This window comes from Symphalangus syndactylus, chromosome 11 (assembly GCF_028878055.3).
Source record: "Symphalangus syndactylus isolate Jambi chromosome 11, NHGRI_mSymSyn1-v2.1_pri, whole genome shotgun sequence".
NCBI lineage: Eukaryota > Metazoa > Chordata > Mammalia > Primates > Hylobatidae > Symphalangus > Symphalangus syndactylus.
Window position 1 is genome coordinate 102,642,118 of NC_072433.2, and position 72,089 is coordinate 102,714,206.

The 72,089-nt window shown below is 38.7% G+C and overlaps 2 protein-coding genes and 1 long non-coding RNA gene across 4 annotated transcripts; 1 reads left to right on the forward strand and 2 right to left on the reverse strand.

Annotated features, from left to right (window-relative positions):
* Positions 1 to 12,629: 12,629 nt before the first annotated feature.
* On the reverse strand, positions 12,630 to 15,230 carry TICAM2 (TIR domain containing adaptor molecule 2). Its single transcript, XM_055298633.2, has one exon. The coding sequence runs from the start codon at positions 15,228 to 15,230 to the stop codon at positions 14,523 to 14,525; it is 708 nt and encodes a 235-aa protein (XP_055154608.1). The 3' UTR covers positions 12,630 to 14,522.
* Positions 12,630 to 57,424, reverse strand: TMED7 (transmembrane p24 trafficking protein 7). Of its 2 annotated transcripts, XM_055298636.2 has the most exons (4): positions 56,841 to 57,366; positions 51,635 to 51,880; positions 47,543 to 47,670; positions 12,630 to 15,289 (listed from the first exon to the last, which is right to left on the reverse strand). In XM_055298636.2, coding segments are annotated over exons 1-4 (567 nt in total). In that variant the 5' UTR covers positions 57,033 to 57,366; the 3' UTR covers positions 12,630 to 15,288. The 2 variants fall into 2 exon arrangements, with proteins under 2 accessions (XP_055154611.1, XP_055154610.1); XM_055298635.2 differs by lacking the exon at positions 12,630 to 15,289 and having other exon boundaries at positions 44,725 to 47,670; positions 56,841 to 57,424.
* Positions 37,051 to 51,619, forward strand: LOC129493022 (uncharacterized). Its single transcript, XR_008661014.1, has 3 exons — positions 37,051 to 37,194; positions 50,342 to 50,402; positions 51,268 to 51,619. It is a non-coding gene; the product is annotated as an uncharacterized lncRNA (long non-coding RNA).
* Positions 57,425 to 72,089: the final 14,665 nt, after the last annotated feature.

Below are 72,089 nucleotides of genomic sequence, written 5' to 3' on the forward strand. Positions count from 1 at the left end.
AACACATATGGCCTTAAAGGGGAAAAATAGAGCAACTATCAAGATCTGGATCTAATTGCTTAACTAGTCTCTTAGCAGTCAGCCTTGAATAATAGGCAAGGTCAGGATGAAAGCGACTTCTAAGAATGCCTTACTCCCCCTGTCCTAAGTACTTTAACCCTATTAAATCACTTACTTTCCAGAACACCTCTGAGGTAGTTATTCCTATGATTTCCACTTTACAAATTGAAAGCATAGAAAGGTTAACTAAATTTGACCAAAGTTACCCAACAAATAAATGGTACAACTAAAATTGAACCCAAATAATGGGGCTGCACAGGCTGTACTCTAATCAAAACATACGGCATTCAATATAACAGTAGTTTTACACAAAATCTAAGCATGAAACTTAATTTTTGCTAGATCTATCCCACCCTGAAACTCACAAATCACAGTGTATGTAAATGTCTGCATTTGTTCCATTTTGTTAATGTTTTCTATATTGCTGAACAACATCTTTGTTCTGAAACACAGAAAAGATGCACATGATTATATGCATCCAGGAGCTAAGCAACACGTTTCTCCTGAAATAAACACTAGTCCCACTTATTATGACCTCTATTTTTCTTCCTCCCTCTAAATCAAAGCAGTGTTTCATTTAACATATGCATCATTTAGTATGAGCAAATAAAGTACATAAAGCAAAACAAAACTAGTACTTGGCGACCCTCTAAATTATCATGCCATAGTGGACTTCTTGTTCAGAGCTAAAAGACACTGACACGCTCCTCTCGCCCTAGACATAGACAGGGTGTACTAAGAGAGCATCATTTCCATTTCCAAAAGTCATGGAGTTTGTGACAGAATAGTGCTTAGTGATGCTCGTTCAAAAGCTGAAGTGAAAAAAATACAACAAAAGAAGGGAAGCATTTCAGAATTGGCAGAGACCTCAGTTTTTAGAGCTCAGAAAAAAATCATATAGCTAGAAAAATGTTAGAAATCAGCTACTGCACTCCAGCCTGGGCGACAGAGCGAGACTCCGTCTCAAAAAAAAAAAAAAAAAAAAAAAAAGAAATCAGCTACTGCAATACTTTGAGTCTTCTAGAGGAAAGTGAAGATTAGAAAAGTTAGCTCCACAGCAGCACAGTGGAATTAGGACACATAGTTCCTGAGACTCTCTGTCATGAGTTGTGCATACTAGGCAAAGAAGACTAGAATTATGGCAACATCACCATGTTCTTTCTCACTTAGAAATTGCTATGGTTTTCTCTTTGTACTACTGGCCTCTCCTAATTTCTCCACCATGAGAAAAGCAGACAGGTACACTGAGAAGCAGAATCATGAAGCCTAAGACCCACAAGGCTTTGGAGCCAGACCGATGGATATTTCAATGACTCCATCCTCTATCAGCCTGTGATCTTGGGTATATTACATTTCCAGCGTCTGTTTCTTGGCCCAGTATTGGACACTGTATGACTAACCTTGTAGGAATCTGGGGAACACTGGAGATAATGTAAGTTAAGTGCCAAATACAGTAGATGATAAAAAATGAAACATATTATTACAAGCATATATTTCTCTACCCATTGACAGTCTTCATCTTTTTTTAATTCCTCAAATCATTGCATATGTAGGAAATATCTACAGCACTTAACATGACTACAAGTGTATGCTAATTTGAAAAATAATTATGAACTTTTTCAAAACATACAGGAGAGCATGGAAAATAATATACCATCACCAATGTAAGTATCCATTAAAAATATGGAGCTGTCTTGTATGTTTTAAAACTTTATATAAATGTTATCAAATTGCCCATATTATTCTATAATTTACTTCTCCCCCACATTACACTTTAGCAATTTACCCATATTCACATATGTAGGTTTCCTATTTATTTTTAATGCCCTATAGTATTGATTTCATGGACCTGCCATAATGTATTCCTGCATCCTCCTACTGATGGACGTTTAGATTATTTCCAGTTATTCACGTATTACAAAGAATGCTGCACAGGCATCCTTCTCACTCATGCTTCTTTGGGTACCTGTGAGAGAGTTTCTTTGGGATACAAATCCAGAGGTAGAACTGCTAGATTCATAAATGTCCACCTTCAACATTACTAGTCATTGCTAAATCATGTTTCCAAATCACTGTAGCATTTTATTGTCATCTTTGCTTGACAGTATTTTTTAGGTTCTTTATTGAGATATATTTTACATACCATAAAATTTACCCATTTCAAGTATACAACTCAACAGTTTTTAGTATATGTGCAGAGTTGTGCAACCAGCACTGCAATCTAATTTTAGAACATTTTGACATGATAGCGTTATTTATAAATACACATAAAATATATAGAAATCTGTAAAGCTTGTTATGTGTCCTGTCCAATATATACATGGAAAACCTCTGGAAGGAGCTAGTTTGTAGAGGTCCCTTACAAATAATAGAAAAAAAAACAATTTTCTTGATTTAAACCTGTAGTTTGAGTAGGTAGCTGGAAGCAACATTTCTAATTAGATTTGGAAACTGCTTAAATGCAGGTTCCTGTTATTTGCTAATAAAAGCATTTCTAATTATTCACCTCAGAGTAAAAATGACTCAGAACTCACTCTATCTGAAGAGAAATAGAAGTGTGTTAAACTAACTAAAGAAGTGATTTCCCCAGAACAATTCTTCCTCAAGACAGAAAGGGAATTACCGCTGTTAGGGTGGAGCCAAGATGGCCGAATAGGAACAGCTCCGGTCTACAGCTCCCAGTCTGAGAGACACAGAAGACGGGTGATTTCTGCATTTCCATCTGAGGTACTGGGTTCATCTCACTAGGGAGTGTCAAACACTGGGTGCAGGACAGTCGGTGAAGCGCACTGTGCGCGAGCCGAAGCAGGGCAAGGCATTGCCTCATTCAGGAAGCACAAGGGGTCAGGGAGTTCCCTTTCCTAGTCAAAGAAAGGGGTAACAGACGGCACCTGGAAAATCGGGTCAGTCCCACCCTAATTCTGAGCTTTTCCAACGGGCTTGGAAAACGGCACACCAGGAGATTGTGTCCCGCACCTGGCTCGGAGGGTCCTATGCCCACGGAGTCTTGCTGATTGCTAGCACAGCAGTCCAAGATCAAACCGCAAGGCGGCAGCAAGGCTAGGGGAGGGGTGCCCGCCATTGCCCAGGCTTGCTTAGGTAAACAAAGCAGCCAGGAAGCTCGAACTAGGTGGAGCCTAACACAGCTCAAGGAGGCCTGCCTGCCTCTGTAGGCTCCACCTCTGGGGGCAGGGCACAGACAAACAAAAAGTTAGCAGGAACCTCTGCAGACTTAAATGTCCCTCTCTGACAGCTTTGAAGAGAGTAGCAGTTCTCCCAGCACACAGCTGGAGATCTCAGAACGGGCAGACTGCCTCCTAAAGTGGGTCCCTGGCCCCCGAGCAGCCTAACTGGGAGGCACCCCCAGTAGGGACAGACTGACACCTCACTTGGCCAGGTACTCCTCTGAGACAAAACTTCCAGAGGAACTATCAGACAGCTGAATTTGCAGTCTCATGAAAATCCGCTGTTCTGAAGCCACTGCTGCTGACACCCAGCCAAACAAGGTCTGGAGTGGACCTCTAGCAAACTCCAACAGACCTGCAGCTGAGGGTCCTGTCTGGTAGAAGGAAAACTAACAAACAGAAAGGACATCCACACCAAAAACCCATCTGTACATCACCATCATCAAAGACCAAAAGTAGATAAAACCACAAACATGGGGAAAAAACAGAGCAGAAAAACTGGAAACTCTAAAAAGCAGAGCACCTCTCCTCCTCCAAAGGAACGCAGTTCCTCACCAGCAACGGAACAAAGCTGGACAGAGAATGACTTTGACGAGTTGAGAGAAGAAGGCTTCAGACGATGAAACTACTCCAAGCTACGGGAGGAAATTCAAAACAATGGCAAAGAAGTTTAAAACTTTGAAAAAGAAAATAGACGAATGGATAACTAGAATAACCAATGAAGAGAAAGGCTTAAAGGAGCTGATGGAGCTGAAAGCCAAGTTTCGAGAACTACACGAAGATTGCAGAAGCCTCGGTAGCCAATGCGATCAACTGGAAGAAAGGGTATCAGTGATGGAAGATGAAATGAATGAAATGAAGCGAGAAGGTAAGTTTGGAGAAAAAAGAATAAAAAGAAATGAACAAAGCCTCCAAGAAATATGGGACTATGTGAAAAGATCAAACCTACATCTGATTGGTGTACCTGAAAGTGACGGGGAGAATGGAACCAAGTTGGAAAACACTCTGCAAGATATTATCCAGGAGAACTTCCCCAATCTAGCAAGGCAGGCCAACATTCAGATTCAGGAAATACAGAGAACGCCACAAAGATACTCCTCGAGAAGAGCAACTCCAAGACACATAATTGTCAGATTCACCAAAGTTGAAATGAAGGAAAAAATGTTAAAGGTGGCCAGCGAGAAAGGTCAGGTTACCCACAAAGGGAAGCCCATCAGACTAACAGCTGATCTCTCGGCAGAAACTCTACAAGCCAGAACAGAGTGGGGGCTGATATTCAACATTCTTAAAGAAAAGAATTTTCAACGCAGAATTTCATATCCAGCCAAACTAAGCTTCATAAGTGAAGGAGAAATAAAATACTTTACAGACAAGCAAATGCTGAGTGATTTTGTCACCACCAGGCCTGCCCTAAAAGAGCTCCCGAAGGAAGCACTAAACATGGAAAGGAACAATCGGTACCAGCCACTGCAAAAACATGCCAAATTGTAAAGACCATCGAGGCTAGGAAGAAACTGCACCAACTAACAAGCAAAATAACCAACTAACATCATAATGACAGGATCAAATTCACACATAACAATATTAACTTTAAATGTAAATGGGCTAAATGCTCCAATTAAAAGACACAGACTGAAAAATTGGATAAGGAGTCAAGACCCAACAGTGTGCTGTATTCAGGAAACCCATCTCACGTGCAGAGACACACATAGACTCAAAATAAAGGGATGGAGGAAGATCTATCAAGCAAGTGGAAAACAAAAAAAGGCAGGGGTTGCAATCCTAGTCTCTGATAAAATAGACTTTGAACCAACAAAGATCAAAAGAGACAAAGAAGGCCATCACATAATGGTAAATGGATCAATTCAACAAGAAGAGCTAACTATCCTAAATATATATGCACCCAACACAGGAGCACCCAGATTCATAAAGCAAGTCCTGAGTGACCTATAAAGAGACTTAAACCCCCACACAATAACAATGGGAGATTTTAACACCCCACTGTCAACATTAGACAGATCAACGAGACAGAAAGTTAACAAGGATATCCAGGAATTGAACTCAGCTCTGCACAAAGTGGACCTAAGAGACATCTACAGAACTCTCCACCCCAGATCAACAGAATATACATTTTTTCAGCACCACATCACACCTATTCCAAAATTGACCACATAGTTGGAAGTAAAGCTCTCCTCAGCAAATGTAAAAGAACAGAAATTATAACAACCTGTCTCTCAGACCACAGTGCAATCAAACTAGAACTCAGGATTAAGAAACTCACTCAAAACCGCTCAACTACATGGAAACTGAATAACCTGCTCCTGAATGACTACTGGGTACATAATGAAATGAAGGCAGAAATAAAGATGTTCTTTGAAACCAACGAGAACAAAGACACAACATACCAGAATCTCTGGGACACATTCAAAGCAGTGTGTAGAGGGAAATTTATAGCACTAAATGCCCACAAGAGAAAGCAGGAAAGATCAAAAATTGACACCCTAATGCCACAATTAAAAGAACTAGAAAAGCAAGAGCAAACACATTCAAAAGCTAGCAGAAGGCTAGAAATAACTAAAATCAGAGCAGAACTGAAGGAAATAGAGACACAAAAAACCCTTCAAAAAATTAATGAATCCAGGAGCTGGTTTTTTGAAAAGATCAACAAAATTGATAGACCGCTAGCAAGACTAATAAAGAAGAAAAGAGAGAAGAATCAAATAGATGCAATAAAAAATGAAAAAGGGGATATCACCACCAATCCCACAGAAATACAATCTACCATCAGAGAATACTACACACACCTCTATGCAAATAAACTAGAAAATCCAGAAGAAATGGATAAATTCCTCGACAAATACACTCTCCCAAGACTAAACCAGGAAGAAGTTGAATCTCTGAATAGACCAATAACAGGTTCTGAAATTGCGGCAATAATCAATAGCTTACCAATCAAAAAGAGTCCAAGACCTGATGGATTCACAGCCAAATTCTACCAGAGGTACAAGGAGGAACTGGTACCATTCCTTCTGAAACTATTCCAATCGACAGAAGAAGAGGGAATCCTCCCTAACACATTTTATGAGGACAGCATCGTCCTGATACCAAAGCCTGGCAGAGACACAACCAAAAAAGAGAATTTCAGACCAATATCCTGGATGAACATTAATGCAAAAATCCTCAATAAAATACTGGCAAACCGAATCCAGCAGCACATCAAAAAGCTTATTCACCACGATCAAGTGGGCTTCATCCCTGGGATGCAAGGCTGGTTCAACATACACAAATCAATAAATGTAATCCAGCATATAAACAGAACCAAAGACAAAAACCACATGATTATCTCAATAGATGCAGAAAAGGCCTTTGACAAAATTCAGCAACCCTTCATGCTAAAGACTCTCAATAAATTAGGTATTGATGGGATGTATCTCAAAATAATAAGAGCTATCTATGACAAACCCACAGCCAATATCATACTGAATGGGCAAAAACTGGAAGCATTCCCTCTGAAAACTGGCACAAGACAGGGATGCCCTCTCTCACCACTCCTATTCAACATAGTGCTGGAAGTTCTGGCCAGGGCAATCAGGCAGGAGAAGGAAATAAAGGGTATTCAATTAGGAAAAGAGGAAGTCAAATTGTTCCTGTTTGCAGATGACATGATTGTATATCTAGAAAACCCCATTGTCTCAGCCCAAAACCTCCTTAAGCTGATTAGCAAATTCAGCAAAGTCTCAGGATACAAAATCAATGTACAAAAATCACAAGCATTCTTGTACACCAATCACAGACAAACAGAGAGCCAAATCATGAGTGAACTCCCATTCACAATGGCTTCAAAGACAATAAAATACCTAGGAACCCAACTTACAAGGGATGTGAAGGACCTCTTCAAGGAGAACTACAAACCACTGCTCAATGAAATAAAAGAGGATACAAACAAATGGAAGAACATTCCATGCTCATGGGTTGGAAGAATCAATATCATGAAAATGGCCATACTGCCCAAGGTAATTCATAGATTCAATGCCATCCCCATCAAGCTACCAATGACTTTCTTCACAGAATTGGAAAAAACTACTTTAAAGTTCATATGGAACCAAAAAAGAGCCCACATCACCAAGTCAATCCTAAGCCAAAAGAACAAAGCTGGAGGCATCACGCTACCTGACTTCAAACAATACTACAAGGCTACAGTAACCAAAACAGCATGGTACTGGTACCACAACAGAGACATAGATCAATGGAACAGAACAGAGCCCTCAGAAATAATGCCGCATATCTACAACTATCTGATCTTTGACAAACCTGACAAAAACAAGCAATGGGGAAAGGATTCCCTATTTAATAAATGGTGCTGGGAAAACTGGCTAGCCATATGTAGAAAGCTGAAACTGGATCCCTTCCTTACACCTTATACAAAAATTAATTCAAGATGGATTAAAGACTTACATGTTAGACCTAAAACCATAAAAACCCTAGAAGAAAACCTAGGCAATACCATTCAGGACATAGGCATGGGCAGGGACTTCATGTCTTAAACACCAAAAGCAATGGCAACAAAAGCCAAAATTGACAAATGGGACCTCATTAAACTAAAGAGCTTCTGCACAGCAAAAGAAACTACCATCAGAGTGACCAGGCAACCTACAGAATGGGAGAAAATTTTCACAACCTACTCATCTGACAAAGGGCTAATATCCAGAATCTACAATGAACTCGAACAAATTTACAAGAAAAAAACAAACAACCCCATCAAAAAGTGGGTGAAGGACATGAACAGACACTTCTCAAAAGAAGACATTTATGAAGCCAAAAAACACATGCAAAAATGCTTATCATCACTGGCCATCAGAGAAAAGCAAATCAAAACCACAATGAGATACCATCTCACACTAGTTAGAATGGCCATCATTAAAAAGTCAGGAAACAACAGGTGCTGGAGAGGATGTGGAGAAATAGGAACACTTTTACACTGTTGGTGGGACTGTAAACTAGTTCAACCATTGTGGAAGTCAGTGTGGCGATTCCTCAGGGATCTAGAACTAGAAATACCATTTGACCCAGCCATCCCATTACTGGGTATATACCCAAAGGACTATAAATCATGCTGCTATAAAGACACATGCACACATATGTTTACTGCGGCACTATTCACAATGGCAAAGAGTTGGAACCAACCCAAATGTCCAACAACGATAGAGTGGATTAAGAAAATGTGGCACATATATGCCATGGAATACTATGCAGCCATAAAAAATGATGAGTTCATGTCCTTTGTAGGGACAGGGATGAAACTGGAAACCATCATTCTCAGTAAACTATCGCAAGGACAAAAAACCAAACACTGCATGTTCTCACTCATAGGTGGGAATTGAACAATGAGAACTCATGGACACAGGAAGGGGAACATCACACTCTGCGGACTGTTGTGGGGTGGGGGGAGGGGGGAGGGACAGCATTTGGAGATATACCTAATGCTAAATGACGAGTTAATAGGTGCAGCAAACCAACGTGGCACATGGATACATTTGTAACAAACCTGCACGTTGTGCACATGTACCCTAAAACCTAAAGTATAATAATAACAATAATAATAATAAAAGACAGAAAAGAAGACAGCTGTGAAGGAGTATAGATGTTGGAGTAAACAGTTGTGAGAGCAGGTTCATTAGCAAAGGAGAAGAGAGAGCAACTGTCTTTCTTTTTTTTGACAAGGTAATTCATTGAGCTTTTTTTTTTTTTTTTTTTTTTTTTGAGATGGAGTCTCACTGTATCGCCCAGGCTGGAGTGCAGTGGCCAGATCTTGGCTCACTGCAACTTCTGCTGCCCGGGTTCAAGCAATTCTCTTGCCTCAGCCTCCTGAGTATCTGGGATTACAAGCACCTGCCACTGTGCCCGACTAATTTTTGTATTTTTAGTAGAGACGGGGTTTCACCATCTTGGCCAGACTGGTCTTGAACTGCTGACCTCGTGATCCACCCACCTTGGCCTCCCAAAGTGCTGGGATTACAGGCATGAGCCACCACACCCAGCCTCCTTGAGCTTTTAATCAAATAATTTTCATGCTCTGAGTTATTAATTAAAGGCACTTTCAAGTACTACTTACCTCAATCCAAACTTAATAAGTTAATTGACAAGAGTATTGCCACATATGACATATATATATATATATATATAAGAAAGTTGTCCTTATCCAGCCGTTAAGTGTTCAAAATCTAATAAATTTTTCTACTTGGAATCTCATAAGAAATATCAGGTCCATGGACAACAACATCAGTTCTCTTGTCCTTTCCTTCTAGTCAATGGCTTAAGGATATCAACTTCCAGATGCTGTGGTTTCATTTCATCAAGTGCCTGACAACTTTCTGAAATTTCCTCTTTGCCCTTCAGACCATCCACAGGCATGGAGGGTACAGTCACTTTCTGTGACAGCTTAGCAGATGACCTAAAACCAGACGGTGTAAGACTGAGAAGAGAAGGAAAGTCACAGAGGCAGCGCAGATTGCTCAGGGCAAACACACGGAATCCCACCTTACCAGCAATGCAGCCATGGCAACAGCTTCTCACTAGCCCTGGGGCCAGCCCCACCACACTCATGGATCAATGGGCTTTCTCTACAGCTGGGAATAGCCTGACTCCACAGCATGGCATGTGGTTTCTTTACCTGCACTGAGGTTTTTTACCTGCAAAATGTACAGATAAAGGACCTGAGATCATTTGCCTGGACTGAAATGATTCTCCTGAATTAGATACTAATATTGAGCCACTCTACACCCTTTGGACACTTGGGTCCCAACTCAGATTTCCTTTGCAACAAGACTGTGAAAACCACTTTGATCTCTTTCTTGCAGGGTCCTTTGCTGGGCAGACAGATGACTCAGTGAAATCTAGCCCATGTATTTGTTACTGGAGAGGAAGTGATTAAGCTTTCCAGGCTGGAACAACATCCACCATCGGGAACTAGGATTGGGTCTTAGGAATGAGCTGTTGCAAATGAGAGGGCCCAGGGAAGTTATTTCTGTGACTAGTGGTGTTACCTTCTATGCAGTGAGGTGGTTTTGACAACCAGTGCATTAGGTCCTGCAAAATTGAAGGATGAGGGGCTGAAGTGGAAAACATCCCTGACTTGTGCTGGAAAGGGTTAACCCCAGCAAACAGCTTGTTGAATTCAAGGCAGAACTTAAGTTAGTCAGGAAAGAAAGGAGCAGAGTAGACTAGTGATACTCTTACTCCCTTCTCCACCCAACCCAAGGGGAACAGTGTAACTAAACTCATACAGCCTATTCCCAAAGGAGGCAAAATTATCCGGGAGTTGCTAAGCCCCAGAAAAGAGCTAAACTAAATGGATTACACCCCCTGCCCTCCAAAATCAAATGAACACAAAGTTGATCCACCATTTTTGAGTGTAAGGAGCAACAAAACTTCACTGAAGGCATCCAGGTCTGAGCCTGGCTCATTCTTCCTCCTAACTGGCTTCAAAGCTGGCACTCCTAGACTCCATTTTCCTGCTTTTCTAGTTTATGGCCCAGCTTTCTACTTGTTAGAATCATGGCGCCATGCTCTTGCATCCTTCATGCCACCATCTTCCTCCGCACTCATACTTATCATTAACAGCTCACACATCTCTTGCTGATCCAGGGGGCTCCTCTGCTTTTCAGTGCCTGACTGGGGGCTGTACTGCACATGGGAACAAGGCCTGGCATCTTCCTTTGTCTTTGTTTAAAATCTATTCCCTACAAGTTGCGAGGTTTCCAAGGATAGGATTGTGGGTATGTAAAAATGCATACGTGTGCTGCCCGCCAACCCATGCTGCATATTGAATGTGTGTAGGCAACAAAAAATAGTTCTAGTAGCATAGATATGGTAGCTATATGTGAGGCACTAGCTCATTAAATCCTCAAAATGACCTTTCAGGGAGGTATTTATGATCTTTATTTTTAGATGAGGACATTAAGACTCAAAAAAGTTAGATGTCTTGCTTAAGAACATCACTTATAGAGGACAGAGGTGGAATTCAAATCCAGGTAGTCTGACTCAGAAATGGTGTTGGAAGATGTTGAGATGCAGGGTGGCTAGGAGGTGTCCACTCAGGGTAGGGGTAGGGAGAATTTTGAAATAATAGAACCAGCTGGGAGACAGATGGCTCTTTATTATTACTGGGTATGAACAATTTTCAATAATGCAGTGATGAATTTTTTTTCCATATGGGTGGACCACTCCTATTGTCTTAATAGGCTGGACACCGTCATGTCTGTATACGGTGTTGGACACTGGAGCAGCCAGGCTACACCTTGGAAGGGAGCTCAACTGAAACACTGATAATGGAAGAGCAAAAAGATAGAAAGAACCTGGGTTTGTTTTTTTTAACCTTTTCTTTTTTTTTAATTACAAGTTGAGCATCTCTAATATGAAAATCCAAAATCCAAAACACTTCTGGTCCCAAGCATTTTGGATAAGGGATAATCAACATGCATTGTGGTAAAATATATATAACATAAATCTATCATTTTAGCCATATTTAAGTGTACAATTCAGTGATAATAAGTAAATTTCGCAATGTTGTGTGTCATCACCATTACCCATTTCCAGAACGTTTTCAACACCCCAAACAGAAACTGTGTACCCATTAAACAATAATAGCTCCATATTCCTCCCTGCTCTCAGCCCCTGGTAACCTCTATTCTTTCTGTCTCTGTGAATTTACCTCATATAAGTGGAATCATATAATATTTGTCCTTTTGTATCTGGCTTATTTTACTTAGCATAATGTTTTCAAGGTTTACCCATGTTATAGTATGTATCAGAATTTCATTCCTTTTTAGAACTGAATAATATTTCAGTATATGACTGGGATTTTAATGACATATTTCAGCCCCTGTACCTTGGCAGACCTCTTGTTAAGTCAGATATTTTTTTCTTACGGTTTAGGCCATGTGGTGTGGGGTTTTCCTAACTGATACATGAGGTTCAACTAGGGTTCTCCCCTGTAAAGCTCCAGGGTGGGCAATAAGGCCCACAGAGTACTCAAAATGAAAGCTCCCCAGCATAGTACAAAATTTCCCATATTTCCTGATATGTGTATGTACCTAGAAATGTGTGTGTGTACACCCACATATGTACACAACACACAGACACATAACGAAGCCCACACCTTTACCTGTTTTCATCCTCAGTTTAGCTATTTTGTTACAATTGATAATTTCAACATATATAATAATTCAGCACTTAACATTTTTCTTCATCATAAAAAAAATATGGAACTCCAAATTGGGTGAGACATTGTGTCTGGTGCTCTATGAAGTACAAATTGATGCTTCATTTCAAAACACTCTTCCACAATCTTCATTGGATTTGAAAATAAACAAGTTTAGTCAAAAGTAAAGAATAAAAAGATTTATTTTAAAAATACTGTTGAGCATCAATTGCCCCAAGTTTGGCAGGCATGAAGAGTGGGCAGTTCAAGTTTTATTCGTATATAAAATTGGCTTTACAGGAAGCATTATGGCAAAAAAAGAATACTTATTATGAAAACTGAAAAAGAGAAGTGAGTAGTAAGCTACTATCAGAATGTTACAGCTAAGAAAATGTCACTATGCAATGAAAACCATCTCCTCCTCTAATAAGTACTAATAGAATAGGAGGCTTGACTTACTTGCATGCTCCTCATAGAACGTTTTGGTTCATGGCTACGAAGAGGTAACTGCAAAAAGATGTGTGCAGATCCCAGGACTGGTAGGGGATATACAAGTGGGGATAAGAAGAAAGAAATTAAGCAAAATGTCTTTACTCAAGGATCTCTATAAAAATTTATTTTTAAGAAAGCCTGAGTAAGCATGTATATTTTTTTCCTGTGACTTTAAGCGTAATGACAGCATTAAAAATAAATTACGCTGTCAATATACAAAATATATCTTTTCATTATAAGCGTATATAAAGCCTTCTGCAACTATTATATATCACTTTATTAATCCAAACTTTTTTGCATGTTCCCTTTTGTGGTCCCTAGTTTGTCACATCCTCATAGAGGACAAAGGCCTTTAGAGATCCATCAATTCAACCCTTTCATTGCACAGATAAAGGAGGGTAAATAGTTTGCCCACAGTTACATTCATCCTCAGTGGCAGAAATTGGAATAGAACCAGATCTCATGATCCTGCAGAGGGCTTTTCTCATTACATGACATGACCCATTCTCCACCCCATCCCTGATCTCAAGTGGACGATGCTCCCTCAATCTCAGATGGGCAGAAGGGCTGTGGAAGAAAGAAACAAGCCTGTTTGGGGCCTCTCTGGCTTGTTAGGAGCATGGGGCTCTAGAACAGGAGGTAATAAAATACATCTCCTTCTATCCAAAGTCTTTACAAATAACCTATTACATGCACACATGCACACAGTCAGGCTACTTTGAAGACCTAAATGAGAAATACTTCCTGAGAAGAGAATTTTGTGTGAGGGAAACTTTTAAAGCTTCCATAAGAGGTTTTTGATTTAAAAAGTGAGTATGTGGCCACTCACACAGTTATACGCCTTTTAGAAGCTCTGCAAATAAAGCCGTAGTTACAGATGATGACTAATATGAAGAGCTTTAAGCCCCGGGGGACGTCTGAACACCACTCCACGAAGTCCCTAACTACCACACTATCAAATGGGCTGTGACTTGGTGGTGGGAAATGCCTCCGAATATGCAGATTTCAGCAGAAAATATATTTGACTGGGTTCTTTTAAAAAGTTCCACCATTCTCACATCTATTTCTGATTTTATATGCATCAACACTCAACATGCTAAATGTTCTATTCTGGCAATTCATATTTCTGGGTGATAGTACCCAAATGCTTATTGCAACATCCATGAGAGGTGCCTCAGGAGGAAGTGTGATGAGATCTCCTGGGGCCATTTTTTTCTGTGTCCTTTGAGATCAAAATTCAGAGAATAAAAGCGTTGTCACACTTTTAAAAATGTCTGTCATACAAGTTTTTGTTCAAGGTTCAATACGAGGATATGGATTGAGAATTCCTTTTTCATATCCATGAACTAGGAAAATTGTGAAAGAAAAGTCCTTGAAACTCTGACAATGTCAAGTTTACTGAAACATCAAAAACTACCACAATTTTATAGATTGTCCTGCAGAAATTTATCTTTCTTGTGCTCCACAGGTTTCTTTAAGGCGAAGACTCTCTTTTATTTAAACATTTCCTAGAAACTGCTTTCTCAAGTGAAGATTAATCATTTGGTTTACAAAACAGGAGCCAGCCACATATTACATGTTTCATCTCAGGCAATAAATTGTCTTTGTACCATATTTCTTGTCTCTTTCCATATAGTTTGTTGTGTCTTATACACAGACTCCTGAAAAATTCTTTCTACTTGTGTAGGAAAGCCACGACTTTCTTCCTCTAAGGCATTGATGGTTTGGAGGACAAAGGGAGTCCTTTCTCGGGGAAGGGGATTGTTCAGGGGCCGCATGGGTATAACAGAGTTGTATTTATGCTGCCTGTTAACAGAGTTCATTAGGGACGTATAGAACTGGAAATTACACCAGGTATCTCTTAAAAAGTTTTCAGTCAGTAATAAGATTGTCCATGCAGACCCATTTACAGCATCATCTAAATTCTGTAAATGCTGTCTGCCACATGGCATCTCAGCAAAGATTATTCCGGGTTTGATACCAAAGTCATCTTGCAGCAGATTCTGGACTCTGAGGGCTTCATCTGTGTCATCTTCTGCATGCAATATCACAAATTTGAGGAACACCTCTTCTTCAGCTTCTTCTTCAAGCATCTCTTCCACGCCCTGAGCTCCCTCCTGCTTTCCTGTTGGCCCCTCTGTTGTATTGCTGTGCTCAGCAACATTATACAAGGATAGATCTTCAGACTTCTTGGAATCTGACTCATGATATCCTGGACTTGTATCCACACTGTGCCTTTTACCCCAAGAGAGAGAAAGAGGGCAGGAATTTATTTTAGACTTCCCGATACCCATTATAAATATCCAAGGCAGAAGAGGAAAACTTTATGTATTTCTCAGCATTTCTTTTCAATCTAAAAGAAGTAACAAAATAGAAGAATATTATAAATTTAATCAAAACATTAAAAATGGAAACTTTCATTCAACCTGAAAAGCTCAAAAAGATTATAATAGATCCAAATACATAAATGACAAACAGATAATTGGGAAGCTAAACTACTAATCTTTTGTGAGCTTCACAAGGGCTATCACAGGCAGCAAAGGGAACATTAAATAAAGGGTCCAGTTTAATACAATAGGAGACATTCGGAAAATGTAAATGGTGTTATATTAGCACTACAAACCTCCATACTGAAATAAACTACATTGGTATTTTCGTGATAGGTACCATACCACTTTATCTTTTTATGCAGTTTAAATCTAATTTCTCCATTATCAAACTACCATGTAGACTAGAAACAGGAAAATATAAAGAAACTGAATATTCAAATGTTAAGCATAAATATATTTCTGTGTCAAGCACAAACAAAATAGAACACAAATATCCTAACGATGACTGGCAGCATCTCTACCGACAGCATAAACAGAAGATCTGAAATGTCAAGTGAAATGATGTCCAGGATTCACTGGTTCAGAGCTTTTTTTGTTTGTCTGGAGTCAGGCATTGTGGTGATGTTGAATCTAATGGAGAATAAATTATAATAAGAGTGTGTGAAAAGTAAGAAATATCTTTTTCAATGAATCCTGTAACTACTGAAGAAAATATATTTATTCACCTAGGGAAAAATTAACATCTCAGTTTGGAAATGAACTCTAGAAACAAAGACTTGAGACTTTCTCCAGTGAAATCAACAAAGAATGATTATAGTCTAGACTCATTTTTGTTTTTGTTATTTTTTTATTCATTTATTTATTTATTTCTTGAGATAAGGTCTGTCTCTGTTGCCCAGGATGGAGTGCAGTGGTGTGATCTCAACTCATTGCAACCTCTGCCTCTCAGGCTCAAGCCATACTCCCACCTCAGCTTCTGGAGTAGCTGGGACTACAGGTATATGCCACCACACCTGGCTAATTTTTTGTTTGTTTGTTTGTTTGTTTTTTTGGTAGAGATGGGGTTTCATATGTTGCCCAGGCTGGTCTCGAACTCCTGGGCTCAAGCAATCCTCCTGCCTCAGCCTCTCAAAGCTCTGGGATTACAGGTATGAGCTACCGTGTCTGGCCTAGACTCATTCTTTTATTTAAAAAAATTCTAAATTCAAAGTGGAAGAACTAGATCAACTGTGAAAGAAAAGTATACCATGTGAATCTAATTTAAATAACTCTGCAGAAAATGTTGGCAATATTCCTAATAAAATCCCCCAAACAGGCAGTTTCAAGGGGGAATTCTTTTACTAAAAGACAGAACATTTAGAATATATAAATACAGATTTCATATTTTCAAATGTGAGCCACAGGCTATACTCCAGAGCATTTTTACTTATTCTTTATGCGCAAAGGCCAGACCTCAAGAAGAAATTATGACATTCGTAACAACATAAGTAACATGGCTACATATGCCTAAATAATTCAGGTTTAGAAGAAACTGTTCAACAAAAGTTGTGAAAACTGTCATGGGAACAAAAACCAAGGAAAAAAAGATAGAGACTTTCATTCAATGTATGTGAGTAAAAATGTTTGCAGCTGCCTCTGACTAGTGAGGAAACTGCTGACCACTCCCTATCATTCACTCTGTGCTTTAGGTTCTCGCTCCATGGTACATTGTGCTAGTTACCAAGAGCTATTCTAAGGCATAATAACTCTAAAATGTGACATATATCCATCCAAAATAATAAAACCAAATTAATTTGGACTCTCTTCATTGATTAGGATTCACTGCTGACTTTTGTTACTGCATTATAAAATAAGGGTTTTGCTATGCAAAGTTGCAGAAAGAAGTTTCCCCTGAATGAGAAAACAATTGTTAAACCATCCAGAGGCATCTATTTTCTGTCAATTAAAATGATCTACACTTATCACTGAATTCAACACCATTATCTTAGTCACTAGCTGGTACAGACAAGTGCTTTGAAGGAATATAACAGCTATTTATAAAGAACATGAAAAACTTCTACAGTAAGATAGTGTGTCAAGGCAGATCACAAAATCTTTTAAAATAAAAACAAAGAATTACAACTTCGACGTATTTTTCTTAAATACCAGTTAGCAAAAAAGAGCAAAAGACTTCAGAAATCTATGATGTGTTCCAACTTCCAAGCAGTGTCACCCACCTAATCAGACTGAGAGAAAAAAGCTAGTGGCAATGTCTATAAAACTTTACTATAACCTTCTAATCTGGAGGGAGGGAGTAAGGAGACTGCCAAGGGAACAAGCTGTGGAGAGTTGTGCTGTTCCCACTACCACTGTGACTCAGACATGGAGAGATGGTCAGGATTCATTACTGCACTGTGGTTCCCAGGGTTGGGAGGAAGTGAGAGGACAGGACTGTGCTTCACTGTGGGCCAATTAATTCCATCAATAAAAAGGGCTCTATTGGAAAAAAGGAAAGGCATGGCGTGCTGAAGGAAATCTGGGGAAGGTTGGCCAAAGGAATCCTGGAAAGCCTCCTTTAAAGTCCTCCTCCTCCATCAGAACAATGAACACCAGGCTTAAAAAATTTAGGTTTCACTTCCTTGCTTCAGCGAAATGGAAGGAGAGTGTGGGTGCCACTTGGGAGATGCATGTGAGACCACTGTTCATAAAAATTAAAATGTGTATGTATATACATTTTCATTTACTTTTTAAAAAAAAAGGTGGTGTGTCTCCATCCATCCTGTTACTTATTCCCATGGTCTCCTGCTGGTGACCACTTTTATCAGTTTCTCCTGCATCTTTCCACTGTTTCTCTATGAATGTATATTCTTATTTTTCTTTCCTTTTTTCAAAAATGTCCCAAAATTCAAAATAAGAATATTTTGAAAGAATATTCTTGTTATTCTTTCCTTTTCAAAAAAAGTATCATTATTCATATGTATACATGACATATAAATCCCAAACAGCAGTGGATAAATATTAGTATACATTGCTTTTTCCCTTTATATCTTCAGAACTTTCCATAACAGCGCATAGAGAACCTCCTCTTATTTACGACTATATAATCATGCAGCATGTGGCTATCCCATAATCATTCCCTCTTCTTGGATATGTGAGTTGTTTCCAGTCTACTATTAGGACAAACTATGCTGCAATGGATAATTCTGTATAAAAAGCATTTCGTATGTGTGTAAGTTTATCTATAGAACAATTCCCCCAATGGGATTTCCATTTGTAACAGTGATTCATTTGGTCAAATTGTTCTCCGCAGGGCTGAGCCTTTTTAAAAAAAACTTATAACTTGATAGAATGACACCTCAACTCTATCCCTTGCCCCAGAAAAGACATAAGAGAAAAACTACCAATTACTGTTGACCAAAGCCCAACAGAGTGAATAATATCCATCCCCTCAGGCAACAGAAATGTGAAGAAACATAATCAATCCAAATGGTGCCCTTAAACTAAAGTTCTGAAGGGAAGATCAATAGGTCTGAGATAAGAAGGAAGGAGAGTCCAGAATTTATCCACTTCATATCTATGCAGAAGAGGACCACAGTAGAATTCTCTGTATTAAACAGAAGAGGAATGAAAAAAACAACATGGCAAATATGCTATGGTGAATATGTAAAATATTACAGGAAATATAAAAGAATACAAAGAAGAATCATAGGGTACAAAAACAGATTTAAAATTCCATTTCATGAAGACTATGCACTCTGGAATCAGACTGCCTGAGTGTAAATCCCCTTCCTGCTATAAAATAACTGTGATTTTGTACAACTTAATCAATATATTTGTGCTTTGATTTCATCATCTGTAAAATAATTATAGTCCCTATCCTTAGGGGTTTTATGAAGATCAAAATGACTTAGGATGGTGCTGGGCACATAGTAAGTACTCAATAAACGTTAGCAGCTATTATTGCTATTAAATACATAACAAAGAAGCTAACACATTTATACAACAAATGTTTATATTTTAGGATGGTGCTACTCAAAGCATAGTCCATGAACAAGATGCCAGTCTCTGAACTCTTTACTAGTCAATGAGGAGATAAGCAGATTGTGCCAGCATGTAAATCAACTACATCAGTAAGTATGCTGTTTAGTCCAACTGACATTTTTTTCCTAGCAAGACACTCTCAAAGCAGGAAGCAGCATGGTTTACATTCTGGTGCATGCTTCTTAGATTATCATGGACAAGCACTTTGAGTAACCTTGCTCTAGGAGGTACTAAAAAGAATATGTAATCAATGAAACAAAAATAGCAAAGATGAGATAAATTAACAGAATTAGATAAAAAGGGAGGCTGTAAACAAATCAAGGATCCAAACACTATAAGGAAAAAATAGAAACCGCAAAGGGGTGCCGTGGGCCTGGAGGGAGCCAAGGGGTAGCCTAGAAGGAGATAAACGAGAGGAGAAGCCAGGGGAGGATTTTGAGCAGAGGAGTGACATGATCTGACTAGTTTTCACAGGATCACTTTGGTTGCTGCATTGAGAATAGAAGGCAGGAAGGGAAGAGGGGAAGCAGGAACACTAGTTAGGAGTCTGTTGCAGAAACCCAATAGTAAAATGATGATGACTTGAACCAGGATGGTAGTAGTAAAAGTGGTGAGAAGTGGCTAAATTTGGGGCATATTTTGAAAGTAGAACTGAGAAGATTTGCTGATGACGTTGACTAGGCATTGAATATAGACTCTGGAGTGTAGGAGAAAGGTCCAGCGGGGAGATGCATATTTGGCCTTTATCTTTGTATAGATTGTATTTGAAAAAGACAATATGAGATCATTAAAGACTATACAGGATTTTAAGGAGGTGAGTATAGACAGAAAAAGAAAGGCTGAGCCCTATGGCACTCCAACATTATGAAGGTGGAGTTATTGTTGTCATTGTCATTAAGATTAACTATTCCTACAGTGATTTTTTATTTGTGTTATGTTACAAATGATTTTTGGATAGTTGATGATCTGTCTTTAGGCTAGATTTATGGCAATTCGTTAGTCACTTCTACCCCTTACTGCTACGACAACATGCAATTCATAAACCATTAATGAAACCATTAATAAAGGTAGAGTGCTGGGAAAAAAAAACAGAACAGAAAGAACTAGCAAAGAAGGCAGAAAAGGACTAGTCAGGAAGGTTGATGGGTTGATGGAAAACCAGAAGAGAGTGGTACCCCAGCTGCTAAGGAAAGAAAACAATTCAAGAGAAAGACAGTGCTTAACCGACTTCAAATGCTTATGACTGGTCAAGTAGGGTGACTGATGAATGTAGCAATATTAAAATTTTAACATATTTAAAGTAATTTCACCTAGGACTGAATCCTTCAGCCTTGGAGAGCCTTTTTCATTCATATCTGAACAGCACCATCTTGTGGCAAATACATGTAAAATCAAGATTCCTGTGTTCAATTAATAATAAATTGTTAATAAATGTTTGTTATTAATAAATATTTTGTTGGAAACTCACTCTGCAGCAAAACATGCTAGGTTTTAGAGATGTGAAGCCAGGATAATTAAACAAGACAATTAGGACTCACTGCACAGGTGCTTTATTCAGAATATCAGGTGCCATGAAAGCACTCAGGAGGGCCATCTGCAGCAGGGGACGCTTCACACTTGCAAGACAAAGACAGGTGGACATTTTCTAGGCAGTGGAAGCAGCACTTGAAAAAACACTGAGGTACCAGAAGGCAAAGACTGTATGTTAGAATCATTTTGCACCGGACATTTATGGCTCAAGTCCATGAAGGAGGAGGCAGAAGAGGAAGGGAAAGAAGCAAGAGCAGGGGAAAGGTAAAGTAGATTAAAAGAGGTTCCTTATAAGGAACCTAAGGTATTTTGCTGAGGACTTTGGCTTTCATCATGCTGGCAGACAGATAGCCCCTGGTAGGTGTTAAATGTGAGTGATCTGATTTGACTTGATGCAGATTAAAATAGTCCTAAAATTGTTGATGATGAATATTACAGATGATATGGTGACCTATGGGACTTTGAGTTGTACCTTTTAGAGAGAAGGTGAGTGCACTTTTGTTTATATGAAGGAGAGTTGTATTCTATTGGAAGATGGCATACCATTATAGCTATTGCTGTTGTCTGGAAGTTTAGGTTTGTAAAGAAACTAGGCTACAGGACTGGAAGATGCTAGACTGGGAGAACAATTAGCTAAGAGGCTGCTACAATAGTGTCGGTGAGAAAGCAGAGCCCCAAACAGATGAAGTGATAGTGGAGACAAAGATATGTAGGAGGTAATGGGGATGGCAGAGAGGGAAGAGTCAGGGATGCCTCCCAAGCTTATGCCTTATGTAACTTGGTGGGTGGTGGTGCCACTCACTGAGAAAAGCAATATAATCACCCCATGAAGTGGGTTGGGGGTGACCAAGAAATCCAGTCTGGGACCTATGGAGCTTCGGTGCCCATGGCTTCCAAGAGTGGTCCAGTAGGCACTTGGACATGTAGGTCTGGGGCATAAAAGAGCATCTTAGATTGGGGATACAAGTTATTTGCTTGCTTAAATCATGTGAGTAACTGAGAATAGGTAGTGAAAAGAGAGGAGAGAGAGCTAAAGACAGAACAAATGACTGAAGAGCATATGCAGGGTGAGGGGCCCATAACGGAACAGGAGTGGCCCAGGAGCAGCATGAAAATCAGACACAGAATGGCATCTGAAAGCCAAGGGAGGAGAGGGCTTCAGCAGTAGTCAGCACCCATGGCTGCCAGGAGTCAGCATCCACTGCATTTAGCATCTTGACATTCAGAGGAAAAGGTTGGCTGAGAGGGAAAGGAGAGGCCAATACTCACAACTAAATGCAGGGTCAGGACAGGTTTTCATTAAGAGAAGAGATACTTGGAATGCTTACGAACTGAAGGGAATTTGCTAGTAAAGAGGGTGAAATATATGGTGGAAGTTTCTTAGAATTAAGGTCTTCTGCTCTTGGTCACTTGGTAAGCTCTGTCTCTCCACCACCACTCCTTTTCTGAAAAAGAATAGGCCACTTAACTCTTGAGTGTGCTGGGTCACAGGATAATGTCTGTGATGAATATTACAGAAGATACACTGACCTATGGGACTTCAGGCTGTACCTTTTAGAAAGAAGGTGAGTCCACTTCTGTTTATATGAAGGAGAGTTGCATTATATTGGGAGATAGCATGCCATTATAGCTATTGCTGTTGTCTAGAAGTTTAGGTTTGAAAAGAAGAGTGTCCATGATGTTAATTAGCCAAAGGGGTGTTCTGTAGATCTGCTGCAGTATCTACTAAAGAAATGTTTATCCAAAACTTATTCCTGTCTCTTTACTGTATCTTCCTGTACTTTCTGTACCACAAGTACTAAAAACTTTTACCTCCCAGACTCCCTTGATGCTAGGTTTCTTAAATGTAATTTAAGTTCAGCATCAGATGCACTTACACGTCTGAGTTAAATATGCAAGGAGGTAGAACATGAAGCACCTGTTTTGCTGGCTAAGATTCTGGTAGAGTTGGCGTAATTAAGGAGCTGGCTGCTTCCTGATTTGGCAGGAGGCTTCTGAGTGTGCCAAAAGCCCCAGGCCAGTAGACAAGTCTGTTATGTGGCTTTGAGACATGTTTCTAGAAACCCAACCTAGAGTGCAGTTCTTCAACTTTCCCAATGATACCGTCCATCTTGTAATATCTCATAAAACATACCTTTCTACTTAAACTAACTAGAGTAGATTCTGTTGTCCACAACCAAACTGTGATTGATACAACATCCAAAACACACTCTATCACCTGCTTCTGTAAATACATTTTTATTGGAAGGCAGACATGTCCCTCCATTGATGTATTTGTCTGTGGCTTATTTCATACTACAAAGGCAGAGTTGAGTATTGCAACAGAAACCATATAGCCCATAAAGCCTACAATATTTACTCCTTGGCCCTTCACAGAAAAAGTTTGCTGATCCCTCAACTACAGCATGGGAGTGTGCCAAGCTCTGTCGAGCTGTCAGGACACAGTAGAACAGATTCATGCCAGCCAGATGAGAAACACGTAGACTATTCTTAGACTTCTTAGACACTGGAAATATTAAAAAAATCCCAACTAGGGTAATAAGTATTTTCAGGAACAGAACGAGTAGAATTTGAATTCATCTTGATCTTAGATTGAAATAACATTCTTGAGAATCAGCTGTCATTTGTTTTTTTGCATTTGGGGGACTGCAGAGAATCAATAAGGATGGCAAAGGCCCAGCCTAAATAAAAGGATGATCAAATATCAAATATTACCTATTGGCATTTTTTTACAGTTAGAGTAAGCCAGTACCTATACTTTTCATTCTTAGCTATTAGAACTTGCATTAGAAAGGTTAGAGTTATGGGATCTATCAAAGCATAGCACTCTGAATCTTTCCTTCATGGCACTAATCACAATTAATTATTTATGAATATAGTTATCTGCTTAGTTTCTCATCTTTCTGTCTAGACTGCAATCTCGATCAGAACAACGATCAACTTGTCTTATTCATCACTATATCCCCAGAGCCTAGCATATAGTTAGCATTCAAGAAATGCTTTGTGAATGAATAAATTAATCAGCTCCAAAGATATGACAGAATTCTGTAGCTTTAGAGAGATAGCCAAACAGATAGCTTTTGATCATCCCTATTATATAACTCATTGACTCAACCAGAATAGAAAGTAACCAAACCAAATATATTTTGTTAGATTTTAAAAATGATCACTTATACTACATTTTTAAAAAAATTATGTGAATATAGGGTCTGGCACAGTTCTCCATGCCTGTAATCCCAGTACTTTGAGAAGCCGAGGTGGGAGGATCAATTATGGCCAGGAGTTTGAGACCAGCCTGGGCAACAAAGCAAGACCCCATGACCTCAAAAAACATTTAATGAATAAATTTAAAAAGCATGAGGATCACTTGAGTGCAGGAGTTTGGGGCTTCAGTGAGCCATGATTGCACCACTGCACTCTAGTCTAGGCAACAGAGCAAGGCACTGTCTCAAAAAAGTTACGTGAATATAAATATGACATATGCATTACACATAATATGGAAAACAGAAAAGATTACAAAGTAGACAAAAGGACCATTATCTATCAAGAAATGAAGTATGAAACCTTTCCATAGTGCTTCCCATACCTGCATTCAGAAATTTCTGTACAAGTTGGTTGTCTTATTGACAGAAAGTAATATTAATGTACCTTTTCTAAATTGAAAGGAAATCCTTTCAGGGGATACATTGTATTAAAAACTCAAGTTCACTTTCTTTATTACCCATCCATATCTTATCTATTAGCTACAGATGTATACAGATGTCTGAGCTGCTGACAATCAGTTTTCTTTAAGATTTTTCAGGTTCTTCTGTTTGTACTTTTGCTCTCCTGCTTTTACTTGCATGTCATACTTATTTAATATCTTTCCCTTTAGAACTATCATCTTATCTTTCTTTCTCTTCCAAAGATATAGGCTACAAAGGACAGAGGAAATAACTTCTATGAAAAGTTATTTAACTCTCTATTGTGGCTTTAAAGTCACTAAAGGCATTTCCCAAGATCCATTTAACTATATCATCACGTCTCTGTCTCTCTCATCTCCTCCTTCTTAGTCTCCTTTACTAAATGCTCTTTCTTGGCCTATTTCTCAAATATCAAAATGTGGCTATTTGCAGCTTCCACATCTAGTACTGGTGGAATACGTAACTTGGATCAATGCTACTGCTGAGGATAACTAGAAAAGCTAGACAAAATAGAAAAAAAAATAGGCTTGAAGCATCAGAGAACTAATGACATAGTGAAGAATTAATTACAGAACCCAAATCCAGAAGACAGAAATCTAGAGACAACTCTCCCCCTAGAGTATTTTTCAGTTTCAGAAGAGGAAAGCTAGTGCTGTGCTTTTTGACTGCCCCTCATGGTTAATGAGACAAAAGTGTGATTCCACTCATGTGCTTTGGGTTGAGACCCTGCAGGCTACACCTCGGTGTAAGAGTGATCTAAAAACAGACCGATCCTCCCAGGAATGGAAGCATTCTTTTTAATAACCCCCATCGCTGAAATCAGATTAAAGTGATCACAGATTGTTACTGCTGCCAGGAACCTGGCACAAGCAAAAATTAAATCCTCTCTGGAAGAAGACAAGAAAGCCAGCAAACGCAGATGACAATAGAAATAAATCTATGTGGATTTCAAACTTTTATTAATAACTATGATTGCACAAGAGGAGGAAAGATTGAGAATTTTGTCAGATAACTGCAAACTTTAAAAAAAGTCATGACAGGTAAGAAAAAAATCTAAAATTGAAAAATATAATAGTTGAAATTAAGCATTGAATGGGTGGATTTATCATTAGATTAGATCAGCAGAAGAAGGAACTCATGAACTAGAAAATAAGCTTGAAAAAAAATCCTTCAGAATAAAGGAGAGGAACAAATAAAGAATGTAAAATGCAAGAAAGCAGGTAAAAGCTATACAGGACAACTATACAAGTAGAAGGTATAACAAATGTGTAAATTGGAGTCCCAGATGAAAAGAGAGAGAATTAAAGCAAAGCAGTAATTTAAGAGATAATGTGAAGACTTTGCAATATTGAAGAAAGACATCAGATCACACATTTTTAAAAGTCCTATGAACTTCAAGGAAAAATAAAAAGAAAACCACATCTAGCTTCAACACAGTAAAACTGCTAAGAGCCAATAGCACAGAAAAAAGTCTTAAAAACAGCAAGAGAAAATAGATTACCTTAAAAGATGCAACAATAAGAATGTTTCTCAGGAGAAACAATGATAGCTTTAATGTGCTGAAAGAAAAATAGCTGCTAATCTAGAGTCATATACACAGTGAAACAAAGCACAAATAACCAGTCTCAGAAATGAAAATGGGATCTCAGTGATGATCTTTCAGACTGTAAAATGTAATAAAAAGATTATGACCAACCATATGTAAACAAAAGTGAAAACTGAGATGAAATAAACACATTCCAAGAAATAGACAACTTCTCAAAATAGACACAGAAGAAATAACCTGAATTCAATTATCTTTTTTCTTCAACTTTTAACTTCAGAGGTACATTTACAGGATGTGCAGGATTACTACAGAGGTAAATGTGTGCCATGATGGTTTGCTGCACAGATCATCCCATCAACTAGGTATTAAGGCCAGCACCCACTAGCTATTCTTACTAATCCTCTCTCTCAATTATTATTAAAGATATAAATTCATAATTGGAAATCTCCCCAAAAAGAAAAATCCAGGTTCAAATGGTAGCCAAATATGTAAAGAAAAAAATAATAAAACTAGAAGATTAAAAAAGAGGGAACATTCCCCCAACTCATGTTTATGAGGCCAGCATAACCATGACACCAAGAACTGATGTGAATATTACAAAAAGGAAAATTATAGTTCAATCTAACTCATGATTATTACTTCAAAAATCACAAACAAAATGTTAGAAAAATGGATTCTTTTTTTAATATGTACATATATGTTTTATGTGTGTATATATAAATATGCTTATTACGAAAATTTTAAACATACACAAAGGGAAGACAATAACCCCATATAAATATCATTCAGTAAAAAAAAAAAAAAAGAAAAATGGATCCTTTTTAGAAAAAGGATAATACATCACAACCAAGTTGGGTTTATTTTAGGAATGCAAGGTTGATCTGACAGGTAAAAACTGATCGACGTGGCTGGGTGTGGTGGCTCACGCCTGTAATCCCAACACTTTGGGATGCCAAGGTGGGCAGATCATTTTGAGGCCAGTAGTTCAAGACCAGCCTGGCCAACATGGCAAAACCCCATCTCTACTAAAAATACAAAAATTAGCCAGGTGTGGTGCCGCATGCCTGTAATCCCAGCCACTCAGGTGGGTGAGGCAAGAGAATTGCTTGAACCCAGGAGGCAGAGGTTGCAGTGAGCCAAGATCCTGTCACTGCACTCCAGCCTGGGCGACAGAATGAGATTCTATCTCAAAAAAAAAAAAAAAAAATCAATGTAAGTAATCATATTGAAAATTAAAAATAAAAATCTTTTGATAAAATTCAACATCCATTCATTATAAAAACTCTTAGCAAACTGGAAATAAAAGGGTCTTCTATCATTCAAAAATTTTAAAAATTACCAAAACTACTAAAAGATAAGCAAGTTTAGCAAGAAAATGGATATAATAAGGTCAACATAAACAATTCGATTGTATTTTTGAATACCAATAACAAAGATAAAAGATAAAATTACAAAAAATCTTATTTTTCAATAGATCAAAAAATATCAAATAGTTGGGCATACATCTAACCAAAAAAGGGGCAAGATTTCCACACAGAAATATTAGTGAGATAAGATATAAAAGGAAAATACTAAATAAATGCACATATATATCATGTTTATTACTTGAAATATTCAATATAGTAAAGATGTCAATTCTCTCTAAATTGATATATAGATTCAATGCAATACCAATCAAAATCTCAACAAGACTTTTTTTAGTTGGGTTTTACTGGTTCAATTGCAGAATTTCTATGGAAATATAAAGAGTAAGAATAGTCAATACACTTGGAAGAATAAGACGGGAGGACTTGCTCTACTGGGCATCAATACTTACTATAAAGTTACAACAATGAAGACAATGTAATACAGCAAAATGTTAGACAAATTGCTAATGGAATGGGATAAGGAGCTCTGAAACAGATCTAAACATATATAGACACTTGATGTACAACAAAAGAGGTATTGCAGAGTAATGGGGAAAAGACAACCTTTGGGAAAAATGACTGTAGACCAGAAAATGGTTACATGGCTGATTTTTTATTTATTTATTCAACTATATACTTTGATCTATGCACTTTTGTGTTCTATGTTATTACTATATAAAAACAATTTTCAAAAATGTGAGTATCATGCTTGGTCCTTTTCTCTTCTGCCAGGATGCCCAGCCTTTCCAGCTCTGTAACTTCATCCATGCCTGAAATGTGTTTCCTCTGACTAAAATGACCTTTGTAACATTATCTACTTACTTTTTAAAAAATGATAAAATTAAAATATATTACAATACTTACAGTATGATCCCAATTCTGTGTTAAAATTGCACTGAATATGTGCATCTTTGCATATGCTTGCTTTAAACTGTGTGTATGTATACATACATATTCACATACACCCAAACACACATATGGTTGTGTGCTTTCCTATGCAATACAATTCATGAGAGCACTGTTTGTCTTAGATGTCTTTTTATAACTTTAAATAAATAAATGTAGGTAAGTATGTGTGTTTAAATACCAAATAGCAGAGTTATACATTTTTTGCTAGTAGATCAGTCAGCTTAGGAGACTAAGTTCTGTCATTGGCTCTCAGCCAAGAAATACAAAATTATTCAACTTACTAAGTTTTCCTCAGTCTGAATGGCAGCTTGACAAGGTGTTTATACTGTTTGCCAAAATGTTGTTTTCTAGCAAACAGTTTTCATGCATAACGACAACATAAAAGTGACAGTGGCTAGACCTGTTAGAAAAAAATATATGATAGATGTTTTGGCTAAAAGTACTTTCAGGAAATGACCACAGAAAAAGAGTATACAAATAGCAGGCAATTAGGAATTGGTGAAAATCCTTTGGCATTAAGAAGGCACCATAAATACCCTTGCAGCCTGGAAGGAGGACTGATTCATAATTGGATGAACTGAAATAAATGCTGGCTAAAGGCGTATCATGACTTTAGGAGTTTTTTTAGGAGACAAGCTCATCCCCATCTGAGATGATGGATACAGACTCAATTCAGTCTGTGACGTGTTTCCAAACAGCACTCCCTTCTCTAGGTTTGTAGCACCCCTGACTCTGCACACTACTCTGACATGACTCCAATGGAGGCTGGGCCACAAGAACTAATATGAGTGATAGATATCAAACTGGGCTTGGTACAGTCAATCCCTCTGTTGACCAAAGTTTGCTTACTGGGTCAAGCGAATAGTACCTGGGCCATAATAGGTACTCAATAAGCATAGGGTAAATGGATAGATGGACAGACAGATGGATCAATCAATCAATCAATCAGTCAATCAATCTTTCCTCCTCAATCTTCTCTGCCTTGGTCAATGATATTAATATCCTCTCTACCTATCAAGATGGAAACCTAGAAATTATTCTCATATTCTTTCACCCATTCAAACAAACTCTCCCCACAACTCCACCCACTAAACTTTAAGTCCTGCTAATAGATATGTTTAGTCTGTCTCCTAAACATATCTGTCTCTTTTCCCATTCTCTCCATTCCCTGCCTATGCTTTAGTTCAAGACCTATATTATTCCTCCTTAGAAGATTACAAACTCCCATAATATCCAACTAGTTTCATTGCCTCCAGTCTCTTTCCCTTTACATCATTTCTAGATAGATCTTTCTGCAATGGAAAACTGATCCTGTTTTTCTCTTGCTTAAAAATCCCTTTGATAATACCCTAATGCCTTCAAGAAAAACTCTATCTTATTAGAATAACATTCTAGGCCCTCTATGATCCAATCTCCCCTTTTATCCATAACATTTGCTCCTACCATGTTAACTCTTTAGAGTTCTAATATCCACCTATTTACAGTTTTCCCAAATGTCATGTTGTTGCCTCCATGTTCCATCTTAGAATATACCCTTGCCCAACCATCTAAATGAATAGCTCCTTTTTATGATTCAAGACACTACTCAAGGATTGCATTTCCTTTTATCTCCAAGTTGAATTAAGTACTCATCCTCTGTATATCCATAATATCTGGTTCACATCTCTTATAATATGTATTGCACAGCACTCTTAATTTGTCTTACTTGCTGACCTGGAAGGTAGCTTGCACCTCATTTTCCCAGACCTCTCCATCATGGTAAATGGCATTATCATTTGTCCTGTTATGACCCAAAACCTGGGGTATCCTTGACACCTTCCTCTTACTCTCCTATTCCTGTACTTCCAAGTGATCACCAAGTCCTGTGTATCTAACTCTAACAGATAACCTCAAATTGTTTCAAGTTTCCTCTCTACCACATTTTCATTCTAGATCAATGTCTCTACCCTGGTCTTCTGCACTGCCTCCTAATTGGTCCCCTTCTCTCAGTCAGTCTAATCCACTCTCCACTCAACAGCCAGGATGATCTTTCAAAACATCTGATTTGAGTTACTCCCATTTATAACCCTGCATTGGCTTCCTACTGTGCTTGATATAAAAATTTCTTGATATGACAAATAATACCCTGCATAGCCTGGCTCCTTTAGCTCCAACCTCATCTCATGCTTTTCTCCACTTTGTTCCTCCAGCTCCCTGCACATGGGTCTTTATGGGTCTGTAAGAGTTGTCAGAATCAAAATGGAGTTACTAGTGTTAAAAAACCGGATAATCAGAGCCAGGGAAGGCCATGAAGGAAAGGTTCTTATACATAAATGCCTAGTAACCAGAACTATCATAAAAGTCTCCCCAAAAACCAGAACCTTGGCCGGGCGCAGTGGCTCACGCCTGTAATCCCAGCACTTTGGGAGGCCGAGGCGGGTGGATCACGAGGTCAGGAGATCAAGACCATCCTGGCTAACACGGTGAAACCCCGTCTCTACTAAAAATACAAAAAATTAGCCTGGCGTGGTGGTGGCTGCCTATAGTCCCACCTACTCGGGAGGCTGAGGCAGGAGAATGCCGTGAACCCGGGAGGCGGAGCTTGCAGTGAGCCGAGATCACGCCACTGCACTCCAGCCTGGGAGACAGCGAGACTCCGTCAAACAAACAAACAAACAAAAAACAGAACCTTGCACAAATGCCATCACAGTCCTATATAAAAAGTACTTCTGCAAGAACATCTGCCCAGCAACTTCCTGTCCAATTTCAGACTGGTGCCACCCTTGTTATTTATCCACAAGCCCAAAATAATTATCTCAAAACAATTATGTAAACCTCATGTGTACTTTGAAAATCTTTGTCTGCCTTTACTTCCCTGAGTACACACAATTTACTATGGCACACACATTCCCACTGCAATGCCCATTTCTGAATAAATATTACTTTCTTTAGAGAGCCTCTATCTCCCTCTGTTATCTAGGTTGATAGACCTTTTTGTCAGTTTCTCAAACTGGCTTAGCTTTCTATGGAGATATTTTCTGGCATATCTGAAGTATGAGTTATATGACTGTATTTTATTATCATAAGAGATCTTGTACATAGTATCATAAGCTAGTCAAAATTCCATTGGAGGTAAAAATAAAAATATCCAAAAACTGGGGAATGAAAATTTTAACTATGTCACATTATTCATATGATTGAATCCTATAAAACCATTAAAAATGTTTATGAATGTTATGAATAATTTTAACGACCTGAGAAAACGCTTCTCATGACACGAAAATGAAATGTAATTAAAGAAAAGGAACTGACTATAAAATAGTATACAGAATATGATCTCAGTTTTGTTAAACAAAATGCAGAGAAAATAGATTAGAAAGAAGTACTGTCGTCTCTTGGTATACTTAAGGGCAGGGAAGACTGATTCCAGGGGTTCCAGGACCCCTGCATATACCAAAATCCAAGAATACTCAAGTCCTACAGTCAGCCTGCAGAGCCTGCATATACAAAAAGTCACCCCTCCGTATGTGTGGGTTTTGCATCCTGGAATACTGCATTTTTGATCCATGTTTTGTTGGAGAAAATCCACATATAAGGGGACCCACATAATACAAACCCATGTTGTTCATGGGCCAAGTGAATACCAAAAAGGTAACATTGATCCTCTGTGAATCGTATATGCATAAGAATATACAAATGTGTATATATGTATTCCTTCATATATATGTGAATAACTCACGTGTTCTTCACATGTACATATATATACACATACATGTTCACCTTTTGAACCATGATCACACTGTCTGAAAAAAGTTTTTTAGTAAATAAAAATTCATTTCCTAGGCTTTATATTTTTATAAATATCAATTAGGTCAATAATTGTCAACAATTATGTCAATTATGTTGAGTTGATTTCCACCTAAATAGTATCTTTCTTATATATATCTTTTCCAACGCCTTTGGTAAGTGTCTTCCTTACATGCTCTATCTCTACGTTCCAAATGAGTTTAGCCTATCTCCAGGTTTAGCTGTATTTCATGTTTTTTATTTACATGCAAATATTCCAAGAGCATGGGTTTGCTAACTCTAAACCAAATAGGGCTTCTCCAATACTCTTCTTAAGTACCAAAGGACAGAACATTCATCTTCATAGTACCTAAAACAGGTCCTTGAGCAAGTAAATATTTTAAAAAATGCTTCTATCTGATCTTCACCTGGGCACTGCTTTTTCATCTTGTGGACCCCAACTCTTCACTCAGTTGCTAGGAAGCTCCAGGTTAATGAGTGTTCTGGCCAACAGACAGCAGCTTATGGCAAATGTTTTGATACTATTAATAACTTCACTCCTAGCTTCTGCTTAACCCTCCTACTCTTCTCTTTGTTCGATATTCCAAATCTACTTATTAATTAATTTAATTTAATCTTATATTGGAAATATTTATTAAAGTATCTTAAATCTTAATTCTGAAATGAGAAGGAATTTTCTTCTTTTAAAAGAAGGGGCAATAGTACATATGCTACTGATAACAGAACCAGTTCCTTGAGATTAAAATGAAAAATAATGATTATAAATTAAACAATCTTTTAGTTGCTACACCTCTTCATAAAGTGATAATATTGTTTTTCATTTCTACATAGTCCTCAAAAGAGAACTGGAGCCAGATGCAGTGGTAAGTGCCTCTAGGCCCAGCTATTTGGGAGGTTGACGTGGGAAGACTGCTTGAGCCCAGGAGGTTAAGGCCAGCCTGGGCAACATAGCAAGACCTTGTCTCAAAAAAAAAAAAAAAAAGAGTTCAATTTATATAATATCTTATAAAATCTTGACAACTCTGATATTGGCTTAGTCACTGAAGAACTTAGAAACTTGTATATTATTCTCTGAACAAGTGCCTTTATTTTTCTTCTTCCCATAAACTACCTGTTGCTGGTACCATTCAAAGAGTCTCCAAATGTTAGATTATTGCTTCCTATTTCCTACTGCCCCTATTGGTGGGGGGAGGGGGACAAAGTAACTGCCCCCCACCAAATATTATTACATACTCTTTTTAGTGAACTGGATATTTTTCTTCTATTTTGTGTATCTGAAAATGAAAACTGATGGTAAAGGGCAAATCTCCAAATCAGGAAGAGATTTTATAAAAACACAGAATTTAAAGGCAAACTGTCCATCTTATCAAAATTAGGCCCAAAAGAAAAATGGTTGTGCATTTTTAATATTAGGGAACTCAAGCAACCAACAATGTTTTAAAGGTGCCATAAGCTTCATGGAATACTAGAGAGTAGCATTCAGTATTTAATAGCAACCTACCACACAGGCCCAGCCGCAAAAGAGATCTTGCTGAAATAGCACAGTAACCACTGAGACAGTAAGCTAACAGAGAAGTGAGGGAGTACAGTGTGCAAGGGTCTAGCAGACACCAACTGCAGGCAAAGGCAACAGCAGCACAATCAGTGTTACTGCAGTGGAGTGAACGAGAGGGAAGTCAGGAGATGAGTTCAGAGAAGTAGTCAGGGACTAGATCACGCAGGGCTTTAAAGCCATTGTAAGTCTGTTTTTTCTTTTCCTTTTTTTTTTTTTTTTTGTGATTCTGATGAGAAGCCACCAGGTTTTGAAGGGAAATGAAAGTTCTGAGTACGTATGACAAAAATCACTGCTGTTTGGAAAAGACTATAGAGGAACAAGGGCAGAGGCAGAGACTTCTCAATCATGTAGGTAGGAGAGGACTGTGGCTTAGCTTAGAGAGGGAGGGAGAGGTGGGCAGATTTGGGTAGAGTCAACAGAATTTGTTGGATGCTTGGATGCGGAGTCTGACCTAAAAAGAGAAGTCAAGCGTAAATTCCTAGAATTCCAGCCTACTTGAATGGCAATAACTGAGGCTGTTTATTGAGATAAGGGAGGGAGCTGAGGGGAAACAGAGGGAGAACTTGGTGAGTGTGGCATCAGTAGTTCTGTCTGTCGATACTAAATTTACATGTCTATCAGACTTCCAAGTGGAGATGCTGAGTAAACAGCTGGACATACACATCTGGAGCTCAGAAGAGAACCAAAGCTAGAAATAAAATTTTGGAAGTCATCAGCTGATAGATATTATTTATAGCCAAGGAATATGGCTTGGGATACAAATTGTCCTGGGAGAAAGTATGGCTAGAAAAATATGGCCAAGAAATGAACTCTGTGGCATACTAAGATTTAGTGGTGGGGAAGCCTGGAGACACAATGAAGCAGAATGAAATGCAGGAGAATATGGTGACCTGGAAGCCAAGTGAAGAAGAAAAAATATTAGTGAAGAACATTAGTGAAGAAGAAAGAATATTAAGGAGGAGGGAGTGATCAAATGTTGCTGAGGGGTCAGGAAGGATGAGAACTGTGCACAGACACTGGATTTCACAAGACAGTCATTGGCAACGTCAGGACCATATAGGGGGTAATGGGGACAAAAAGCCTCAGATGAGAGGGGGTAGGAAGAAACAGGGGAAATGAAAATGGAGCCTTAGAGGTAAATCTTTCAAAGAGGATTTTTGTTTGTTATAAAAAGAAGCAAAGTAGTGGAGCGGGATCTAGAATGGGATGTGTGGTCTAGTGGGGATTAAAGACAAAAGATTTAACAGCAGATATTTGTTAAATAAATACATTTTAAGAATAGCATAAGGAACAAATGACTCAACAGATAGATAGGTGCTCATGATTCAACAGTGTAAACATGGTTTATACTTCAAGTTCCATATAGTAAGACGTACATGTCACATTTACTTTGCTTCAAATGTAGGTGTCAATACTCTATACCTGCTTATCTATTTTCTCATTTGAATGAGATATAAAGTGGAGTTGCTTAACTCCATTTATAACCAATCTACTGCTTCAAAATATTAAAATGTAAGGATTGATGGGCTGATAGGTGCAGCAAACCACCATGGCACACCTTTATGTATGTAACAAACCTGCATGTCCTGCACGTGTATCCCAGAACATAAAATTAAATTAAATTAAACAATAAAAAAATAGAAATACAGATTCTGGAAATCAAGCTTACCCAATTAAACCTTTAGAGGTGGGGGGATGCATTTTAAACAAAAGTCCCAAATGCGTCTTACCATCAGGCTTGTTTGAAAAACACTCATCTAAGGAATACTAAACACTTGGAGAAGGACAAGTTCTCCTTTGTAGACGTGCAATGTGGGTTCAGGGGATGACACTTCCACACTGTATAATGGTGTATTTTTACCTCCAGATCATATAGCCTTTCTCACTCTTGCTTTCCAAAATGAAAAGGATAAATTAAAAAATAATAATAAATAAGAGAATATTTTAAAATACTTTCTTTAAAAAAAAAAAAAAGTTTACTACCGTGGAAAGCTGGAGAGGTCCTAATATACTGAAAACTAGCTTACAGCTGCCAGTCAAATTATTTTTATCCAAATTAGCTTTGGACAAAAAGCCAAGTAGGAAAACCCATGCCGAAACCTCCAGCACTGGCTCAGTGTGCCTGGCAGGGGCTCATGCAGAGCCTTTAGAGCATTTAAGACTCTGGGCTATTTGCTTACGGTTCTGAGGTGTCTTTTCGAAAATGGGTTTTCTAGTCAAAATGAAACAAAAAGGCAGACAGCTGTGTGGATTTTCCCTTCAGAGTAAGCCAAGCGAAGGAAAGGCCTGCCCGCCCCCCTGGGGACAGCAGCGCCAGCACCCGCGCCGTCGGGTCGGGTGGGCTGGGGAGGTAGCGCATGCGGCCTGGCCCCCAGCCCACCCCGCGCCCCTGACGGCCTGGCCCCCAACCCACCCCGCGCCCCCGGCGACGGCCCCCGCCTTAGCGCCCTTTACTTGCCTGCAGGCGAGCGCCACCACGGTCAGCCCGCGGCTTTTCTGTCTTCCTTTCTGGCCCAGCGAGCGCGCCCAGGCGGTGGGCGTCTTGCCCCGGGCGTCGAGAGGCTGGGGCCGTCCCGTACGCGGCGGGCCGCAACCCAGTCCCCGCGACCACAGCACCCTGCTCCCCGCCGCGCTTGCAGAGCCGGGACGCGCGAGTCGGGCGCCCGCAGTGGCCTCACCCTTGGAGGTCGCCGCTCGTCAGGCCTGACTGCTGTTGGCGCCCGCCCCGCCGCCCCCGAGGAGCCGCTCGAGGCCGGGCTGCTGCTTGGCCGCGGCGGGCCCCACCCGGGACGTGGCGCTGCGGGCCGAGGAGGTCCAGCTGCGAGTCAGGGGTTAATGTGGCGGGGTAACTCTAGGCAGAAGGAAGGAGCTCGCAAAGAAGGGTGGAGGAGGGGAAACCGCAATGGGGAACTGTCACCGAGCCTAGTGGACTCTCCCTGCGCTTTTTTTTTTTTTTTGGCATGTACCCCAAAAGCCAGACGTCGAGGCCCAGAAAAATCTGAAAAGGAATTCCACCATGTTTGCTCCTTACAGACCAGACAAACCCTAGATCCTTCAGAGGTACAGCGCCTCTCCTCGACTTTTCCTGTCCCTTTGCGGCCCTCTCACTTGACTACTGCAGCCAACCATACCCCTGATTAGGGGGTGCAGCACATCAGCCTCTGCCCCCCAAAAACTACCCTGAGAAAGATCCCTTTTCTCAGGTTCGTTCTCCACAACCGAACAGATTGGAACTCCACTGAATATCGAGAGAACAAAAAAGCAATTAGTTAAATGAAGCGTAAGAAGCCTTAAAAAGCCCCAATGCTGCCTCAGGCACCCAATCCTAGTCATAACCTAACAGCTCCAGTTCAGAAATCTCCTCTCCCCTTTTAATTCTCAGGCAATCCCTACTCCCTGCCAAAGGAGAACCCAGCTACTGAACATCGGATGACACCATGGATAGTAAATTGGGAGTGCAGGTCCATACCTGGGTCTCAGAAGCACAGTACAGGTAAAGCTAAGAGTTATTTCCTCCTCTTTCCCCATCTAACAACAGGCACTTCCGGTAGTAATTACTTGGTGAAATGCCGCCAATGTAGTCAGAAATACCGTATTATGTACCGTATCAACACAATTCATTATTCACGCAGTTGATTCTCCAACCACTGCACCTCCCAGCAATTCTACCTAAACTCTTTGGGTAAGCAGTGGCCTCCTAAATCCAACTGATAGTTTTGTTGCCCTCGTTTTTCCTGGGAGTCTCTCTGGCGATTGACAAAGTCGACCATTGTCTCCCAACACTGTTTCCTTGATGTTGACAACCCCACTTTGCCTTTATGCTCTTCCTGCTTGTTAAAATTCTTCTTTCAGGCCGGGCGCAGTGGCTCACGCCTGTAATCCCAGCACTTTGGGAGGCCGAGGCGGACGAATCACGAGGTCAGGAGATGGAGATCATCCTGGCTAACACGGTGAAACCTCGTCTCTACTAAAAAAGACAAAAAATTAGCCGGGCGTAGTGGCGGCTGCCTGTAGTCCCAGCTACTTGGGAGGCTGAGGCAGGACAATGGCGTGAACCCGGGAGGCGGAGCTTGCAGTGAGCCGAGATTGCGCTACTGCACTCCAGCCTGGGCGACACAGCGAGACTCCATCTCAAAAAAAAAAAAAAAAAAAAAAAAGAAGTGAGACAATTTCAGATCCATGCATTGCTAATGGGGACAGCGAATCTTCTAGTGGGCAATTTCTAGCTACATACTTGGTTATTCACATTCAAGAAAGGAGGGGACGACATGACAAACTGATAAATATACTGACTTACAGGCAGTGTCTAACGGATTGTCCAGCTTTTAGGTTCTTGGAAAGAACAAAATGGAAAATTTGTAAAAGATCTCTCAGTGAGACTTACAGATAACCCTCTTGGAGTGGTGAGGGCATGTGAAGATATTCATGTCCCACTTAAGTGCCTAACAGGATGCATCAGGTGGAGAAGATTTTCAATAATAAGGGGAACAAGATGAATTGTCTGGTAGATGTCAGTCTTTTTCTCCAGCCAACCCAGGGCTTGGTTAATGGGCCCATGTACCAAGTGGCTATCAAAGCAGTGACAGAGGTTCAATAGTACGGTCTTCTCCTCACCTACACTATTTGGCTACTATCATTGCTGAGTGTCCAACCTGGCAACAATGTGGAGTGTGACTATATTTCCAAGGCTGGGCTCCTAATATGGCATTATTCTCAATGAGACTTGCTGGCAACCTGGTAACATGATGGTTACATTGGGCAATTTCCATAAGAAATAGGTAGCACTTTGTCTTCACAAAGATAATTCACATTTAGGGTATGAATCTGCATTCTCTGCCTGCAGTGTTTCCACTGGCACTAATATTCTTGACATTTCTGAAGGTTTTATCCATTGCGTAGGAATCCCAGAAACATTTCTTCCAACCAGGTACACAGTTTATGGCAATGGAAGTGAATTCAATGGTTTTAACACATGCTTTATCTCTTAAAGTAGCTAGCGTGATAGAACAGTTGAGTGGCAAAATGAGAGCTCGGTTACAGAGATATCTGGGAGGCAACATCATGAAAAGGTAGGGTGGTGTCCTATAGAATGTGGTATATTAATTTAATAAGCAGTCAATATACGGAGTTGCCTCCCCACTACCAGGATGCACGGGTCTCAGAGCCAAAGGGTGGAAGGAGTGTTTCTGTTCAATAGTATACCTAAGAATCTACATGAATAATTTTTGCTGCCCATTCCCAAAATGTTGGGCTTGGTGGGTTTAGAAATTCTAGAGTCTAAGAGTAGAACACTTCCTTCAGGAAAAAGAATCATGTTTTGATGATTTAGGAGCCGAGACTGGCCTTGGCCTTTTGAGGTTCCTCATGCCTGCCATTAAACTAACAGAAAAGCAGCTCAATGGACTGGCCAGGGTAGCTAATTCCAGTTACCAGAGGAAAAGTGTGTTTCTGTTATACAATGGAAACAAGAAGGCTATATCTGGAAACTAGGAAATTCACTGGAATGCCTCTTAGTGCTAACAGTCCTAGTCAGTGGAAAACTGCAGCAACCCAGTAAAGACAGGCCTATCAACGGCTCAATTCTGTAGAAATGAAGGTTTAGGTCACTTCATTAGACAAAGAATCCTACCTAGTCAAAATCCTGGAGGAAGGTAAGAAGAAGGATTACTAAGCTTGATTATGGCACTTTATTCCCCCAGAAATACAACCAAAAGATAGTTTACTGGGACGTTCAAAATCAATAAACTTCTAGCCAGATAAGTCAAGAAAAAAGAGACCAGATGCAAATTACTAATATTAGAAATGAGAGAAGTGACATGACATTCCAGTTATTAAAAGGTTACTATGGAAAGATTATGAACTTTATGCCAGCAAATTCAACAATTTATATGAAATGGAAAAAATCCTTAAAAGACAAACAGTCAAGATGAAACAGATTATTTTAAAAGCCCTAAATCTATCAAAGAAATTAGGGTGTAGTGAAAAATGTGCCCACAAAGAAAACTTCATGTCCAGGTGACTTCAATGGTGAACTCTACCAAACATTTAAGGAAGAAATAATAACAATCCTACACATACTCTTCAAAAAAATTCAAAAGGATTCAATAGGATTCTGAAATCTTCTATTAAGCCAGCATTAGTATCATACTAATCAGAAAAAAGACATTACAAAAACAGAAAACTACAGACCAACATCTCTCATGGATACAGATGTAAGATTCTAAACAAAACTTGAACAAATCAATGAAGGTTGAGAATTTTCCAGAAATGACATATCAACCCACAGATCCAAGATGCCAAACAAAGCCTAAGTGGGAAAATACAGTAAAATCCTCACTTATATACAACATAATGAAACTCAAAAAAAAAATTATAATTGCGAAGAGAAAATCCTGAAAGCAACCAGAGGAAAAAAAAAATGGATTAGTCTAAATGGAGCAAAAGACTGACAGGTGACTTCTTCCCAGTAACAGTGGAAGTCAGAATACAAGGGAAAGTTATCTTTACCTTTCCAGATAACCATCCATTTCAAGGGGAAAAAAAAAAGTCCTTCAAAAAGAAGGCAAAATAACGACATTTCAAAAAACAAGAACAAAGTAAATGTGCCACCAGGTGACCTGCACTAAAGTAAATTCTAAACATATACTCAGGCAAAAGAAAAATTACTCCAGATGGAAGCTCAAAGACACAGCAAGGAATGGAGAGTAAGAAAGGTGGCAAATTTGTGGGTAAATCCAAGTCAATATTAACTATATAAAACAATAGTAATAACTTACATTTAAAGAGATACAACATATGTGACAACCACATATATAAGCTGGGAGGAAAGTAAATGGAATTAAAGTGTTCTAAGGCTACTGCACTGCCCAGAAGTCTGGGCAAGTTTAGGCGTTGATAAGTCAGAGACGCATAATGAAATTTCTAGAAAACCATGAACAGAAATATATACAATGTCCAATCTAATAGGTAGAGGAAAAAAAGGAGTAACAAAAACAAAACTATCAAAAAAAAAAGAGTAGAGAAAAAGGAACATAGAACAGATAGGACACATAGTAATAGTAACAACAATATGATATAAACAAGACACCTCTAAAAACTAAGTATACATAAAGGCTGAAAGTAAAACTGTCGAAAATGATATACGACACAAGTGCTAGCCAAACAAAAGCTGGTATAGCTACATCAATATCAAATAAAATTAATTTTAAGGCAAAATTTATTAGTGGAAATAATGATAATTTTGTAATGATAAAGCTTCTTTCAATTAACCTGGAAAATATAACAATTATACATTTGTATCCCAATACAAAATAGAAAAATAGAGAAATTGAAAGAATCACACAGACACATCTAAAATCATGCTAGCTACATTTTAACACAATTCTCTTAGTAATCAAGAGATATATACCAAAAACAAAAAAATCATCACTAAGGATACTGAAGACTTGAAAATTAATGAACATGACTAAAATGATTAATGAACATAAATAACTGTAGAACTTTCTTTTCAAGCACCCTAAAATTAATAAAAACCAGCCACTTATTATGCCATAAAGCAACTGTTAACAGTTACATTTCAAAGAATTTAAATCATATAGAGAATATATCCTCTGATCACAATTCAATTGTTAAAAATCAACAATAAAGGAAAACTTAAATATTCATGTTTGGAAATTATAGTTCCAAGTAATATCTATGGATCAAAGTAGTAATGATAATGAAATAAAAAACTTTGCAGTTAGTGAATAACTAAAATGCTAGATATTGAGACTCATGGAAATGAGTCTCATGGAAATTAATTTTTGTTTTTCTTTGTTATTTTTTCTATTTTATTGATTTCAGCTTTTTCTTTTCTATGTTAATTTGTCATATTATTGTAGTGGATGGTGAGCTCCTCAAATTTTCAACTTTCTATTCTGATTTACATATTTAAAGCTATAGATTTCCATCCAAATGCTCCTTTATCTCTTGTGTTAGTTTTCTATGCTGGGTAACAAATGACCACAGGTTTACCTCATTAACCTCATGGAAATGCAAATTAAGCAACGAGGTACCATTACAAGCCTAGATTTTCCATTTTTAAAGTCTAACAATACCAAATGTGGAATCTTTTAATGCTGCTGGTGAAAGCGCTGATTAATTACTTTGGAAAAGTTAGGTATCACCTAGTTAATTTGAAGATATACATATTCTATGACCCACCAATTCCATTGCTGGATGTATTCTCAAGAGATCATACACATGTACAACCTGACATATATACAAGAATGTTCATAGTGGCTTTGTTCAAAATAGCAAAAAAGGTGGAATCATCCAAATGTCTTCATGGAAGAAATACATAGTGGTGGTATGTTAATAATAAACACAGTAACAAAAACTGTAGCCATATGCATCATCAGGGATGGCATTAAATGTTCAGCAAGTCATAAAAAAGTGACATTTCTATTTATTAAATAGAATTTAATACTTTATTAAATTTTATTAATGTTTACTTCTACCTGTTTAGACTATTTTTAAGGAATGTAGACATCAGTACTACTCGAAGTGTGGTCCCATATTGATCCCATATTGATCAATTGTCATTAGCTGATAGAGAGATAAGCACATGAAGTGAGCAAGCATGCATAAACATTTAGAAATGCTGATAGTAATCTGACAGTGCCAATACATTCAAGTACACGATTTTGTATTTATAAAAGGATCACTTTATGATGGTTTAGAAATTATGTTTTAAAAAGTGTGAGAACTAGTAATTGGTAAAAATACAAAGAAAAGATTATTTGCATTACAAGCAGAATATTGGTTCTCTCTCGGGGTGATTCAGGAAACTGACCAGGAAAGGATACATAGGAGCTTTCTAAGGTATTGGCAATGTACATTTCTTAACCTGAGCATTGGGTATATGAGTATCTGTTTTATAACTTTATTTCTCATTAAATTGTACATGCTGAATGCTCTCTTCTATATGATAGATTTCACAAATGTAAAAGTGTAAAAATTTGTTATAGACAGTACAACACCAATTTCTTTAAACGATACACAAATATCTATAAAAAATAACTGAAATACACCAAAAAGAATGATGAAATTCTGGGTAGACTTTGTTCTTTGAACCATTATTAATCAAATTCTTATGCTGTTGCCTTTTCAAGATAGTAGTGATCATTAGGAATCTAAATGATCCAGCACTAAAAACAGAGTATGCCAGACCAGTGTCACTTTTGTATCTAAATTTCAGCAAGGAAGCTGATTCCTAATGATAAAAATGGGATAACATCCTTGTATTTTCCTCCAGAATTTGGAAACTCCTGAGATGGAGAAGTTACTCAGGAGATCAAACATCACCTTTATTGTTAACAAAATTAAAGAATATGTCTTTCAATCTGTAGCAACAGGGACTGGTTAATACCCATATCCCTAAACTGGAGATTAAACCACTCAATTACTGGCATAGTCATATAACCAGGGCTTCCGCTGTGGGGAGATAACATAAAACTCCCTAAGAAATAAGTCTTTGGACCTATATATTCTCTTCTTCTTCTAGCACCCTTCGAGTCCACTCTGCTTCATTACCTGTGTAACATTAGTTGCTCATACAGCTATCCTATCTACACCATCTAGGTTATGTTCCTGGAGGTCAGACAGTCTTATTCATTTTTTTTTTTTTTTTTTGAGACTGAGTCCTGCTCTATCGCCCAGGCTGGACTGCAGTGGTGCAGTCTCGGCTCACTGCAACCTCCACCTCCCAGGTTCAAGTGACTCTCCTGTCTCAGCCTCCCGAGTAGCTGAGATTACAGGCATGCGCCACCATGCCCAATTTTTTGTATTTTTAGTAGAGACAGGGTTTCACCATGTTGGCCAGGCTGGTCTTGAACACCTGACCTCAGGTGATCTGCCCGCCTTGACCTCCAACAGTGCTGGGATTACAGGCATGAGCCACTGCGCCCAGCTGGTCTTATTCATTTTTGAAATTTCTAGCAGACCATTATGTGCATGACAGACATTCGAACACTATCATATTTGTGTTATGTATTGTTCATGTAAGAGCCACATGAATAGAAACCATAGTAAGGACTTTAGGAACTAAAGAAAGATCAAGAGACCAGAATTAGACTAATGATAAAAATATAATTACTAAGTGCTTGTATATGCTAGGCACTGATCCTCAGTGTTTAATAAACATCTCATTTCATTCTCATTATACCAGATGGCATCACCTTAGCAGCAGATGGAAAACAGAAACATATAGTTAATAAAATCCAAAGTCACACAACCATGACTTGAACTTGACTGTGACTCCAAAGCCAAAGCACTGAACCGCTACTGAGCTGTAATGAAATCAAGATAGCTAAGCCTTCAGAGATCTATCCTTAATTGGTTTTTTGTAAGGCAATACTGCATAGTGCTTGAAAAAGAGGGCTCTGGAGCCAGACTGCTATGGTTCATATTCAAACTCTGCTAATATACTATGTGATATGAGACTTCTTAACCCTTCTATTCCTCACTTTCCTCATCTGTAAAATGGAAATAATACCTTTATTTCATAGAATCATTGCAAAGATTAAATGTGTCAATACAAATACTCAGCACAGCACCTAGCACAAGGTAGGCATTCAATAAATGTTAACCTATACTTATAGTTATTTCCCTGCTGTTTTCGGAGAATTGTGCCCAGGAACCAGACTGTCCCCTCTGACTACATTATTAAGAAAAACATTGATACAACTGGGTAATATACAAACTAAAGGTAATTTACTTAAAAATTAAGACCTCTTTAGAGCAACTGATGATTTAACTGCTTTTCACCTACACAAACTTTCAGTAAGGAATGCAAAGAGAAGGTTACAAATTAGGCAGTACAGACGTGGTATTTCTCTTTCACCTTCTTTCTTGGACAGTCCCTCACATATTTTAATAAAATACCAAATAAATAATCACTCTCATTACAGAACTGTACTCCAGGCTTTAAGTTTATAAGGAGCTTTAGAAAGATTTAAATCCTGACAGAAACAAGTGAAGTCAGTTTGTTGAAAGATTTTTTTTATTCTACAAGAAATTGATAGGTGCGATCCTGTTAAAGAAATTTCTTTTCAAAAGTAAATGAAAAACCCCTCTGAATTATTTATATATTAATTTAATTTTTTGAAAACAATAGTCATAGGGCCTGCTTTGTCCTATTTAACTATAAATGTTACACATTTACAAACTGAAACAAAAATGCATAGTACAGAGATTTAAATGAAATCTTCGAAAGAATAAATTTGCTTTTCAGTCCACTGTATTTTCAAAATTGATTATCACCAAGCTTGGATGAAAGCTGTGAACCACAAACCATTTGTTTCTTTAATAGAAAAAAGAATGTGTAGATTATTAGCAAAGTAATACCTTAAAATGTATCTTCACACAGTTGAAATTTTAGTATAAACTTGTATATCAAGTTGCTTTCCATTATTTATTCTACTTTAAAAATATATACAACTATGATGTTCAAATATGTATTCTGAGCCATTATGTCCAAACATAAATATTTGGGAAATTCAAACTGCTGCAACAAGTTACGAAAGGATTAAGGAAAAATGATGAGCTACAAATTATGTAGTTGGAGGAAGAAAAAAAATGTTACTTAGCATTTATGTCTGGATAGGTATGTATTTTCTAATTTACATATACATATCCAGTTGAGTATAGACAACCATCAAAGCGTAACCAGTTACACAGAGACTAGACTAAGCCCACACTATTTTCTATAACAGGTAACAGTAGTGATTTCAAAAATTTTAATATCTCAATAGTTTCACCAAAAATTATTTGTAGTAATATGCTAATATTCTGAAGTTTTGAGAGGCACAGATTAAATGAGTGCACTATCTATGCCAAACTCAGCAAGTCTATAACTTACTGTTTAATTATGGTATAAGTATCTGAACATAATAGCATAGAGAGGCAACCAGAAAAGGACATTTTACATATGCCCATGCTGATCAATCACATTAACATAAGTGCTTAAAACTTTCAAATTTAAATATAAAGGGACACTTACAAAGCTGCAAGACAACTTCAGTACAAAAACCCAAATTGATAAATCCGCAAAATCTTAAACTTCTTAATCCATTGATAAATATTAAGGAGTAGCTGGTCTTCAAATATCTTTAAAAAAGGGTTGAAAACATGTTCACCCTTTGCTATACTGCGGCATCTGAAATTATCAAGCATGACAACTTGAATTTGTTTTGCTCTTCCATGCAAGAAGTATATATATGCATTTTAAGATAGCTTAGAATTAAGAGTTAACTTCTAGTCAGTACTGGTAAGTGACTAGGATGGCTATCCAATCAGTATTCTATGGTATCACATATCAAAGTTTCTACAATATGACAGTCTTGTCTTGTTCAGAACTCATCACTTTTGGGTAGGGAAGAGAGACATGGCAGAAAAGCAGTTGCAATTAAAAAAAAAAAAACAGCAGAAAAGCTTTAAATATCTATATAATTTTGAATCATCTTGTATTCTATCAGATAATACTTGGAACAAAATCTTATTTCAATCAGCTCAATCTATACAAGTTATAAGATGCAAACACAATGTAAACCCTATAGTCTACAGAATATGCACTATTTAATTCTCATTAAATAAAGAAAAGTCAATGAAGATTACCAAATAAGAAACACATTGCATTCCAAATTTTTAAATCACTTCAGGGTAGCTAACCAGAAACTACAGAAACAAAATATGCAAGACAAAAAAAAAGAATAAAGGAGAGCAACTAACTTTTCAGTGCATCACACCCATGAGGATAAAATGTATGGCACTTATGTGTGACACTAATACTAACAATTGTTAATTTAAGCTGGGAATGACTCAGATATTAAAGTCATATAAGGGCAAAAGCCAGCCAATTAAAATGTTAAAATTAAACATATCACCTTTTTTCTTTGTAAAAGCACTGAAAATGTAATGAGTACGGGTAACTCACTAAAAATTTTCCTATTTCATTTGCCCCCATTATAGTGTCTTAAATTATTCTGTAATATTTCTACCTGTTACAAACAGTCTGATATTTAAGGCCTGTATAAACTCTTTTATGCTACTGAAACTACTGTTTTCTGTGTGCTACAAATGCCTTTATGAAAAAATAGTATAGCTGGTTATAAATCATAAACCCCAAAAACAAAAGTCTGACATTTTCTAAGCTAGTGAGAAATAAATTTTACCACGATGTATCAATATTAACTAACATTCCTATGGTAGATTTATTTTTCCTCCATAAAACTGAACAGTGCAGAATAGGGCTTGGGCTACAGTTCATCACATTTGGTTTTCTTATTAACAATTAAAAGGCAATTTTCTTCCTCCCTAACACATGTAGACATTAAATCTAAGGTTTTTAAAATATCAACTACCTATAAGAAAAGTAGTCTTAAATGGTTAAAAGGAATCAAAATACCAAAGTTTAGTGTGCGAAGAGTAGATATAAACAATCGAGAACAGAGTAGATCATTGGTGCTGAATATTTAACATGAATAGCCCAAAATGAGTTCCAAAGTTTTTCCACCTTTACAAATAAAAAAAGGTGTCCTTTCCACAGTTTGGGAATATGCATTGTACATCCCTCCCAACAAGTGTATGAGTAAGGTTTTAAAAATGTTGCCAACATTAAGTTCTTCAGTACCTAAAATTAATTAGAGGACAGCAATATTACAGTGGCAATGGTGCATCAATTCTCAAAACGTAGTTATGATCCAACACGAGTTGTGGTGGTTCTTTTATCTGAGAAAAAGCTTTTCAAAAGAAATACCTGCCCTATGCTAACCACCAGAAGAATGAGGGCTTCTCCTACTGACCAATAGGCCACTCTTGTATTTAGATCCTCTGCTCGGCTTCGGCCTTGAGCTTCTCTTAAACGGAAATGAGTCTGATAATCGATGACAGACTTCAGAGCTTCATGAATTGAAACACAGGCAGATTCCATCTGCAGAGAAATAGTTTTCAGTCAGTATGTGTGATACTTTCTGTAGACTTCATCTATCATATTCAGCTTTTCTTTCAATTTGATCTCAATTCCTCTTCTGACTAACATGCTACTAATCTGGCATTCATTCATACATTTATGCCAGTTGTCCTTGCAATGAAACCCCCCTGCTCATTTTCACTGGGACAACTGTTAAGGCTAGAGATCTCATGAAGCAGCTGTTTTCCCCAACTGAGATGTCACAGCCATGGTATCAGTAAGGGGGCAGATGGAACACTAAGCTAACAATAGCAGAAATACTTATCAGCTAAGGTTGGTGACTACAGAATTTCCAGCCCAAGTTCTTTAAAGAAGAATTAGGAGGAAGAGAATGGCAGTGAGCTCACCAATAATGAGAATATAAGTCAAAGTCCAAATATCTATAAAAATAAAGCATAGTACAAAAAAAAAGCTGAATTAGGCAAAGCTCTTTGAACTATGTTTAAAACAGCCAGAACATCAAAATTGTTAGTAACTTTTAAATCCGAAAGGGATATATCAGAATAGGAATGACTTTTTTTTTTTTACATTTATCTATTTGTTAAATCAGCCTTTTACCTCATGCCAGTCAACTAAACCAATATGTATGTTCCCAACAGGATGCAAGTTTCAGTTTCACTGTGTAATCAATTTGTGGGCCTTTAGCTGCTAACAGCTTGCCTTTTTATACATTTATTATACCATCTGTTTTGAGAAAGGTTAAATGACTAGTTTTTTTGTATACCATGGTTTAATATTTTTCTACTGCTGCAAACTTAATCCTAGTTGTAAAATACATGTTTTATTATTATTTTATGCAACAAGCCTGTATTAAGAGTTTTAAAAACAAATCTAAGTTTGTTTCAATTTTAGTTAAGGAATATAGAAATTAGAAAATAATGTTTAATAAAGTTCTGCCAAAGTAAGTATGAAAGGAATAATTATTAAAATATTCTATTAAAAGTGCTTTTAAAAAATGTAAGAAATTATGAGGCCAACAAACTGCATTAACCTATTAGAAGGCTCAAATATTTTTGTTGTCCTTGCTTTGTTTGGGCCCCTAGGAATGAAAAATTTGCAAAACTGTGGTAAAATGATTCCTAATTTGTGATGAGGAGCTACAGAGAGATGTGCTTCTAGCATTTCTTTGCTTTCTGTGTATTCTCAAAATGGCATATTGCCCAAGGATTCTTCACCTGGAAAGTACACATAAAGGCAAGGAGTTGACACAAATGCAGAATGTTTAGGAACTCCTTTAAGCCTGTCCGTGGGGTATGGCTTAAGAACTACTGAATTAGAGAAAATCACAGAAATTAAACTACATGCATTCTACAGCTTTTGAGATGTGACTTTTTTTTTTTTTTTGATATGGAGTCTCGCTCTGTCACCCAGGCTGGAGTGCAATGGTGCGATCTTGGTTCACTGAAACTTCCACCTCCCAGGTTCAAGCGATTCTCCTGCCTCAGCCTTCTGAGTAGCTGGGATTACAGGCGCACTCCACCACACCCAGCTAATTTTTATATTTTTAGTAGAAACAGGGTTTTACCATGTTGGTCAGGCTGGTCTCGAACTACTGACCTCATGATCTGCCCGCCTCAGCCCCCCAAAGTGCTGGGATTACAGGCGTAAGCCACCATGCCTGGCCGGAGATGTGATTTTTAAAAAACTTTTACAGTGAAAACTTCCATACATATTCAAAAGTATTGAGAAAAGTACAATGAACCTCCACCATGTCAACAAAGATTAACACATGGCTAATCTTGCTTCATCTACATTCCCCACGTATTTTCCCCAATTATTTTTAAAGCAAATCTCAGATATTTTATCACTTCAGCGACAAATACTTTTATACTTTATTTCTAAAAGATAACACTTCTTAAAAACATAACCCCAATAGTATTATAACACATGAAATAATTTAAAACAGTTCCTTAAAGTCAGGAAATAGTGTTCAAATTTCCCCTATTGTTTCAAAATTGGTTTTCAAATAAGAATCCAAGTAAAGTTAACACAATCATTTGGCTGATATAAGTCTTCGTTAATCTTCAGGCTTTCTTCCTTGTTTTTTTCTTTTTTCCTTGCCATCTACCCCTATCTTGTGGCATTTCCCACTTCCTGGATTTTGTTGATTGCATTCCCATGCTATTCCTTTATCCTCTGTATTTCTTGTAAACTGGCATTTGGAGCTAGAGACTTGATGGAATTCAGGTGCAATGTTCTGGGTGGGAACGTCTAGTAGTCAGTGTTGTGTACTTCTTACTGCATGTTATCATAAGGCACATAATGTCTAGTTATCTCTGCATTTGTGAATGATCATTCAGTCTGATCCGCTCAGTATAAAGTTCCCCATCAGCCTTTTACTTAATGGTTTTAGTAGTGACTGGTGATCATTGCCTACTCTAAATCCATCATTTTATCAACAGGTAAAAAATGGTGAGAGTAAAACTCTTATCATTTATTCTGCATTACTAGCCGGTAATTTTCAATTTTGTAGTATGAAAAGTTGCTTTATAACTATCCCTACTATATGATACATTATCTTTTTGAAAGTAGAAAAATAAGACTGAGAAAAATTAAAAAATGTAGCATGGATAAAGACGGCTATGATACTAACTGCTTTATTACCATTCATTTCTTCTATTTACCCACTTAGGTTTTTAGAACAAGCCACCTTATACAAGTTAAAATTCATGAAGGAATGGATACAGGTGAAGGTAATGGCCCCAAAGAAATATCATTTTACAAAGCAAGGTGTCTTTCACACAAGACCTTAAAATAAAGAGAACATTTCTAAAATTAAGAGTATTTGAATATATCCTGCTAATTCTAACAACAGCTTTATGAATTAAGGCTTTTACACATTCTTAAAGCTGTCTCTTTCACCATGACTTTGGCCAAGAGACTAAATAGAACCTGGGAACACTAAAATACCAGTTTAAGATTTTAACGAATAAGTGGTAAATAATTCTTTTTCATGCCTAATTGAGTAACTTTTAGATATGATCTGAGCCCATACAGGTTGAGTATCCCTTATCCAAAATGTTTGGGACCAGAAATGCTTTGAATTTCAGATTTTTTTCTGATTTTGGAATGTCTACATATACATAATGAGTTATCTTTGTGATGGAACCCAGGTCTAGACATGACATTCATTTATGTTTCATATATGCCTTATATATGCAGCCTTAAGGCAACTGTATATGATATTTTCAATGATGTGTCATGAGATCAGATGTACAATCTTCCACTTGTGGCATCAGGTTGGAGCTAAAAGTTTTGGATTTTGAAGCATTTTGGATTTTGCTGTATTTGAACTAGAAATAAAACAGTCCTCATCACCTAAGCAATAGCTGTTCACTGGATTTAAATTTTTTACGCTTTCTCTATTTCTCCAAAATAAATCTGAATTTAGCTTTTGTAACTATTTTTGTGAGATGACTTACCATTAATCTTCAATATTTCACCTAAAGTTACAGCACAAGTTACTGTTACAGCAGCTTGAGTAACACTAAGTAATGGTATTAAAGGCTATCATATGGTATTATTTATCTACTAATTTAGGCATCATTTTGCTTCCAGTTACACCAGCCTCCTGAGTATGACGGCAACATTCCTTCAGGGATTAAAGAAAATGCTTCAGAAGATTGGAACACTGCTCAGCCTTCCCAAACTTCTTTTAGCACTGATGTTTCTACCTTAGTGATCTTCCTCCTTATTTTAATGCTTCTTTCTCTTTACAATTAAAAGTTCATAAAATCTTTCAACATTATTTTTCACTATAAAAGTCTGAAGTTCTCTGTGAAATGCCTACATGTAAGAATTAAGATAGATTTTAAAGGCTGTCAGTCTCAAAATTCCATGCTCATCAGTTGGTGCATGATATTAAATTATGCTTTTTTCCTCCTTTTAAATCTACCAACATTATATTGCTGATTTTTTTATTTACCTGGGTAAGAGCACTGACTCGGTTCTCACTAGGAAACAAAGGTGGGTCTTCTCCAACTTGAAAATCAAAATATACAGTTTTATGTGTGAAAGTAGAAAATTCATTGCTGAAGCAAAATTTGTATGTCCCATTTTTGGAGGCTGTGAACGTAAAACTATCATACTGTTTCTTCATCTCTTTGTATAACACTTTACCATCAGGATCTTCTAATCGACAATCTACATCATAGTGACCACCAGTAATCACCTGTAAGAGATTAAAAAAAAAAATCACTGTGAAAAGTTTGAAAAATTAATCAGATTTAATCAGATTTCCTATTAAAATGGCAATAAGGTAATGGGCAAAGGACTTTTACTATCAAAGACAATTTTACATTTTTTAATTTTCACCAGCGGATAGAACTTGGGAGATTTAACTTCAACTAAACTTTACAGAAACTGAACAAGTTTCCTCCAACTTTTATGCACTTTGAACTAGCCAGACAACTGTGCTAATTAATGTAGATCTATTAGATCACTTAGTTCTCCCAGCAACCCTATAATATACTTTTTTTCCTTCCATTTGACAGACTGAAAAACTGATGTTAAATAAGCAACCTATTCAAGACTATTCATCTAGTTAAGTGGGAAGGCAGAACTTGAACTCCAAAGTCATATTCTTAACCTCTAAGCTTACTGCCTGCAATATTTCTGAAAATTTTCTCACCCACTTTCCTATTAGCATCATCGAAGCACACACACAGTGAAGTAATAAGGTAGGCGAATCCTTAGGATTACACCCCATTTATACTTCTATCATAGAACTTAAGCTCATTTTACTGCCAAATTAGATTGTGTTTATTAAGTTCTTTTACAGTCAGTTATATGGAATTTGAAATACATTTTGTTTTGAACTACACTATAAGTTGAGTAATGGAGTGGGCTACTCTAAAAGTATATAATCATTTACAACCATGTTTTCAGGAGAGACACATAACTGATTAAACAAAATATTGTTGAAACTCTTGTGATTAAAGCAAAAACAAAATAACATGAAGGACAACAAGTCTGTTTATCTAGGAAGCCAGTACTAATGACAAACATACTGAATGGAAGCCTGGAGGTAGGTGATATGAGTCTGAACAGAACTGTGGAACTACTTTCAAGGGCTTATGCTTAATCAGTTACAATTCCAGCCATTTGGGTTGTACAAACAAGAGTAGGGAGAGATTTTTCCTGTGGTAACTGGATAAGTATTGTAAGAGACAAAAGGGGGAAAGGATTAAAGAGAAAGGCTTCCTTACATGAGAAAGAACTGAGTAGGAAGAAAGAGGGAGTGGGGAGAGGTGAAGAAAGAGTGAACGTATACACTTGTAAAAGAGATGATGAGGAAGAGACATTGGGTTGAATGAAGGGTTCCCAAACCACCATGTGATTGGGCAGCACAAAATTGTTATTTTCAACCTTGAACTCTCTTGGTTAGCATACTGACATTCTCCGTCAAACTCTGGATTTAAAAGAAGGATCTGTGACCTGTGTGACCTTTTCTCACTTAAGAGAGAGGATGACTAACGAACTATGTTACAGATCATTTTGATAATCACATGAAAATAATTATGCACTTATGAAACTGTAAAAATATGTAAATGTTAATATACAGATAAAATGTTTTGATATGAAAGTGTCTTATCAATTGGGGATTTACCAATCCCCATCCTCAACAAAAAGTAACTTTTTCTCCAGGTGAAAATAATAACTTCATTTTGCTATAGTGAATTATACATACTTGACCATTGCATTCTGAATAATCAAACACATACATACAAACTGAACAGGACCATAACTTATCATCACACCACTTCTCTTCCATCAAACTTAAAACAAGTAACCTTACTTAATAGTATCCTTCAAACCTGTCCAATCATCTACTATTGAAACTGAGGATCATTTCAAACTAAGTGTCCCTATCTATCTATATGATCACACAAATCTCTCAATCTTTTTGCCCCTCTCAAATTCATCGCATTCCTAAACCACAATCCAGACAGGACTACTGCCACAACTTCCTAAAAGGTCTTCCCACTACCCAATATCTTCTCCCTCTAACTCAGGGTTTCTCAACCTCAGCATTATTCCCATTCTGAGCTGAATAATTCTGTGTTGTAGGAGGCTGTACGGTCCTGTGCACTGTGACACTTTAAGCAGCATACCTGGTCTCTACCTACTAGATGCAGGTAGCTGCCCTTCTCCTAACATGATGCCGAATATCCCCTGGGAAGGAGGGGTGCCAATCTCCCCATCTTTCCTCATTTCCCATTGAGCAATCACTTAAACACTTTTTGATAATTACCTGTGGTCTGCAGAAAAATCTAAACCTGTTAACAATGGTATACTATTCACCTGTTCTTCCTCCCAAGTAGCTTCAGAACCTCTTTTATTCACACCCTTACTCGTTCTATGTTCCTAAAATACCAGACTACCAGAAATTCTCTGAACAAGTCTTTGCTTTACATCTGCACTGACAGTGCAGTTCAACAGGGTTTGCTAAAGAAGAATCACGGGGATCAAAATGACAGTGTTTGCAAATCTACAGTTTATTACTGTAGGTTATAATGTTATAAATCTACAGTTTATAACATTATGTGACTATATATGTCTATGTAAGCTCTCTGAGGTCAGAGTCAGTCTCTGGGAGGTAGTATAATAAAGTGGTTAAGAATTTAACTTGGGACTGAAAAGAGTCCCAAAAGGAAAAGAATATAAAACATCACAGCCAAAGGCTGTCTCACAGCAAGAGATCTGAAAAAGTTAGGTGTGGGCTCCTTTGTCTTCCCTCTGTTAGGTCTGTGGCCAGACATATATTCTCTCAGATCTGGAACCACCCAAGTGTGCAAAGAAAACACCCTGGAACCAAGGAACCCAAAATGGAGTCTTGACTGCATTTTTAAATATTTTGCTGGTCACAAAGGCATATTCCTGCTATGGAGCTAGTCTCAACAACAGAGCTCTGGGTTGGGGGTGTGGTCTCATCAAGACCAGGAGCAAATCATCAATCAGTCTCACTGTTACCAATAAATAATGTTGACAAACTGGTACAAACTGCCCCCAAAGCCCTTGGACTCACAGTCACAAAGCTATTATAATAGCTTTATATTAAAGCTAATAATAATCATTTTGTGACTATTAATATATATAACTATAGTCACGAAACTATTATTATTTGGTGTATTTCAATGCTATGCACAAATGTTAGCAATATAGCTCAGGCTAATTTCAGGCCTGCTGAAAGTGTCATGAACATATCTGCCCAGGGCCCCTTCTTCTCTCCTCTGCCGCCTCGTAGAGCAACAGCTACTTATCTTGCAGACTCAGCTCTAACATCAGCTCCTCAGCTAAATGTCCCCTGATGATCCTTCTGTCTTCTGCCAGCACTATACCTAGTGTATACCTTTATTGTTGCATTTAACATTTTATGACTATGTATGTCTACGTAAGCTCTCTCAGGTCAAAGTCAGTCTCTGGGAAGTAGTATAATAAAGTGGTTAAGAATTTAACTTGGGACTGCATTACTGATTTAGCTACTTCTAAGTTTTATGCCCTTGGATCTTAGCCTATCTAAACCTCAGTTTCATCAGTAAAAAAGGAGTAAGAGCTATAACAATTTCATATCGGGCTTTCCTGAGAACACACCTGAAATGCTTAACATACTGTCTACACATAACAGATGCTAATTTGCTAGCCATTGTAGTAGTATCCTTAGCACTAATCACTGAGTCTGCATACACAAAAATACAGGAAATGTTTATTAAATTCAAACAAAGAAAATGTTGGCTTATACATTTTATCACAATTCCTGCTATGTTCTTTTCTGTCCCCTGGTGCTAATCCATGAAGGTAAGTAAGCCTAAGGGTCATCCTTGGCCTCCCCTCCCTAACCCACTATAGCCAAATCATCACCAAGTCCTGTTGATTCTACTTACTACCTTCTCTCCAATCCTTTCACTTTTCATTTACCCCACTGCTATCACCCTACTCTAAGCCACTGTCATTTCTTGTCTAGACCACCAAAATAACCTCCTAATCAGCCTTCCACATCCACTCTGCAACATCTTACCACCACTTCTCTACCTGCACAATTTATTATTAATGCAGCCACCAAGAATATTCTGGTCATATCACTGAACTGCTTATAACCCTCTGATGGCTTCCTGCACCTTCAGGAAAAACAAATCCTTAACATGGTCAGCAAGACACTATCTGGCCTGCCCCTGCTGACCCCCTTGCTCTGGCTCCTTATTCCCAACCATACTGGACCTCTCTCTATGGCCCTGAAATTTTCAGTGTTCACTACAACCACAGGCTATTCCCCCTCCTCCCTTACCAAGGGGTTTATAGCTCATCCTTTAAAGTTCAGCTTAAAATAATTTTCCAAAGGAAGCCTTCCTTCATGGATCCTACTTACTGCTCTTAAGGCACAGTTCTGATGAATGAGCAGATACCAGTTAAGAAAAGTAGGGTGAGAGGGGAATCATGAATGATGGCAGTGACCCTACCAGTTTCGACCACTTCTGTAGCACTGACACCTAGTATTCAATAGCTACCCAAATGTTAAATGCGCCTACCAAACAAAATTGAAACTCAGTAAATACTGTTCTAACCAACCGAAAAAACACATTCTGTTAAAGTTTCTTTTTTACATAATCCCAAAGATCAGCAAGGGCCTCTCATTTATTACAGCAATTCTTTCTACAACACTCTTGGCAAATGGCCGTTCAACCTGTAATGGAGCTCTTCCAATGACAGGGACCGCATTAACCAACAGTCCTAATATTGGTAAAACTGAAAAGCAATGAAGTTAAGACATTGGCAGCACTTCAAATCCAATTAAACTGGAGGTGTGGATTAGAGAGTAGAGGGGTTGACACTGGGTACTATAGAGTATAAATGATTTTCTTTAAGGGAATCTTTTAAGGAAGAAAGTTCAATAGGCCTTAAAAATGAGAATGGAAAGAAATGCTAAAGTGAGCATTTCTGGAATTCATATATTTTAATATCCGGTCTTAACATCTCTCACCCAAGGTTTATTAGAGGAAAGTCAAATGCCGGGCATCAGCCACCTAGAAGCGATTTTTGAATTAGCCTAAGAATGGGGTAACATGGACAGGAAAGTTGCACCCCCAATCCTGGAGCCGTGAGTTGGGGCCCGGGGACTGCTAGGCCCCTGATACCTGGAACTCCAGGGTGCACTTGGTGCCCTGAGCGATGTCCTCGTAGAAGCACTGCTTGGCGTTGTCAGGAAGCTCGAAGGTGATCTCAGAGGCGCCGCCGGGTCCAGGCACCAGTAGCAGCAGTGCTAGCAGCCTGCACCCCCAACGGCCCGCGACGGACGCCCAGCGCTGCGCGGTCCCCGGCCGCGGCATCCCGAGAAGACGGCGGCGGCCTCGACCGAGCTGCGAGACGCAGGGTCGGGTCTGCGCGGACCAACCGCGCGCGGCAGGCCTCAGCGCAGGCCGCCCCGCAAAGATAAACGGCAGAGCAGGTTCACGCCTCTGGGAGATTCGGGATCAGAGCGACCCTCCGGATTCCCGTGAGGGACGCAAAGGGGCGCACCTGGGTCAGTGAAAAAGAAGCGGAAAAGGCCTGAAAGGGTCGGAAGTGGGGATTAGCCTTTGGCGGGCAGGGGGGGGGGAAGGGGCGGAGCCTGAGACACCGGCTCCCGTGACCCGGATGTGTTCTCCTCCGGGGACAGGCGTTGGAGTGCGTACGTGGAAGCCCGCGAGGCGTTGGCTCTGCCTCCGTGGCAGCCTGGGACGAGGGGCGGGGCCAGAGTCGTGGGCGGAGAGGGGCGAGGCCAGGACACGGGGCGTGGCGGCCGCCGTGGTTACAGGCGGTTGGCGAGGGTAATTACGCTCCAATCACTGGCTTTTTTTTTTTTGAGACAAGAGTCTCGCCCTGGTCACCCAGGCTGGAGTGCAGTGGCGCGATCTGCGCTCGCTGCAACCTCCGCTGGGAACTTAGCGCAGGGGAGCATCTAGGGAGTAGTAAAGGGCTCATTTTGCCCTAGGGTGCTGATCTTTGGTGATAGAGCACTTTGCAATTTGCAGAGTTTTCTCATAATAATAAATATTTGGGGGAAGCAGCTGGGCAAGGAGCGCGAATTCTAAGAGCAGACTGCAGGAGTGCTTAATCCCTGCTTTGCCACGTACTGGCTGTGTGACGTCCGGCCACTTGCTTAAATTCTCTGCCTCAGTCTGTATTTGTAGAATGGAGATAATAACACCTACCATAGAGAATTATTACAAAGTACCAATATTTGGAAAAAGTACCTAGAAGTGGTTGGTACATAGCAAGCACTAGATGAACTTTTGTTAAGTAAATTAAACGTCTTTGAGCACGCCTTACCATAAAGCACTGTGCTGAGCACGTTACATATGTCATTCCATCCTTCAAACAACCTCATAAGGTAGGTATTATTATGCCTTTTCACTGATGAGAAAATTGAGGATGAAAAACATTGAGTAACTGCCTATGATCACACCACTGGTTTGTGTTGAAGTGCTTAAAAAGTAATAGTATTAATAGGTAATAATAGCAGCTAACAGGTGATGATTCTTATAGTGCATTATACATTTTCTCATGCATTATACACACGAATTAGATATTATTCCTTTTTAAATGATTAGATGAGGGTCTAGTCAGCAGAAGATGAGTAGAGGGTTTTATGAAAAGGAAATAGAGGCAGATAAGAAGCAGTCAGACAGGGAAGTGAGAGGGTGAGAGTGGGGGTGGGTGGGTACTGGGGTATGAAGGGAGGGAGATGCAGGGCTGCTGTGCAGTCCTCCAGCCGCCTGAAGTGCCCAAAGCCTCCACAGTGGGGAAATGAGGGGAGAAGATTTGAAGTCAAGATTCTTAGTTATTGGGAGGGGATCGGGGGGAGGTTGAACCTTCCTGAGAAATGGGCCACAAACCGAAGCATTATTTGTGTTGGTGAGTGGGAAGAAATCTGAATTCGAAAATAGAAAACATGGGTTCTATTTACTAATTCTGTGACCTGGGACAAGTAACATTGGTCTTCTAAATAAACCTAAGTTTCTTCGTACATAAAATGGCAATACAAACAAACAGACAAAAAAGGATGGATGAATAAGATTAAAATCACAGTGCAATACATTACATACCACTAGATAGGCAAAAATTTTAAGTGTAACAGTAACAGATATTGGTCGACTTATAGAGCCACAAAACCTCTTATAGACTGCTAGTGAAAAAGTAAATTGGTTAATCAAGTTGGAAAACAATGTGCCATTATCTAATAAAGTAGAATATATGTATACACACACAGAACACACACACCTATATACAGTGTGTGTGTTTGTGTATATATATATATATATATATATATATGTATATGGCCTGGAATATATAGCCACGGCCTGGAAATTCCACTTTATATATATTTAAGGAGTATATGCTTTAGAGCAGTGGTTCTCAAGTGTTGCTCTGAAGATCCCCAGAGGCCTCTTGAAACCCTTTCAGAGGGTATGTAATGATCTGTGTGAAGCTGGATTTTCATTATATATTTCAACCAAAACAGCATAACAGATTGAATATCAAAGGAAATGAGCACCCAGCTTCTTCCTTAAATCTAGATATGAAATATTTACAAAAATAAGGTCACTGTTCTTGCTAAATTTTCATTTGGAAAAGATTTTTGTTAAAAGATGTGTTATTTATGTAAATGTGTGCAGTGAGTTGAATTGTGTCCCCCTAAAAAATACATGTCCAAGTTTCAACCCCTCCACCCCTGTGAATATGATTTTATTTGGAAATAGGGCTTTTGCAGATGTAATTAAGTTAAGGACCTCAAGATGAGGTCATCCTGGGATTTAGGGTGGGCCCTAAATCTAAAGACTGTTATCCTTATGGTATGGTTTGGCTGTGTCTCCACCCAAATATCATCTTGAATTGTAGTTCCCATAATCCCCACATGTCATGGAAGGGACCCGGTGGGAGGCAATTGAATCATGGGGGCAGGTTTTTCCCATGCTGTTCTGGTGATAGTGAGTAAGTCTCATGAGATCTGATGGTTTTATTGTAGTTCCCATAATCCCCATGTGTCATGGGAGGGACCTGGTGGGAGGTAATTGAATCATGGGGGCAGGTTTTTCCCATTCATTTATGTTTCCCATAAAACAGTATTCATGTTTATAATGCATTATTCGTGTTTATAAACATTGTTCGTATTTTATAACAGGTAGTTATCTACATGAGATCTCATGGTTTTATAAAGGGCAGTTCCCCTGAACACGCTCTCTTGCCTGCTGCCATGTAAGATGTGCTTTTGCTCTGCCTTCACCTTCCACCGTGATTGTGAGGCCTCCCTAGCCATGTGGAACTGTCAATTCATTTAACTTATTTTTCTTTATAAATTACCCTGTCTTGGGTATTTCTTCATAGCAGCATGAACATGAACTAATACACCTTATAAGAGGAGGGAAGATTTGAGATGCACAGACACAAAGATACAGGGGCAGCGTGGGGGGAAGGGAATGGCATATTGAAGACAAAGATACAGATTGGAATGATATGTTCACAAGTCAAGAAACACCAAGGATTGCCCATCGTTATGGGAAACTAGGAGAATGGCTTGGAACACCTTCTCCTTCAGAGCTTCCAGAAGGAATCAACCTTGGCAATACCTTACTTGCAGACTTCTTGACTCTACAGCTCTGAGAGAAAAAATTTCTGTTGTTTCAAGCCATCCCATTTGTAGTAATTTGTGACGGGATCCTCAGGAAACTAATGCAACATGTAATGGGTTTATTGTTTATTTTAAATGAATTATCAAATATTTTTAAATGTCTCAGATCTCAATAACTTTTATTGGACATTTTTTAATTTTAAAATTTTTATTTAATCTTTGATTTTTATGATTCTGAGGCCCAGCTGAGCATGGTGGCTCACGCCTGTAATCCTAGCACTTTAGGAGGCTGAGGTGGGAAGATTGCTGGAGCCCAGGCATTCAAGACCAGCCCGGGAAACATAGTGATACCTCCTCTCTATAATAAGTTTTTAAAAATTAGCTGGGCATGGTGGCATATGCCTATAGTCCCAGCTACTTGGAACGCTAAGGCAGGAGGATCACCTGAGCCTAGGAGTTTGAGGCTGTCGTGAGCTATGATCACACCACTGCACTTTAGCCTCAATGACAAAACCAGATCCTGTCTTTAAAAAAAAAAAAAAAAAAAAAACTCTGAGGCTAAAAAGTGTGAGAATCACTACTTTCAAGAAGCTCATGCACAGGTATACCAGAATACATATACAAGACGACTAAAATCCAAAGCCTAGTAACAGTCTCAACTGGAAATACCCCAGATATCTATAAATGTAGGTATATGTAGGTATATTAAAAAAATGGGACATAACATAGCAATGAGAATGAGCATTATTATAGCTACACAGCACAACATTGGAGAATCTTACAAGCATGATGCAAAAGCAGGTGGCAGAAAAAAATCAGCATATAAAGGCTGACAAGCAAAACTGAACAATCCCATTTTCCCTAACATGTGGTGAAGCTATACAAAAAAGCAAGAGAATGATTATCTCAATAGTCAGGAGAGTGGGGAAGGATGGAGTAATAAGTGAGAGGCAACACAGGGTGGGGAAAGTAGGGGGCTTCCTTGGTGCTGGTGATGCTCTTTTTCTTGACATAGGTGGTGGTTATGTGTATGGTCACTTTATATTTACTTGTTATTATATGGTTTATGTACTTTTCTGCATGTATGTTATATTTCACAGCAAAAGAAGGAAAATTTAATATACTGGATGTATCAGTAGTTAGTCATTATTGTGAGAAAAACACATCAAAACTTGTAGCTTAAAACAATCTGCATTCATAGTTTACTGCACATTAGAGCCCAGGGCAGCTGAGTGGGTCTAGTCTCACCTGGGCTCACTCATCCTCAGTGGTCCAGTGGGGATTGGACAGACAGCTTTGCTAATCTTGGCTGGGTTCACGCATATTTTGGCAGGACAACTGGCTATAGGCTGGTCTAGGATGGTGTTGGCTAGGAAAACTGAACTCTTCTCCATGTAGGAGTCTCTCATCCTCTAATGGGCTAGCCTGGGATTAGTCATATGATGATCTCAGGATTTCAGGAGAGAGAATGTGAAAGGCCCCTTGAGGGCTAGGCCCACTACTAGGCCCTGTCACTTCTGTCTCATTCTATTAACCAGAAGTCACAAGGTCAGCCCAGATTCCAGGGATAAGGAAGAGTTATGTTTGTCAGGGTTTCACTAGAGAAGCAGAATCACTGGAAGGCTAAATAAATAAATAAACAAGTACATAGATGTCTTTGTATATACATCTATTATATAGCTGATTAAACTGTGTGGGAGGCTGTTGCTTCTGTGTCTGGTGCTAGAGCCTGAAGTCTGAAGATAATGACCATAGTGAAGAAGGAAAGATGGATGTGAAGTGGAAAAATAAAGAGAAACTAGAGCCGGTGAGAATGGGCCACAAGTACAGCCATTTCTCACTGCCTCCAAGCCCCAACCTTCAGTGATAGGTGAACTGCAGGAAAAGCTGTCTTTCTTCTTCATGGAACTAAACATATACCTGGCCTGGGAGTCAGAAGACTTCAGGCATAAAAAAGAATATCACTGCTGCTTCCTTACTTCAGATACACTGACCTTTGTCTATGCAAGGAATAGAATTCTAGGAAACAGTAGCTCCGAATTAGCTAATTTAATACGATACAAATCCACCACAGACACTTTGCAAAGGTGGGTATGGGGCCAGGGAAGAATTTTGTTCATTTTTGCACTGAATTCACTCTGCCCGATAAAGACAGAAAATGAACTAAACAAGATTCTTGCCCTTGGAGGGTTCATAATCTAGAGAATATGAATTTAATTTTGTTCCAGATTTTGTTTTTTTTCCTTTACTTCCCTGGATTATTATAAGGATCAGAAAGAACATATATGTGAGAAAGCTTTATAAAATACACAAATTAATATAATCTTTATGTAAAGTACACACTTTTACTAAGGACTACAAAGTATTACAAGGAAAAAAATAACCCATAATTTGGTCAGTTTACAGTGAAAACACAGCAATGGGAATTTTGACCCAAACGTAATCTTTGAGACTAGATTGTCTCATATCCCCTACTAATACGTAGGCTTGGGCAAATTACCTAACCTTTCTAATACAGTTTCTTAATCTATAGAAAGGGATAATTGTAGGTGGCTGAAAGGATTGAATGAGATAAGGAGAAAATGTCTGTACAGCACACAGCACAATGCTTGAAATACAACAAGGACTCTAATTATTCCACAAAAGGCCATTATTGAAACAAAAACTATCATTTTATTCCTGTAGATATGGGGTTTCCTATTATTTCTGTATGTTAGAATATTACATTAGGTTAAATAATATTATAATTAACATAAATATAAGATAGAGAAGTTTCAAAGGACAAGGTTTAGGTGGAGGAAAGGAACATAGCCATGACCTCCTTGGTGTCAGCATCAGATGCACATAAGTGAAACTCTGAGATAAAGCATTTGCCGCCCAGAGATGGAGATCCCCTATTTAGGCAGCTCCTGACATAAGACTAGAAATGTCAGCATCTTCACTATTACACCTAGAGCCTACACTCATCATTATCTGAATCTGAGATATTCTTGAAAATATTTTGGATAGCAATTTTGGGAAGAGTTAGCCTATATTCTATTTCCTATTCTTTAAATAGGAAAAATAATAATCTATTCCATATTCATACAAAATATCTAATCAGTTGTCCTAAATATCACCAGCAATACTCTTCGACTTATATAACAACTCAAGTATGTCTTCATAATATAGTAATGTGCTGCATAACTATACTTCAGTCAACAACAGACCGAATATATGACAGTGATTCCTTAAGATTATTTTTTAAAAGATAATGTGCGCATTATAGGAAACTGAAAACATGAGAAGCAAAGAACAAAGTCACCCACAATCACAAGCAGTTTTCTAAGATTATAATACTATATTTTTACTGTACCTTTTCTATGCTTAAATACACAAATACTTGCCATTGTGTTACAGCTGCCTACAGTATTCAATGCAGTCACATGCTGTACAAGTTGGTAGCCTAGAAGCAATAGGCTACACCATGCAGCCTAGGAGCGTAGTAGGCTATACCATCTGGGTTTGTGTAAGTATACTCTATGATGTTTACACAACTATGAAATCACCTAAGGACACATTTTTTAAAATGTGTCTGTCATTAAGCAATGCATGACAGTATAAGCATTTAAAGCACTAATTATCTAATTTCCTCAACACATAATGAGCTCATCAATGGTATATTCATATGCAGCACTCAAGGATACTCTACAGTATCAGATATAAATTATGTTTTCCTTCTACACTGCAAATAACATCCACTGTAATGTAAATAAACAAGGACACACTATGTTAAAGATACATCATAACACTTAGCAAAATAACTTGATAAAACAAGGAAATTAAGAAATACTTGTTCAGGACCAGCCTGGGCAACATGGTGAAACCCCCTCTCTACAAAAAAAAAAATACAAAAATTAGCCAGGCATGGTGGCACGTGCCTGTGGTCCCAGCTACTCGGGAGGCTGAGGTGGGAGAATCGCTTGAACTTAGGAGGTGGAGGTTGCAGCAGTGAGCCGAGATTGCACCACTGCACTTGAGCCTGAGTGACAGAGTGAGACCCTGTCTCAAAAAAAAAAAAAAAAAAGAAGGAAGGAAGGAAGGAGAAAGAAAAGAAAAGAAAAGAAAGGAAGGAAAGGAAAGAAAGGAAGGGAAGGAAAGAAAGGAAGGGAAGGGAAGAAAGGAAGGGAAGGGAAGAAAGGAAGGAAGGGAGGGAAGGGAAGGGAGAGGAGGGGAGGGGAGGGGAGGGGAGGGGAGGGGAGGGGAGGGGGAAAAATCAAAGAGAAGAGTTACTTTCCAATTGCCCAGGTGAGATTTGGTAGTGGGAAGAGAGAAAGGGGGCTGTGATCTTGGTAGCAGTTTGGTGATGGGTGAAGTTGGAGGGAGAATGAGCAAATGAAGGAGTTAAGTAATGTGGTACATGCCAGAAGTTTGTCCAGGTCTAAATTTGAGGAGCAGATGAACAGTCTTCTCACCTTGGCACTCAACAGTCAGTCAGTGACTAAGAAGCAAGGCCTGCAGCAATAAGACAAACCCCAATTGCCTTTTGTTGAATAGGCAATCCTTCAGGATGGATAGCATTCCCTTAGCTTGCAGCTATAAAGTTCCTAATAATAGGATTGTACCTGTAAATGTATTTTGGAGTGTGATACTTCTGTTTATGTCATAATCACTGCCATTTATGATATCAGTCCATTCCCGTGCATGCTCTAAAGTATATTTTAAACATTGGGCACTGAGTATTCAGGATTGCTCTTCTTTTTCTTCCTCTTCTGCGAACCAACAGTGATTATTAAGTTGGACAAATTTCAACATATTCCTTAACTACAGACACACACACACACACACACACACACACACACACACACACACACATTATAAACCTTGGCAACTTCTATGATTTTTTGTTTTGAAATTATGACTGCCCCAAAACATTGTTAGTCAGCAACTAATTGCAGAATCGATTTTCTAGAAGATATTTTTATTTAAAAATATGGAGAAGATGAGATCTATAATGTGCAACCCATTTAAATGATGAAAGCAGGGACTCATCCACTTGGGAAAAGGTTGGAACTAGGTCTGCAGTGTACTCCGCATCCTCTCCTCTAGATATCAAAGATAATGTACATGCTTTGGCTGACAGATGCATGGCAGATTCATTATAGCAGGCTTTGATTCAGAGTGAATTTGCAGAGAAATTGTTTGCAATCTTTAGATGATGAGAATTCAGAAAGTGAAAGATACCTATATTTTTGCCCAGCTCCACAGATTGCTCCATAGTAAAGACTTGTCTGATATTCCTGATATTTAAGAGAAAGCCAAATAGACACATCAATGCATTATATTTCACAGTTCCTTAATCTGTTTGAAGAGATGGTCACAAAGATATACACCAAGGACACATTTTCAGACCTTTGTGAATTCCCAAATCTATGAGTACTTCTACAGCATATGATTTTTCTACAGCAGGCAATGCATTTGAAGTTTAAAAATTAATGTGAAATTTTCAGAGCCTTACTAAGAGTGATTGCCAACTTGATAGTGTATTGAATAGAAAGCAAAACCACAAGGAAACCCTGATGTTGGCCAGTAACACAAATCATATTTGTGTCTCAAGAAAAGAACAAATTGTCAGAAGCCGCTAGTCCTCAAAAGCCACTTACCACTTACCAGTTTCAGTTTCAGCTGAAACTGAAAACACGAAATCTCTAGAAACCAGGAATCCAGGCTACTAGATTGTCAGCTCCTCAGAAACCTCTGTAGTTGGACCATGTTGCTCACCTTCCTGCAGAAATTCTTCAACATTATGAAGATTTCAGATTATAAGCATAATATTACAGGGCAATATTTTAAATCCTCATTTAAAATGGAAGTTGAAGACAGTAACAAACACACCGCCTTCCTTAAGAAAACCAGTTTTACATTCTCCAAAATGTAGGGAGCAACAGAGAAGTTTCTCTTGTAAATTGCCAGTGAACCGGAAACCACACTGTGGCTTTCATACTCATCGGCTCCCTTTCAACTCTCCCTCCTACCCCACCAACACCAAGCTGGCCACTAGGGGGTGCCGCTCCCATTCTAATATTTCTGCCCAAGCACCAATAATGGATTGTTCCTCTTTCATCTGAGATTTACAGTAGCACAGCTACTATATTTTTTGAAAATATAAAATATGTTTAAAATACTTAAAATATTTTAAATATTTTATAAATTACTTAAAATATTTTAAATATTTTATAAATTATTTAAAATATTTTATTTATGTATTAGATATATTTAATATATTTGTAACACTATAAATATATTTAGTGATATATTTATAAATGTTATATAATATTTAAAATATTTTATAAGCTATTTTGAAAATAAATTTTTTTTTGAAATATTTGAGCAAAATTTTGCTAAAAGCACCAGGATAAAAAATAGAGATGAGAATGAAAAGTTATTAGTGAATGGATCGCAAAATTACATTGACAACTACTTCCGAAAGGTCATGTTGTAGGACATTTGGGCATTTTCCTAGGGCAGTGCAGAACCATGGAAGAGTTTTAACCATGGAATAACCTAACTTCTATTGTCAAAAGAGCATTCTGGCTGGCATATAAAGACTAAATTAGAGAGGTGTACTACTTCTCCAACTCTGACATCAGCTGGGTGTCCAATAATTCAATTCTGATGCTACCTACCTGGAGTTATAGTCAGTTCCTACAGGTTAAAAAGCTTAGTCCCAGAAGACTACCCCCACGTCAGACACCAACACAAGTTCCGGGCGACCTGTACTTCTGACTGACCGTCTGTAAATCAGACATTCCCACAACTCCCTACTCAGCTTTGACAGTTCACTAGAATAGCTCGCATTACTCAGGAAGGCACTTTACTTACCATTACTAGTTTATTATAAAGGATGAAACTCAGAAACAACCAAATGTAAGAGACGCATAGGGCAAAGAAGGGAAGGGGATGCAGAGCTGTCATTCCCTTTCCAGGCACGTAAACCTCCTAGCATACCACCCTGCCATTACCTCGAGATGTTCACCTACATGAAAGCTCCGTGAACCTTGTCATTTGGCAGTTTCATTATGTAGGTAGGAGCGGTTGATTACATCTTTGGCCATTGGGGATTCACTTAAACTCTAGCCTCTCTGCCCTCCCAGGAGATTTGGGGGTTGGGCTGAAAGTTCCAGGTTTCTAATTAAGACTTAATCTTTCTGGTTACCATCGCCAATCTTAAAGCTATATAGGCGCCCACCAAGAGTTACTTCACTAGAACAAAAGATACCACCATCTCCCTTATTACTCAGGAAATTCCAAGGGTTTTAGGAACTCTGTGCCAGGAACCAGGGACAAAGACCAAATATTTTTCTGTGGCACCACAGCCACTGTGCACCTGTGCTCTGATTGATGAATCATAGTGATATTTGCGGTTCCAAGAATCAGTGTTAGTCAGTACATAATAATGTTCAAAATTGACGTTATTTCTCCAGTGCCTGATTTCTGAGGTAAAGGGTCAAAAATCCCTTGGGGGAAGGCTAGCAGTATGATCATGGAAATGGCCTTTCTCAAGAATATCCAACATCTTTTTATTCAAAACATTCTAGGTGAGGAAACTGACTCAGGTCTGGAACTGGATGGAAGACGGGATTTTCTAATGTGGAGGTTCAGAGCAGATTTCTGTTAGCCTTCACCTTGCTTGGAGTTCTGTGATTGTATAAATCAAGGACTTTAGTAGGTTGCTTATCAGTTTTATTCCTGTAGACTCCACAAAATAGTCACAACGATAAATCTCTGCATATTACCCCTTTCTTTAGGTCTAACTAACAAACCCACTCTGCCGCCTTTGCAAATTAGCAGAATCACATTCTTTAGGGCACTGTTCTGGGGGATCCTCTTTATTCCCCTGAGTTCAGGGAGCCCATTTTTATTCAGCTTTTCCCTCAAGCCCTTCCAGCTTACTAAGGACAGACAATAAACCATGTTTTAATGATTCAAGTGCGCTCCTCACCAATCTGATTATCATGGCAAGAGTGAAAGGAGAGCCTTCTGGGCTGCAGGGTGGTGAAGGTGGATGGGAGGGATGCTTATCATATTCAATTCAACATGGATGTCCTCTGAAGTCTTCGAATTTCTTCCTCAACCTCATGCAAGGGAATTTCCTGCCTTGTAATATCACTTAATGAGGCATTTACTGCAGGCTTGTATTTGCTGGTTCAGCCAGCACACTTTTACAATCACAGTTGATTGCCTGAGCCAGCTCAATGAATGGCAACACCTGCATCAAAACATAAGCTATCTGAAAAATTCCCTCCTAAACAAAGAACCTTCAAAATCTATTTTCATTAATATTCTCCAGATTTTTTTATGGCGTGACATGAATTAGTAAATGCCTGAAATTCCTTGTGAATGGAACTCTTATTTTTTTTTTCTACTCTGGTTCTGTACCTTGTTTTGAATTGTGGCTACTAGCCAAGCTACATATAAGACTTAGGGCATGATTCTTAGCTTTCTTCTGCAAGGGAGGTGAGCTACTATGGCAAAGGCAAGCAGGGGTGAGTATTTCGGAAGATTTTCAGGGCTCTGAGGGTGCCCCAGTGTTGCTCTTCCAATTGTCAGGATCCGAATTTTTCTTGATGATTGTCCTAATTTACCCATGAGATATAGTGAAGTTTTAAATTCAACCAACATTGTAATAAGACAGCCCAATAATCTCTGTGTTTGTTTTTCAGGAACCTCAGGCTCTAGCAATCATTGGAAAGGTTCTGAGTATTGTGCTGTGCTTTTGGGGAAGAATTTTAAGATTTGAACGTGCATTTCTTTCATTTTATTAGCTACTGCCTTCAAGAACAATTGTCCTGCCCCCATACACCAGAGATTTGCAAGGGAATACAAACCCTCAGAAATGAGCCGTCTCATCACTACCTGCCATGGATTGTCACCTTCACATCCTGGAATCGGCACAGAAGTTTTGTCTCATTGCAGCTTCTTCCACAATCTTTCCAGTTATTAAGGACAGCCAGTGGAGCACATTTTAGTGATTCCAGTGCTGCTGTCACATGAATCTAATTATCATGGCACGAGAAAAAGGAGAGTCTTCTGAACTCTGTTGTGATAGTAGTGAGAGGGTGAGTGGCAGGGATGCTTATTATAGATCAAATCCAACATGACTGTCCTCTGAAAATCTGGGAATTTGTTTCTTAACCTGATGAAAATGAATAATTGAAGTTTAAAAAATATCATTTAATACAGTCAGTCCTTTTAAAACCACCATGTTTCCCAGAGGCACTATTGCCTCCCACTAACTCTTTGATACTAGTATCTGAATTAGTCAGAGTTCCTTGGCTGCAAGCAATAGAAACCAGCTTTGGTTCATCTAAGCTGAACAGGCTATTTGCTGAAAGAATACTGAGTCAAAGCACTACTCAACCTCGGGAAGGACCAGAATTGGGGAAGCCCCACTAAACTCTGCAGATGTCTAAGTGTTCCCACTGGATGACTCAAGTCCAACGGTCTTCAATTCCTATGTCCCCACCCAAGATTCAAATTCTCCAGAGGATATGATAAGCCTAGCTTGGACATCCACTCTTGTGGCAGGGTAAAGGAGGGGAATGTCTCATGACTGGTACATTTCAGAATCAGAAGCCAAAGATGTCCTCTGAGTTAGGTCCCTGCAGTGGCCAGGTGGCACATACATGTGAACATATACGCACATCCACATGCATGCAAACAAAATAGTGGCCTTTTAACTTTCCATTTTAAATGCAAAGATTAGAATACTCATCATGTACTTTCCGTTATGTGGTCGATCTGAAGTAATTTTGGGAAAATATTTTACAAACACAAAGGATTGAAATGTATTTTTACCTTATACTTCAGTTTTTTGGTAATCTAATTTACTATTACCTCCTACCACCCCTTGGGCAATGGTACAAAGAGGGCAGCCAATCTCTGACTTGTCCAGCTGCTAGAAGTTTAGCCAATAACCACTATATCTCCACCCACCTTGCCTGCTGGAATGTTACATGCCGAGACTGACCAATGAGCTTAGCACAGTGGCATATTGAGCATCATCCTTCTAGTTCTGCAAAAGGTAGCCCTGACTTAAACAAAGGAACGGATGGCAAGACAAGCCTGGCTAAGGGATTCTGTGAGGCTATGATCTGCTCAGCCCAGATACAGGGGTTCCTGAGTTTCCTTGCTTTGTTCAGCTCCTGTGTTTGTAAGGCTAGACCTGCAATGATTGTTCAGTAGATTTAGAAAAAGAAGGGGCTGCTGATTCTACCACATCCCCTGTCTAGCCCTTGAGACTACCCTGACAGTCTGAAAAGGCCTCTAAAACTGGGCCCCACCTGTACTTGATGTTGCTGGTATTTCTGTAGTTACAAGGGGCTTCTTAGTGGACATAAATCTGTAATAATTTAAGTAGTGGAGGATCAGGATTGTTTTGCTTTTAGCAAATCTTTAATTGTAATTTTTTTTTTTCAGATCTTGTTGCACATCTTTAGAGAGGAAAAGTGAATTCCCAGTATCTGAATCGGTGAGAGCAAGTCATGCTAAGATTGGGACCTAATTTTAACCAGCGGGAGTTAGGCAAGAAAACTTCTGAGTAGAGACTGCTCTAGATAACATAAACGAATGAATGGAGTCCTCCTGTTTCACTCTCTGCTAATCCTGATACTTTCCCTCAGGGGCCTTGAGCACAATCACAACTCATTAATTATTTCTCAGCTTATTGGTCTTATGCCAGTCTAATATGTTCTAGCTGGAAAGCCCATGGGAGTTGGGATTTTTCTACATTTACTCGCCATTGGATCCCCAGCACCCACCTACTGCCTGGCACACAGAGGGCACTCAGTGAATACTTTTTTTTTTTTTTTGAGACGGAGTCTGGCTCTGTCACCCAGGCTGGAGTGCAGTGGCGCGATCTCGGCTCACTGCAAGCTCCGCCTCCCGGGTTCATGCCATTCTCCTGCCTCAGCATCTCCGAGTAGCTGGGACTACAGGCGCCCGTCACCACGCCTGGCTAATTTTTTTGTATTTTTAGTAGAGACGGGGTTTCACCGTGGTCTCGATCTCCTGACCTCGTGATCCACCTGCCTCAGCCTCCGTGAATATTTCTTGATTGATTATGTAGCAGGGTTATACATTGAACTCACACTGGATTTAAAGGTGCAGAATTGCTGCATTTTCTCAAACTGTTGTGCTCTGGCCTTCCTCATGAACCCCCCCATCCTCTTGGGTAATACCTTATCTAGGGTACAAAGATACCTTAGATGTGACCATTGAAAGATGTTGCTGGGCACGGTGGCTCAAGCCTGTAATTTCAGCACTTTATGAGGCCGAAGAGGGTGGATCACTTGAGGCTGAGAGTTTAAGACCAGCCTGGCCAACATTGTCAAACCCTATCTCTACTAAAAATACAAAAATTAGCCAGGCGTGGTGGCACGTGCCTGTAGTCTCAGCTACTCAGGAGGCTTAGGCACGAGAATCGCCTGAACCTGGGAGGCAGAGGCTGCAGTGAGCCAAGATCACGCCACTACTACACTGCAGCCAGGGCCACACAGTGAGAGTTGGCCTAAAAAAAAAAAAGATGTTTCAGTTTCTTTTAGTTTAAATAATGTAAGTAGACAGAGCTGGTTTACATAGTGTGTGTGTGTGTGTGTGTGTGTGTGTGCATGTATGCCATCCTCTTTAGGTAAATGCTTAGTCTTCCTGAGCACTTTGTCCCTTTCCTGTGACCTTCTCTAAAATTATATCTGGGTGTAGGACCAAGTGCTTTGGCAGAAGGATGAAACCATTGAAT

Bases quoted from the DNA above. Each gene is read 5' to 3' on its own strand.
- TICAM2 (XM_055298633.2), bottom strand. From the start codon at position 15,230: ATGGGTATCGGGAAGTCTAAAATAAATTCCTGCCCTCTTTCTCTCTCT.
- TMED7 (XM_055298635.2), bottom strand. From the start codon at position 57,032: ATGCCGCGGCCGGGGACCGCGCAGCGCTGGGCGTCCGTCGCGGGCCGT. The intron at 51,881-56,840 runs GTATCAGGGGCC...AATCTCTTACAG, and splicing joins AGTGCACCCTGGAGTTCCAG to GTGATTACTGGTGGTCACTA. The intron at 47,671-51,634 runs GTAAATAAAAAA...ATTTCTCTGCAG, and splicing joins GAGTCAGTGCTCTTACCCAG to ATGGAATCTGCCTGTGTTTC.